Source organism: Rhinolophus sinicus, chromosome 16, assembly GCF_057876585.1.
Source record: "Rhinolophus sinicus isolate RSI-liver-muscle chromosome 16, RSI-T2T, whole genome shotgun sequence".
NCBI lineage: Eukaryota > Metazoa > Chordata > Mammalia > Chiroptera > Rhinolophidae > Rhinolophus > Rhinolophus sinicus.
In genome coordinates, this window is record NC_142516.1 from 107735896 (window position 1) to 107807984 (window position 72089).

Sequence of the window (72089 nt, forward strand, 5' to 3'; positions counted from 1 at the left end):
CCTTTTTTCCCCCCAAACTGCTCTATATTCTGGAAGCACCACCACACAGCTGACCCTCCCCTGCCCCCCAATTAGAAACTCAGGAGTCACTTTGAATTTCCCTTTTCTTTCATCAGCTCCTTGCATTTAGTAAGTCACCAAAAACTGTGTCATTGTTATCTCTGCTTGTCCTAGCTCCGTTGCACTGCATTATCATTTCTTGCTTGTACTGTTTCATTAATTTTCTAAAATTCCCCTGACTCTATCTTGCCTTCCTCTAATTCATTCCACAAATTCTTTTTCAGATGCAAATCTGACCATGCCACTCCTCTAAGGCGTCCCCTTTAGTGACTCACAACTGTCTGCAAAAATCTACCCAACTTCTTAGCATGGTACAGAAGTCCCTCCAAGATCTGGCAATTTCTACATTGATACAAATATCCTGCATACTGTGTACAGTTCCTTAAAGAAGCCACATTCTTTCTCATCTCCTAGACTTTGCACATTGTATTCCTGATAGACAGATGACCTACATGCTTTTATCCATCTGGTGAACTACTTAGGTCCTCCCTGATATCCCTGGGCACAGACAAGGAGCTTCTTCTGTGTCCCCTTCTACCATGATACGACTATACCCCCCCTTACAGCACTGATTACATTGCAGTAATATGTTGTTCACATATTTGTCTTCCTCAAAATCATTTTTTGTTACCTAAGGGCTCAGGTGAATGACTGGCATAGTTTTCATTCAATCAAATTTATTAAATTGAACAACAAAAAAAGCCTAATCATCATCACCATCATCTCATATTTAGCATGGTATTCTAATTTAATGTGTTCCTAAAACAGTCACTGTATAGCCCAGTGTTGGGTAATTGTTAGTTTATGCAGAAAAGGAGAAGCCATCTGTGTGCACTGCAGAGCAGGGTCTGCCAAATCAGGAGCCGGAGTTCTTGTCTCTCTGCCTGTGTGTGGATTTCTTGAGCATTTGACAGGTCAGGCTTCAGTTTCCTCAACTGCAAAATGAGAAGAACAACCCAAGTTCTGAGGGCAAACAAAACATGTAAGTGGAAATAAAGTAACAGCCACGACTCTGCTACCACAACCATCTATAAGCTTTCCCATTCCAAAATCAGCTCTGTATTTTGTCTATTTTTGTAGTGCAATTACAGTTCTGTTTATCTATTTTATGTTTACCAGAGTCACAGTGGTCATTTTAGATGGCAAACTCCAGAGGGGCAAAAAAGCCTTATAACCCTTGAGCAGAGTATCTGGGCTTTGTCTGTACTGACTGAGGTGACTTGAACAGAGCTCAGAACAACTTTTGAGCAAGGTCAGAAATGGCAAGATTAGAAGCAGATTTGCTGTGATTTTACTTATAAGTAACAAGGAGAAACCGTTCTGCCCCTGATAAGTGGAAAGCATCAGTTTATCTAAAGGAACAAGAAAGGAAACGGATGACCTGATCTGTTAACCCAAATCCTTTTAGTGAAATAGGTGCTGAAAAATGAAAAAACCTGTCTAGATGCCTTTGTGATGTCTGGTTATACTCAGAGTAGGCTCTGTCTAAATACCTGCTGAATGGATACTGAATGACTCTAGTTACTCCACTGGATGTCGCTTTCAGGAGCCCCTGGGAGCAACTAGCCATATCCCTAACAGGGCCTTCGTGCTGACAGCTGCAAGATGTGTACAGGGTCGCATCATTGCTAGATGATGGAGGAGGACAAAGGCCAATAAGCATCTAAGAATTCAGTAAGAGTAGCAAAGAACTGCATACAACTGCAGATAAAAATACTACATATCAGTTAGTGTAAACCTCATTCAGTTAGGTATACCAGTATTAAAACAAAAACTAAAGCTGATGTCTGGTTGCCTGAGGATAGACTTTGGCCTACAGATGACTTTTGGATAAAAAGTTTTAATTTGAATCTTTTTTTGGCAGGGCCTATACAATCCAGTTTCCCACAGTTCCAAAAAAATCCCTATTATCTTGTTTTATGCATTTACATAACCCATGAGATCCATGAAGGCAGGAAGCCCTGGCTTAGAGGCAGCAGAAACCAGAGCAAGACCTTTGGGTGCCAAACTGGACTAAAATTAGAATTTAGTCTTCAAAATTGGCTTAAGCTAGCTTTCAAAACAGATGGGCCTTGTTTCTTCATCTGATTTATACATACACACACACACACACACACACACACACACACACACACACGGTGCCAAAAAAAATGCATACACATTTTAAGAAAGGAAAAAACTGTATTAATTGTAATACTCAATATATACCGTAACAAAAGATGAATACAAGTCACGCCTGACTTCTGCAATTATAAGAGGTGCTTTATATTTCTGGTATAAAGACAATAATGTATTCTTTATTGCTATTTTGATTGACATTCAACGTTTCATTATTAAATTGGTGTAAAAGTAATTGCGGTTTTTGCAATTATTTTTACCCTTTTAAACCGCAATTACTTTTGCACCAACCTAATGTTATGGCATCCTGTGGTACAAATGTACAATTTCTTCGGAGACTTCTAGAACTATAAAATATTTTTGGAGCTAATTAGAGACACACATCCAAACAATTTCTTTGTTTTCCTAGTTGTTTATTATTATTAGGAAAACAAGAAAAAAACATGGGACAAGCAGCTCTCAGCAGAAGAGCCACAGCTCTTTTTTTCATGAAGTCACCATCTGTTTCTACTCTAAGATTGCTGAGTCCAGATGTTGTTATCCTCCTAGCACAATCCCCACAGTGAATGTTTCCAACTGGAACTTCATGTTCAAGCAAATCAAAGCAGAGCAATGTTTTATGTAGGTTGGACTTCGACTGTTCTGAGCTATCCATTATTAAAAAGACAACATTTGTTGATGTTGTGCTGTGGTCTCAATCAGTAACATGGTTCCTCATTCATTCCATTCAACTCTGGGTTTTGCATGTCAGAAAAAATTATTTAAATTTCAAGTCTGAGATGCTACAGGAAAAATGCCTTCTCAAACATGAGCGGTAGCAGGAATTTGCTATGAGTTCCTTGCTCAGAGTTGTAAAAAATAACATTATGACAAGGATGTTTGCTTGACTTAACTTTTAAAAAACGGATTGATTCTGAGGATTCATAAAGTGATATTCATAAATAATGATTGAAAGTTATATGAATCAAAAGAACAAAGTCATGAATGAGTAATTTTAACTTAGTTTCCATATATTTTAAAACCTGGTTTAAGACTAATGGAAGCTTTTGAAGAAGAAAAGATATCCCAGATCCCTAACATCACTTTTTATTTTGGGGTGTTCCTTTCCAGTCTTTGACATAGGTGAGTAATTAATGGATATGATGCAGGATACTTTATTCTGCTCAGGTAAACTATCCAAAGTTCTATTACTTAAAGGTGTATGATCCACCCATAAGGCACAACTCAAGTGAAAGAGGAGGCTTTTTTTCCCCACTTAAAAACAATTTTTAAACACAAAATTCACTCTCAGGGAATTTGTTTTCTCGAGTTTGAGAGGGTATGGCAAATGTAAAAACCAACAGCTGTTTGTTGACTTTGTGCAGAAGTTGTATAGGCTTGGCAAAGCAGAATGTCTGGAAGTATTTAAAAAAGTCAATCTGATAAGGCATCGCAACAGCAGGACTAGGCAATGGCTGAGGTTGGGATGGGCTAGAAGCCGTGCTGAGGCAGGATCTCTGCAGTTGGTACTGATGGGCCAACGACAGGAGAGGAGAACAGAGGACGGGAAGGAGGCACTAGGTCCAGTTGGAATAAACTAGGCCCTGAAATTAACATGTAGAATTACATTTTTGTGAAGAAGCAGCTGCAAGGCCATATACTATTTATGCTTAAACTGTTACAGGATGCTAAAGAAATAATTTGCCAATGTTTTTACCAAAAGCCAGGACCACTGTTTGTATTTCTAAATATTAGACCTGAATGGGTGTCGTTTGGATATAAAAAGGTTAAGTCCGAAGAGGCTAGTCTACCTGCATTAGCTTCCGGGGCATCAGTGTATGTAATCCCGCCTGATATTTGTTGAGAGCGTCTATGTACAAGGCACTGGTAAAAGCATTTGACATGTATTAAATCGTTTAATCTTTATACCAGCTTTGTGTGCTAGATGTCCCCAGACAAGGACATTGAGACCCAAGGCAAGTAAAGAGCTTGTCCAAGTCACACTGAGTAAATGATGGAGTCCAGATCATACTGTAGGCAATTTCCTCCAGAGCTCACACTGTTGTAGTGGCCTCTCTGATGTGTGGCTTCTAGAATGGTGTCTAGAGAATGCTCACCCCCAAAAGGACTCACAGCAAATTTATTCAGGATATTTCCTTCTAAGAGATTCACAACTAATGCAAGTATGATGAGTGATCTGGTTCGTTCACTGAGGTGTCCTCTTCAGCCTGAGTTTATGTGGGTACAGTCTGATTTCTACCTGCTCAGCCCTCAGGTGCTGTCTCCCAGCTCCCTGGGACGTCCAGCCATCAGGATCAGTGCAAACATTTGGCTTATCATTTGGATTTGTTTTCGAGTACTTTCTGGTCCTCTTATTATTTGCCCTGTTTTTATCCTAGTCAGTCTAGCCTTTAAAACATGCTTTTCATAGCAGCATATTTAGATATTTTTGTAGTAGCATTTTTAGATATTCTCTACTGGGAAAAGTGACTGAATATTTACTTCTCAACATTTCCCCTCAATTATCTGAGGTACTCTTTTCTAATATTACTAAACACCAGCTCGGACTTCTCAAGATTGACCTAACTCACCCAACAGTAAAACGATTTCAGGTGAATGAGGAGTGGTAGGTGCTACTTCTTTGGAGAGGCATATATTAACTAGAGCAATGCTTTTCAAAATGTCTGGGAACCATAATCTTCTGGGGAACTAGATTAAAATGCAAACCCAATCCCTAACCTCCTGGAGAATGAGATTTAGTAGGTCTGGGGTAGAACCAGCCACATTTAAAACAATCACTCCTGAACTGCTTCTCATATCACTGGACAGCTGATCTACTTTGAAAAGCACATACCCAGCAGAAGGTTGGGAGAAGCACAGTAATCTGGAGAGAGGGCTATAAAAATTGTACTCATGGACTATGGGAGATGCTCGCTCTTTGGGAGGCAAGAGCATGGATTTTGAAACCAGACCACTGGATTTGAACTTTGTTCCCTATTAATTACCTATCCAACCTTGAACAACAGTTGTAAACATATTTGTACCTCAGTTTCCTTATGTTAGATAGAGCTAATAATACCTTTCACATTACATTGGTGTAAGGATTAAATGTGACAACAGAATAAAGTATCTTGTAGACTTTTGGCTAACCATAGCTTTTAAACACATGCATTTATTTTCATACATGCTGAAATCCCAAGAAAATGATAGTACAGGAGTCCAAAAAGGCATACACATCTAAGGACAGGAGAATGGGAAAGGAGAAAACAGTAAACAAGAAATGTTACCAAAGTTTTGGAGAAAATAAATTGGATGGAGGCAGAGCAGATATTTAATTGGTACTGACCAGTGTACACTCACATGACCCTACCAGTTATTTATGGATGCAGTGTCCATTCAGTGCTCATGGTCGCTTTGTAGTTAAGTATTTTCATGGTTACTCTGGGATGGAGAAATGGTAATTGACTTAGCAAGCTGAAACCTAAATCTAAGAAAGCTGCAGTAAGTGCCTGAGGAAAGGAACATCAATGAGAAAAAGCTAACATTCTCTAGAGAACACTGGGAAAGCTCAGGATTTGGCAACACCAAACACTGGAGAATAAGGGCTCGAAGCAGGGAAACTGGCAAAAAAAAAAGTGTTAGAGCAGATTTAAACTCAGAACCAGATTTCTTAACTGCAGCTCTGAAGTCAATAAAACAATGAAACAATTCTTTCAAAATGTAGAGGTAAATGTTTTTCAGTGAAGTATTCTATACCAAATCAAACAATCAAGACATTTTCAGACACAAGGTCTAAAAAATTTTACTTTCCCTGTTTTCTTTCTCAAGAAGTTACTGGATAATGTCTTTGTGAAAATGGATGAGTAAACCAACATAAAGGAAGACACAAAGGGCAGGAAAGGATGAGGAATTCCTAACAGATGGAAAAAGGAAGTGCCAGGACAATTATGCACAAAACCTTGACTGGAGGACAATGCGCAGCTCCAGGAAAGCTCCCCCAAAAGAAAAATGGAATTGACAGATAATCCCAGGAAGTACCTTCTCAGCGTAGGAGACGGAGAGACTGTGGAGTTTGCTGTTGAGGGAGAAGCGGATGCAGAGGTGGCAAATGTTACCGGCCCTGGTGGAGTTCCAGTGCGAGGCAGTAAATATGCAGCGGGTGGTAAGCATGATACACGCTGTCCACGTCACGGGGGTCCTGCACACAATTACCAGCAGAATTACCAGAACAGTGACAGTGGGAAAAGCATGCAGCACCGGAGAGAGCTCCCTCCCCAAGGCCGGGCCCATTTCCCACCTTCCTACCTGCAGGGACCGTATGGGCCTCACTCACAGTATTCCAACCCTCCTGTGCAGGGAGAAGCGGTGGGTGAGCTGACAACCAAGGTACAGGAGAACAAAGCAGCCCAGTGAGACAGAATACATATCGGGTATAGAGCACGATTCCGCAGGGGCCCTGGGCACCAAAGGCAGCCTAGAGAGGAAAGCAATGAGGAAGATGAGGAAAGTCAAGGAGATGAGACCCAAGGTCAGCAGCCACCTCAATGTCGGTACTGTGACAACTTCAATTACTGACGCGGACGCCCAGAAGGTGGCAAAGAGACAAAAGCAGCAGATCCACCAGCTGAGAATTCTTCCCTTCCCGAGGCTGAGCAGGGTGGTGCCGAGTAAATGCCAGCTTACCATCTCCACCATCATCCAGTGTAGTCATCCAACCAGAAGAAATGAATATGGAATTCCAGCAATAAGGAATGAACAAAAGGTTGGAGCTGATGACCCCAAGTGCTTGCTCTTTGCCAGTTGACTGAATAACTAGAACTATCTGCATTATCTGTGCAGCATGGGGTTTTTAGTATTTTTCCCTAAAGATGTCTCTTTTTGGTAATGACAATGGTGTCTTTTTAATTATTTATTTTGACGTTCAATATTATTTTATATTAATTTCAGGTGTACAGCATAGTGGTTAGACACTTATGTAATTTAAGAAGTGGTCCCTCTGAGGATTGTGGAAGGACTAGTCTAGTACCCACCTGGCACTGTACAGTTATTACAATATTATTGACTATATTCCTTATGCTCTACCCTACATCCCCATGACTACTTTGCAACAACCAATTTGTATCTCTTTCCATTTTTCGCTCACCCCTACCTCCCTCCCATCTGGCAACCATCAAAATGTTATCTGTATCTATGAGTTTGCTTCTGTTTTGTATGTTTATTTTGTTCTTTAGATTCTATATATATGTGAAATGGTATTGCATCTGTCTTTCTCCATCTGACATACTCTACTCAGTACAATACTCTCCAGGACCATCCATGCTGCTCCCAGATGGCAAGAACCAATTGCCTTCCCTGGCCGAGAAATATTCCTTTGTATATATGTACCACCTACTCCTCATCCATTCATTCATCAACGGATACCCAGGTTGCCTCCACATCTTGGCCATTGGAAACAATGCTGCAATGAACATATGGATGCACATGTCCCTCAAGGTTGTGTTTTGGGTTTCTTCGGATAAATACCTAGAAGTGGGGTTACTGGGTCCTTCTTGCCTCTTGTTATAGCCTTTGTTTTAAAGTCTATTTTGTCTGGTATAAGTATTGCTACCTCAGCTTTTTGTTTGTTTTTGTTTGTTTCCATTTTCATGAAATATCTTTTCCCCATCCCTTTACTCTCAGTCAGTTTGTGCCTTTCGATCTGAAGTAAGTCTCTTGTAGGCAGCATATGTAAGGGTCTTGTTTTCTTATCCATTCAGCCACCCTATCTTTTGATTGGAGCATTTAATCCATTTACATTTAAAGTAATTGTTGCTAGATATGTAGTTATTGCCATTTTATTATTCATATTTTTGATCTTTTTTCTTTCTTTTTGTCTAAAAGAAGTCCTGTTAAGTTTCCGTGTAATACTGGCTTGGTGGTAATGAACTCCTTTAGCTTTTTCTTGTCTAGGAAGCTCTTTATGTGTCCCTTGATTCTAAATGATAGCTTTGCTGGGTAGAGTTATCTTGGTTGTAGGTCCTTGCTTTTCATCACTTTTCATATTTCCTGCCATTCGCTTCTGGCCTGCAAAGTTTCTGTTAACAAATCAGCAGATACTCTTATGGGAGCTCCATTGTAGATAACTAACTGCTTTTCTCTTGTTGCTTTTAAGATTTTCTCTTTGTATTTAACCTTTGGCATTTTACTTATGATGTGTCTTGATGTGGGCCTGTTTAGGTTCATCTTGTTTGGGACTCTTCACACTTCTGGGCTTGTATGTATATTTCCTTCACCAGGTTAGGGAAGTTTTCAGTCATTTTTTTCAAATAGATTTTCAATTCCTTGTTCTGTACTTTCTCCTTCCGGTATCCCTATGATGAGGCTGTTCGTACTGTTGGTGTTGTCCCAGAGGCCCCTTAAAGTCTCCTTATTTTTTTGGATCCTTTTTCTTTTTGCTCTTCTGATTGGGTATTTTCTGCTACTTTATCTTCTAAATTGCTGTTTCCATCCTCTGCTTCATCTAATCTACTGTTGATTCCCTCTAATGTATTCTTCATTTCCGTTATTGTATTCTTTATTTCTGACTTTTTTTTTATGTTTGCTATCTCCATTTTTATGTATCCTATCTCTTCGTTCTCCTGAGATCAATGAGCATCCTTTTAACCAGTGTCTGGAACTCTGCATCTGGTAGACTGCTTGTCTTCATTTTTTTTTAGTTCTTTTTTCTGGAGCTTTGTTCTATTCTTTTATTTGGGACATATTTCTTTGTCTCCTGATTTTGGTTGCCTCCCTGTGTATGTTTCTATGTAGGGCTGCTATGTCTCCTGGTCTTAGTAGAATGGCCTTATGTAGCAGGTGTTTTGTGGGACCCAGTGGTGCACTCTCCCTGGTCACCAGGATGGGTGCTCCAGGTGTGTTGCTTGTGCGTTGAGCTGTGGTTGCTGTTTGCACATCAGTGAGAGGGATTGACCTTCAGGCTGATTGGTTGTAAGGACTGGCTATTATTACTACAGTGGAGGAGCTGTTGTGCAGGGGCTGTCCCTATGGAGCAGGTTTCACTTTCACAGGGCTGTGTTGTCTGCCCAGTCTGCCCTGTGGGTTTGTCATCCTTTATTGTGGCCAAGTGATGCTCCAGGCCAGTCTGAAGCTGGCCACTGGGGCGGCCAGCCTCAGGGCCTCCTGGGAGAGGACCCGCTGCAGGCCGAGTTTAGCTGCTGTCTGTGCCCTGCCTGTGTCCATCTAGCATGAGCCACAAAGCAATCCAGAGATGGCCACCACCCACGCTGTGCTTGGAGGTGCCTTGAGAGGCAAAACCATGAACCAGTGTGGCTGTTGCTAGTGCCAAGCTTGGGGGCTGCTCAGTCAGAGGTACGGAACGCGCTGAAGCCAGATGCCTCTTGTTTGGGTTTTGTGAAACTTTGAGAGATTTTAGGAAAGTCTGCAGCATGAGCCAAGGCAGGCAGTTTGTATGAAAGAGCCACTGGGAGCTTTGGGTGTGCCAGAAAGTTTGGTGGGGCATGGTCTCAGGGAATCGCTAGGGTGGAGCAGATGAACTGTGATAGGCAGTTCGATGGAGACTCAGATATGGTGTCTACGTGCATCTGCATTCTGGGAAGAGGAGAGCTTAACAAAGAAACAATGCTCCTCTGTGTGGAAGAAAGCAGCCCCTCCAGCTTTCGCCCTAAAGCTAGACAATTCAGTTCCTCCCTACATGTCCCTGACACCTTTCAAGCTGCTTCCCCAGTGCTGGAGCTCAAAGCAAGTGAGTCTAGCAGCAAGTAAGTTCATGTGAAGTCCCTGTAAGAGGCACGTCTGGGAGCACAGCTGCCCTCCGTCTCACTCAGCTACAATGTCCGCTGGTTCTCACAGCCAGAACTTATGGGGACTTCTCTCTCGGGCACTGGAGCCATAAACTGGGGTGAGGCTGGGATCCCTCACTCCAGCTAGACTTCAGATGATTCTCAATGATGGTTGTTCTGTAGTTATTTGTAATTTATGTGGTCTGTTTTATTTTTTTAAGCCTTTTTTTCTCAATACACCTTTAAAAATTTTTTAATTGTTTCGTATGTGGTCAAGTTGAGACTTTGAAGAACTTCATTTTCAATTTGTAATAAAAGTTTACAACTTGGTTTTTTCAAAAAAGTCAGCAAACTGCAAGCACCTGTTAATAAAGGTCTTAAATTTTTTTAAAAAGAGAGAAAAATAAAAAATGAAAGAGATGAGACTTAATCCTCATAGTCCATAGTAGGAAATCAGTAAATACAGCCTGAAATAGAAAAATTAACAAATAGCAGCATAAGGATTTTATTTATAATTTTGGATATAAATATTAAAAGAAAGTTAAATGAATTGATGGTAGTTTCCTTTGTGGAACAGGATGGGATTAGAGAAGGGTGAGACAGGGTACTTCTGTTTTTGATGAGAAGTCATGTAAAACATTTGCTTTCAAAAAATAACACAAGTATGACTTTAACAACAGTGGTTAATTTAAAATATAAATGCTGTTTCATATATAGGTGTACATATATACAGTGCATGTCACTGGTAAATACTCAATAGTTGGTAGTTATTTTTGTTTGTGGAGAACTGTAGGTGAGAACTAGGAGGACAGACTCAGAGGCTTCTCCAGAATTTCTATAGAAGAAGCTTCAGAGACAGCAGTTGGATTAGAAGGTGGGTGTGGTGGGTTGAATTGTGGTTCCAAAAAGATATGCCCAAGTCCTAACCCCTAGTATTTGAATGTGACCTTATTTGGAAGTAGGGTCTTTGCAGATGTAATTAAATTAAGGATCTCAAGATGAGATCATCTTGGATTTAGAGTATATTTAGAGTATACTCTAAATCCAATGATTAATATTCTTATAAGAAACAGAAAAGGAGAAGACACAGAGAGACATAGAGGGGGAGGCTATGTGAAGATGGAGGCAGAGATTAGAGTTATGCATCTACAAGCCGAGGCCTGGGTGGCAGCCACCATCTAGGAGAGATGCATGGCAGATTTTTCCCTCCAAGACTTGGAAAGAACCAACCATGCCACCATCTTGGTTTCAGACTTCTGGCCTTCAGAATAGTGAGAGTATAAATTGTTGTTTTAAGTCACTGAGTTTGTGGTAATTTATTACAGCAGCTCTAGAAAAGTAATTCAGTGGGGTAGTAGACAGGCCTTGAAGTTTCATTTTAGAGCATGTATTTTATTCCTTAGATTGTATATTGGTTGGAAGCTTTGATGGGGGGACTGAAGCCTCCTTACACTATCCCTTAATGTTGCTACTGGCTAGATCACAAATTGGATGAGTCCAGTGAAATAAATATGTTTTATTTTTTTCCAGCTTTATTGAAATATAATTGACATATAATGTTGTGTAAGTTGAAAGTATACAACATGTTGCTTTGATACATTTATGTATTTGCAAAATGATAACTACCATAGTGTTAGCTAACACTTGTATCCCGTCACATCATTACCATTTCTCTTTTTGTGGTGAGAACATTTAAGATCTATTCTCTTAGCAACTTTCAAGAATATAATACAATGTTGTTAACTATAATCACTATACTGTGCCCTAGATCCCCAGAACTTATTCTTTTTAACTGGAAGTTTGTGCTCTTTGTCAATACCCCCTCTTTTCCCCACCCCTCAGCCCCTGGTAATCACCATTCTAGTCTGTTTCTATGAGTACAGTTTTTTTAGATTCCACATATAAGTGATACCATTTAGTATTTATCGTCCTGTGATTGACTTAATATACTGAAATAAATGTTTTGTTTTGTTTTGTTTTTTGAGGGGGACACAGCTCACTGTGGCCCATGCGGGGATAGAACGGGCAACTTTGGTGTTATTAGCACCACGCTCTCACCAACTGAGCTAACTGGCCACCCCTGAAATAAATGGTCTTAAAGTGATTTCAGATGCATCCTTTCATGTTATGGAATGTGTTTTTGGGAACAACAATATTTCTACACCACTGTTTGCCTGTTTCATCAAAGAGGCAGATATGAAACCAAGAGAAGAAATAGGTCTCTGTGCGTAATGAGACTAGGCTGCGATAAGGCATTGTTCGTTGATATTCTACTTCTTTTTTTTGAACTGGCTTCTTAATACTCTAAATTAAGTGAGTAATCTCTTTTTCTGTCCCGTTCTTTGCTTTTTTATTTACCTTTTCTCCTTAGTGTCATTTATTTCAGCTGTCCTGGAAATACCTTTTATGACTCACAGAAAGTCAGCCCACAGCAAAAAGATGATAAATTTAGATTTCAAAAATAGTACCTGGATAGTTACTTACCATTTTGCCCTATTTTTTTCCATTTTATTTATTTATTATTTAAAAATTTTTTTTCCTTACATAGAAATTCATTTGATAGATGGCATGAGCTCAAATCCTACTTCCAAAATATATCTTAAATATGCCCATGCTCTCCATTTCTAGCCTAAGGCCACTCCCATCGCTCCAAAGCTTTACTGCAGGAGCTCTGTCTGCTTGTCCCTTTATACTCCCATCTCTTTCTTGGAGAACAATTCTACTCAGTTTCCTAAAACCATTCATTGGATGCACTTCAGATAAAATCTAGCCTGCTTAATGCAGCCTACCAGGCTCTGTGTCATCTGACCCCACCATCCTCACCAGTTTCACCTCCTACCACTATTTCCTTCAAACATCATGCTTGGCCTTCACTCAGATCCTCAAAGACTTTAAATGTTTTCCTCCTCGGGACCTTTGCATGTACTGTTCTTTTTACCTACTGCTCTTTTCTCCACTCCTTTTTCCTTTCTGTAGCCATAGTTACATTTCACTTTCTTTATCTGTAAGCTAATTCTAAAAATTAGAAGGCAGTCGATACTATTTAACAAATGATTATATGTATGTAAGTCATTATAAAAACAAGATTGGACCCATTAAAAAAAAATCTACTCTTGGGCATTTACTTAAGAGAAATAATAACATATGTCTGCAAAAGACATACATAAATAATCATAGGGCTTTACTTCTAATAACACCAAGCTGGAAACAACCCAAATTCCAACAACAGAAGAATGAGTAGACAAACTGTGCCATATTTGTACCTTGGACTAGTACTCAACAATAAAAAAGAATGAACCACTAATACACATAACAAGTTGAACCTTCCAAACATTATATTGAACAAAAGGAGCCAGACATAGAAAAGTACATGTTGTATGATTCCATGTATGTAAAGTTCAAGGGCAGGCAAATGAATCTGTAGCAATAGAAATCAGAACAGCTGTTGTCTCTCGGTGTCTGTGTGGTGGGGGTGAGAAATGGAAGCGTTGTCTTGAAATGATACGAGGGAACTTCCAGGGGTGAGGGAAATGTTCTATATCTTGTTTGGGGTAATGGTTATACAGGTATTTACATTTGTCAAAACTTATTAAATTGCATATTGAAGGTTTGTGCATTTTGTTGTGCATGAAATTAACCTCAAAGAACAATATAATCTTTTGTTTCTGTAACTCGGCTGCTCAAAGGAGACTTTTTCAAGAGGGAGTCCAATGAGTCACTTTTTTTTTCTAGCTTCCTTCGTTTCTTCTGGATCATACCCAAAGCTCTTGTATGTTAATAACGTGAGAGGTTATCAGGCCTCCCTCTGGATCTATAGACATGTATTTTACATGTAGTCGTGTGATTCCCAGATGTCTCATTCCCAAGCCTACGTCAGGTTAGAAGTAGCTGAGAAGTACACACTCAGGCATATTGGTCACATTGGTAATCATGAGTAGGCTGACGTGAAGGAGAAAGAGAAAATTAAAAGTATGACCTAAGAATTCAAAAAAGTGTGGGCCTAGAGTAACTGAAATAAAATCAGACAATGCTATACATTACTCTAGCCACAGGGCATCATATGCTATAAGGGGTCCATCCAGAAATGTTAAATTATATCCAGTATACTCTATTTTTAATACAAGGGAGGGTAAATGTATTAACATTCCCTAGAGGCCAGTTTAAATAATACGTTTGCTTTGGGCTTGAAGTGATCAAACTTCAGATAGCTGGATGAATCCAATCAGGGATTAAAGCCACTCCCTGGTAGAACGAGGACTGGTGGCAAAGGAGCCACCACTGAGGAGATGGCTACCATGAAATGACTGAATAGAGCTCCAGGCAACTGACAGGGGTCGTGTAATTCCAAGCACTGACCTGACACCAGTACCACCAGCCTATAATTTCCTTACTGCTGTAACACGCTGAGTAATGCGGCAAGCATGGGCTCTCTTTGGGGCACATGTGAGCACTCCATAGGGTCAGGCCCATGAAAAGGTCTTGCTAGTTTTTCTGAAAGAAAATCATTCTAAATAGGCTTTTAGAGAGTTTTCTGGGTGATTTCTATTCTACAGAGATTTGATTGCAGAAATTTTCCAGTAAACTTAAAAAAAACAACACACAAGCAAAACGTAACTTCCTGTAACACTTAGAAAGTGTGTCTAGTGGGGCGAAATATTAAAAACATTTGTTTGTTGCATCAAAGGATAACCTTAATGAGTAGAACTTCGACATGAGTGGGAAAGGTAGAATGCTAAAGAGGATAAAACTTTCTGTCAGTGACTAAAGAAAACCTTGCTGGACTTGGAAAGCATAATGGAACAGGGATCCTGTCTAGTTGGAGGCATTTGTAGTCTTGAACTCAGATTCATGACTGAATTAGAGGCAGTGGATCTGCAGGGGTGAAGGGGCCACCGGAAAATGAGAACAGGGAGGTGGATACTGTTGGAAGGAGAAAGCATGGAATGTCCGTAGTGGTCAAAAGAAATGCCTAAGTGGATGTGTGGGAGGGTATCAGAACAAACGAACACTGCCAAGCTGATTTGTTTTCTAACTGTTGAAGCATTCCCGGGACATGCTCTCTATATGCTAGGATTAGAGAGGTGGTGAGTTTCAAAAAATATGCTTATCATTAGAAGTACCAGCATTTTAAATTTATTTGGCATATGTATTTTTAATTCTAAAGAGACAATAATAACATTAATTTAACTTGGAAAAACATGACTCCTCATAATTCCACTACTCTTTAACTGGTAATGTTTTGTTTTTATGTTTTCTTCTAGGCTAAAATTCTCTTTCTTTAGCTATACTTTTCTTTCCTCTTGGGATAACATTTATTAAAGCAGTTTCTGACCCCTAGTAAACTGGGAACAATTCGCTAGTCCTGTATTATTCTGCCTGAAACTGGAAACTTGAACTGCTGAGATGAATTACCTGCAAATATAATTTCATTACTGTTTTTAAGATTCCCACTTTCAACATCTGCTAATCCATGATCATTTGGCCTGCTGAAGTAAAAGGAGGGAAACGTTGTGGGTATGTATACAAAGTAAGCCTGCAGTTCTCTAGAATGGGCTTAGGGATTATCCATCCTTATTTCCCCTTTAATAAGGAAAATGAAGCCCAGAAAAAAATCACAGAACTACCAAATGCTAGAACTGAGATTTGAACCAAGCACTTACAAATTAAAACTTTTAGCTTTGAATAATTTTAGATTTATAGAAAAGGTTTAAAAAATAGTACCTAGGGTTCCAGTATGCCCTTCATCCAGCTTCCCCTAATGTTAACAATTACACAACCACAGTTTGATTATCAAAACCAGAAAGTTAACACTGAGACATTACTACTAATTAAACTACAGACCTTATTTGAATGTCATTAGGTTTCCCTCCTGTGTCTTTTTTCCTTTCTGTCATTCCAGGATCCAATCCAGAACGTCACATTTAGTTATCATATCTCCTTAGTTTCTTCCAGTCTGGGAGAGCTCCTTAGTCTTTGTTTTTCATGACCTCGACACCTTGAAGAATACTGGTCAGGTATTTTGTAGAATGCCCCTCTACATTTTGTCTGATGTTTTCCCACAATTAGGTTGAGGTTAGGTATTTTGGGTGAGAATACCACAGAGGGGAAGTGTCCTCAGTGTATCATATCAGGAAGTACACAATGTTGATATGTCCTGTTACTGGTGATGTTAACCTTGATCACTCAGTTAAGATGGTATCTTTCAGGTTTCTTCACTGTCAACTTACTGTTTTTCCTTTTATAATTGATAAATATCTTGGAGGAGATACATTGAGACTGTGCTAATATCCTGTTTTTTCTCAAACTTTCACTCATGGATTTTAGTATCTATCAGTGCCTGCAACAATCATTATTGTACTGTTTGCCTAGTAGTGATTTTGTAACTTATTTATACTTATATGTATGGACTCATGCATATTTATTTTATTCTATGGATTATAATCCAATGCTGTCATTATTTATTTTGTTGCTCAAACTGTTTCTAACTTTGGCCATGGGAATTCCTGGAGGTTGACTCCTGTATCTTTCTGTCATGTCTCGTCATGGTGGAGTTGTTTTGAGAACTTCATTTCCTGACACTAGATTTTTCAGGCTCAATTAGATTTTCCCTGCCTAGTCTTAGAATCAACTGCTTCCCCCAAAGAACCCTATGAATCAAGATCATTTTTTTTAAGTGTGAGAAATTTATTTATTTATTTATGTTTCTGTTTGTTTATTTAATTAATTAATTTATTTTAAGAGCTTTTGATATAAACCTCTTATACTCCTTCCACCAGTTCATGTTACATCTTAAGTGATTTTTGACTTGAACACTTGATAAACTTTGTCAGAAATATACTATAAAAGTAGGTGGGGTTTGTACCTGTTGAGTTTGTTCTAGTCATCCAACATCGCCTTGCAGTTTCTCCCAATACCCCTCTGTCCATTCTGTTTGTCCCACTCAGATGATCCAGGCATGAGGTGGCAGGAAGGTGAGAAGATGTAGAAGTGAATTTGAGTGTAGATAAGGCTACAGATGCAGAAAGACATGATGTGATATAGGGGAAGGTATGAATAGGGAGGCTGGGAGAATCCCTGGATGGGACTCAAATATACACATGTAAATCCTTTCTGCTTTACCACTGTGCAAATCCACAAAATGCAAAGCTTCAAAAGCAAGTCAGAATTTTGGAAGTTTAATTTTTTTTTTTTCCTGGCACTTGATCCACTCTGCCTGTAGGGAAGGTGCTCTTAGTGACTTCTGCTTCTTTTTTTCTCTTTCAAGTTGCCACCTGCAGCTGTCTGGGCTGATTTATGGGGGTCATGGCAAGTCTGCTTCTCTCTGAGTCTCAGATAATCATTGCGTATATATTATTACACTCTCTGGGTTAGGGATGGAGAACATCCAATGTATGGACGTTAAATGAAAACATGGTTAATTCACAGTGGAAATTAAAAGGAAGACTAAAAACAGAAACTTTAAAAGTCTAGATTTCTTATCTTTTGCATAAAATAATAGAACTTAAAAAGCAACTTAGAAAGCTATTCCAAACAGATGAGTATGTATCATGATTTAAGTGCCTGCTGTTAGGCCAATATTCCATTCCAGGATTCAAGAATGCTTAAGGTAGTAGCAATTGCTATTTCTTGGTATTCGTTATGAGTGTAAGATTATTTTTCTGTAATATGTATTGTCATTCCACATCTTTTTATTCTTAATTTTCTACAATGACACTACACTTTTTCCTATGTACTTGTCCCTGGTGTGTGTGTGTGTGTGAGAGAGAGAGAGAGAGAGAGAGAGAGAGAGAGAGAGAGAGAGAGAGAGAGAGATGACATACTAGTTTCTTACTTTTACAGGAAATTTAATACATGTCAGCACAAATCTAACTGACTCATTTGGCGGGGAGAACAAGTTCACATGCCAGAGTAAATAGGGAATGGGGTGAGATCTCAAGAAGAGGGAAAGGGTGGGGAAGCAGTTTACAATTTAAAATATGAGTAGAGGTGCTTTATTAAAACTATTTTTAATTTCTCATGTTGCGTTTTTATCCTGACCTCCACAGTATCTTAGACTATCGAGGACATTTCTTCCTCCCCTCTGATGCCCACAATCATTTAGCCATTAAGTCTGACCTGTTCTGACTCCTCCATATCTCATACGTTTTTCTTCTCCTTTCTATCCCCACAGGTACCTACTTGGTTCAGGCGTTTACCAAGTTTTGCATGTGCTGTTGCTATAGTCTTTGTCCTGTCCTTGGCTGTCTCTGAATCACTCATCCTTTAAAACTCATCCCAGGCATTTGTTCCTACTCGATGAGAGCTAGCCATTTCTTTCTCGCTGCCACCACCGAACCTTGTGCTAACCCGTTCAATAGTCCTGCCCTAAATGCATTCTAGCTGGTAGTTTATATTCTTGTTTCCACTACTTGACTGAGGCTATGAGCTCCCTGAAAATTTTGTCTTCCTTGTTTCTATATACCCATTGCCTAGCAATGCTGGGCACACTAAGTGCTTGATGAATACTTGGTCAATGAATGAACAAATGAGTGGGCGAATAAATGAAGATGGCCACTCCGTTCACTGATGAGCTGTTATTAACTAGTAAACTACACAGTCAATCCCCAGCAAACGTTGCTCCCTGGAGTTGACAATTCATTACATGGGTGATTATAACCTTTAATATGACATCTTATAAGGGATAGTTTCTCTCCCACAAATAATTATTTTCTCAAAATATCAAGAGTTTTTTCCTTTTTCAAAGCAATTATAATTATTGTGCCTCATATCTCCACCTAGTGAAACAAATTGGTAATACAGCAATTAAGATATCTATGTGTGACTATCAGAAACACAATTGTAAGATTTCCTTGTCAAAATAACCTATTTATACATATCTGGATAGTCTCATGCCACTGGAAAATAATGTGGAAATATGAAAAACTTACAATTAGCTTAATCTTTCACCACTTTTAAAAAAGAGCCACACATATTTATTAACACAGACTGTTATACAGATATTTTATAGAAAAACAGTTTTGTAAACTATGCAAACAATCCCAGCAATTTATGTTAATATTTATTGAGTGATTTTTAGTGATTAAAATGCACTTCAAGGTATGTATCATTTCATCACGATATCCATTTCTAAAAAAATATTATTTTTTTTCAGTTACAGTTGATATTCAATATTATTTTATATTAGTTTCAGGTATACAGCATAGTAGTTAGACATTTGTATAATTTATGCAGTGATGCTCCCAATTAGTTTACTATTCACCTGGCACCATACGTAGTTATTACTATATTACTGACTACATTCCCTATGCTGTACTTTACATCCCCATAACTATTTTGAAACTACCAGTTTGTACTTCTTAAGCCCTTCACCTTTTTCACTCAGCTGCCCAACCCCCGCTTCCCTCTGGCAACCATCAGTTTAGGTAAACACTATCTATGAGTGTGTTTCGGTCTATTTGGGTTTTTTTGTCCTTTAGATTCCACGTATAAATGAGATCATATCGTATTTGTTGTTCTCAGTCTGACTTATTTCACTTAGCACAATGCCCTTTAGGTCCACCCATGTTGTCATAAATGGTAAGATTTCATTCTTTTTCATGGCTGAGTAGTATTCCAGTGTAGATATATACCACCTCTTCTTTATCCAATTTTCTATTGATGGGCACTTGGGTTGCTTCTATAACTTGGCTATTGTAAATAGTGCTGCAATGAACATAGGGGTGCATATATCTTTTTGAATTAGTGTTTTCGATTTCTTTGGATAAATACCGAGGAGCAGAATTGCTGGATCATAAGGTAGTTCTATTTTTAATTTTGAGGAACTTCCAAACAAACCATTTTTCATAGTGGCTGCGCCAATTTGCAATCCCACCAACAGTGCACTAGAGTTCCTTTTTCTCCACATCTGCGCCAACAGTTGTTTGTTGATTTATTGATGATAGCCGTCCTAACAGGTGATATCTTATTGTGGTTGGAATTTGCACTTCTCTGATGATTAGTGACATTGAGCATATGTCTATTGACCATATGTAAGTTCTCATTGGAGAACTGCGCATGTCCTCTGCCCATGTTTTAATTGGATTGGTTTTATTTTTTGGTGTTGGGTTGTGTGAGTTCTTTATAAATTTTGGATAATAACCCCTTATCAGATGTATCATTGATGAATGTCTTCTCCCATTAAGTAGCATGTCTTTTTGTTTTGTTGGTGCTTTCCTTTGGTGCCACAAACTCTTTATTTGATGTAGTCTCATTTTTTGTTTCCGGTGCCAAGGAGATATATCAGAAGAAATATCACTCAGAGCCACGTCAGAATTTACTGCCTCTATTTTCTTTTAGGAGTTTTATGGTTTTGGGTCTTACATTTAAGTCTTTAATCCATTTTGAGTTTATTCTTGTATATGGACTAAGAAGAGGTGTAGTTTCATTATTTTGCATGTATCTGTCCAGTTTTTCCAACACCATTTTTTGAATAGACTATCTTTATCCAACTGTGTGTTCTTGCCTCTTTTTTTTCATAGATTAAATGACCAAATAGGCATGGGTTTATTTCTGGACTCTATGTTCTGTTCCATTGATCTATATGTCTGTTTTTATGCCAGTACCATGCTGTTTTGATTACTATAGCCTTGTAGTATAGTTTCATAGCAGGTAGTGTGATACCTGCAATTTTGTTCGTCTTTCTCAAGATTGCTACAGCTCTTTGGAGTCTTTTGTGGTTCTATATCAACTTTATTAAGATTTGTTATAATTCTGTGAAAAATGCCATTGGTATTTTGCTAGGGATTGCATTGAATCTATAGGCTGTTTTGGGTAGTATGAACATTTTAACAATGTTATATGCTTTCATGTCCATAAGCATGTTATAGCTTCCATTTATTTGTATCTTCTTCAATGTCTTACAATTTTCTGACTGTAGGTCTTTCACCTCCTTGGTTAAATTTATTCCTAGGTATTTTATGCTTTTTGAAGCAATTGTAAATGTGATTTTTTTTCTTAATTTCTCTTTCTGACAGTTCATTATTGGTTTATAAAAATGCAACTGATTTCTGAACATTAATTGTGTATCCTGATACTTTACTGAATTCATTTATCAGTTCTAATTGAGTTTTGGTGAAATCTTTGGGGTTATCTCTATATATAGTATCATATCATCTACAAATAATTACAGCTTTACTTCTCTCTTTCCAATTGGATAATTTATTTCTTGTCTGATTGCTGTGGCTAGAACTTCCAGCACTATGTTGAATAAAAGCGGTGAAAGTGGGCATCCTTGTCTTGTTCCTGATCTTAAGGAGAATGCTTTTAGCTTTTTCCCGTTGAGTCTGACATCGGCTGTGGGTTCATCATTTATGACCTTTATTATGTTGAGATATACTCCCTCTATTCTCACTTTTCTGAAAGTTTTTATCATAAATGGATATTGGATTTTGTCAAATGCTTTTTCTGCATCTGTTGATGTAACCATATGATTTTTATCTTTCATTTTGTTTCTGTGGTGATGATGCCCATTTTTTTATAAAGCTTAAAAATAAATATAACAGAATAATATATCATTTAGGTAAATATCTATCTGACAATCATCTATGTACACTATAAAGAAAAGCAAGGGGGTTACAAACATAACATTCAGAAGAGGGGTCACTGCTATGAATCAGGAAGAATGGATCAGAGAGGAGCCTCCAATAGCTTCCACAAGATTAGAAATGTTTTCATTCAGTGTGAAGTCATGGGTACAAGGGTGTTTATTTTGTTGTTATGCTTTATAATTTAGACGTACATATTCTTTTTTTTTTATATTAAATTTATTGAGGTGACAATTGTTAGTAAAATTACATAGATTTCAGGTGTACAATTCTGTATTACATCATCTATAAATCCCATTGTGTGTTCATCACCCAGAGTCAGTTCTCCTTAATCCCACTTTTGAGAACTGATCCTACAGAGTCCAAGCACCAGTATATAAGAATATACACAAAAAAGAGAGAAGAAAGGAGAAAAAAATAAAGAAGTGAATACAGTTACTGCATAAGTTCCATGTGTGCTCTGCTTTTGTGCTGTTATCTAAGTGTGATACATATGGTTTTTCATGAAGGCAAAGTTTAATGATAAATATTATGAATATTATCATGATATGCTTCAATAAAAATTATTCATGTGTTAAAACTGTTGTTTAAAAACTTTAAGCAATATTATACCAAACATGTTGTTTGGTATAAATAGATAAATATGCATAAATATAATAAGGTATATTATGCTGATAAAAGAACATTGAAAATGAGAGTGGAGAAAGACTGGTAGCATAAAAACAGAGGTAAATGAATTACAATGCTTTCATATGGGGATTTAAGAAAGTTAAAGTTTAAGATCCCAGTTACTGTATATTATAGTAACATAATGGTCTATAGTATTTTCTTAAGCTTATAATTTTAGTATGAATTAGTAGTTGTGCACCCAAAAATATTTTATATAAAGAGTGAATGCCCCAAACCTAATTTGAATATTTTTATTTTTCAGTACTTTGGATTCATTTTGTATTAATAGATAACACAAATAAATATCAATATTATTGTTGCTATGAGTCCAATATTTGCAGCTAGAAGGATAATTGTATGACTCATAAAATTATAAAAGAAAATCAATTGTATTTCTATATGCTAGCAAGAAACTATTTTTTTTTCAAGTAAGCAGTAGATTTATTAAGGAAAAGACAACAAGAAACTATTGAGAAATAAAATAAAAATTACCATTTGCAATAGCATCTAATACATAAACCTATTTATTTAAAAAAAAGACAAGTCTATATAAATGGAGAGATATGTCATTTTGATGGCGTGGAAGTCTGAAGTTCATTGGTCTCTCCAAATTGATCTATAGATTGAACACAATCCCAATACCAATCCCAGAGGTACTTTTGGTAGCTGGTTCTAAAATTAATATGGAAATAGAAAACACTATGAATAACCAAACCAATCTCAAAAAATAAGAAAAGTACTAGAGCATTATACTATTTGATTTAAGACTTACTGTAGAGCTAGAGTAATCAAGACAGTGTGGTATTGGCATAATAATAGACAAAGAAGCCAATGGAACAGAATAGAGTCCATAGAGAGACTCACCTATATATAGTCAATTAAATATGGTCAATTTGACTATATATAAAGTTTATTGGGGTGACAATTGTTAGTAAAGTTACATAGGTTTCAAATGCACAATTCTGTAATACATCATCTATATATCACCTTGTGTGTTCACCACCCAGAGTCAGTTCTCCTTTCTTCACCTTATATTTGATCCCCTTTACCCTCATCTACTGCCACCCTCCTCCTTTACCCTCTGGTAACCACTAAATTGTTTTCTGTGTCTATGAGTTTTTGTTTCTTCATTTGTTTGTGGTATATAAAACTGAACACAACAAAGAAACAGGATAGTCAATTATTTTTGCCAATGGTGTTAAGGTAATTCAATGGGGGAAAAATGTCTTTTCAAAAAATGGTGCTGTAGAAACTGGATAAACATGTACAAAAGAAAAAAAAATTGGAAGCCTACCTTACACTATAGACAAAAATTAATTTGAGATGACTCATATATCTAAACTAGTGTTTCTCAACCCTTTTTTCATTATCACCTTAGGAGCCTTTTTAGACATATTTTCTCCCTAGTTACTCCCTGTGCTCCACACCTGCCACCCACAGTGGCAGAAATGAAAAAAGAATAGACTGTCTTAATTTGGATTCCCACAGAAGTGGTCCCTGAGACAAGGATTTAAGACACCAGTAAGGCAGTGGAAAAGTGATTCAGAGAAGACAAAGCAAGACAACAGATAAAGGATACATTACCAAGCAAGTTGTCACTGTTGCAACTGGAGCTTAATGCCACTGGGGAACTTCAAGAGCAAGTGTAGAATGCATGCTTCAGGGTTATATACGCAAAGGTCAAGGGAGCGGACCTCTTATCAGTCATTGATTGAGATCTCTGCTCAGGACTTGTTAATCCCCTACCCTTTTCACTTATTTTGAGTGGGGACCTAAAGGATTCTGGTGGCCTGGGACCTCTCAGGGAAAGAGTTTCACATGCTGGTGTGCACTAAAATGGAAAGGTTTAGGGGAAACGGGTATGGTACCAACCGCTTCTGCTTTAAATATCAGGTATAGACCGGAATGAGAAGTAATGGAAACTCTAAAACTCTGGTATAATCATTTTGGAAAACTGTTTGGCCAGTTACGTTGAGCATATGCATAGCCTGTGATCCAGTAATTCCACTCCTACCTACGTATCCAATACAATAGGAGCATATTTTGACCATATAATATGTTAAAAATGTTCATGGAAGGACTATTCATAATAGCAAAAAATTGAGACTTCCCAAATTTCCATTAATAGTAGAATGAATAAATAAAAGGTGCTATGTTTATACAATGGAATACTCTACAACGAGACTGAATGAGTGAACTACAGCTGTATGCATCAACGTGATTGCATCTCACAAACATAATGTTGAGTGGAAAGAGCCAGACACTAGAGTAGATACTGAAAAATTCAACTCACATAATTTCAAAACTGGCACAACTAATTATTCTATAGAGGTCAGGATTAAGTCACGATAGTGGTCACCTTCAGGAAGGAAGTGACTAGAAGGGAGCTTCTAGTTACTGGCAATGTTTTGCTTCTTGATTTGAATATTGGTTTTGAGTGCTAAGTGCATACTGTATTGTGTGTGCACACTGTGAATGTTCATTGAGCTTTACACTTGTGATCTGTGCACTTTTCTGTATGTTGTTATACCTTAACCCAAAATTTACACCCCACAGAAGTTAACATCAGCATTCCTCACCCACCCCACCCCCGCCATAAAAAATACCTATTGTGGTACTGACACATGATTAGGGAGACCAACCAATGAAACAGAACAGAATGTCTATAAATGGACCCCAATACATGTGAGAATTTATACGGTGTAAAGGCATGGGCTGCTGTGTGCTGCCGTGGGCTACCATATGCTGCCATGAGTGGCCAGCAGCCAGCGTGAGCAGCCAGCAGCTGGTGAGAGCGCAGTGAGCTGCTGTGAGGGGCTGCCCGACGACCGACTGCCTCAGCAGGGGGAAGTGTAAGGCTCATAATACCAGCTGGGCCAGGGAGCTGTGTCCTACACAACTAGACTGAGAAACAACGGCTTGAACCAGAGGGGGGAACAGGGGAGGCGGAAGGGGGAAAGAAAGAAAAAAAAATGGGGAAAGATATTTCCAATTCATAATCCATATAGATGGCTAATATCACTGATATGTAAAAGCTCCCTCAGATCAATAAGAAAAAGATCAATAAGCCACCAGAAATATAGACAAAAAATATACACAAACAGATCATTCAAAAAGAATAAAAATGACTCAAATGCGTGAAAGGATGCTCAATCTTACTAATGATGAGTGAAATAAAAGTAATGCTACAAAGATATTATTCCTGTACTGAAAAACATAAAAATGTTTTATAATACACCGAGTTGGCAAGAGCATTGACAAGCAAGCATTCTTTTACGTTGCTAGAGGGAAACTCCAAAAGTTGGTGAAATCTTTATGGAAAACAGTTTATTTTGATAAGCAATATCTATCCGTATTAAAGATAAATGTAATTTTATTTTTAGAAATATATCTTACAAATAAATTAGAGATTACTAAAATACATATATGGTTATTAATTTCAGCAAGAGTAATGATACTGGCAATTTGGATGTACGAAAAGGAAGCCTAAACTTTATCATAGGTATGTATAGGAAAAAATATTATATACAGTAGAGGGTTCAGTGTTACCTGCAGTTTCAGGAATCCACTGCGGATCTTGGAAAGTAGCTCCTGTAGATAAGGGCAAAATACTGTATCCTTTTTCTCTGCTTTCCCTATGCTACTCACCACCCACAAGAAGAGAAGAGAAGGGAGAGCAGAGGGAAGGTCTTAGAAAACCTGGGAGGGGAAGGAAGACTTGCTGTGTCAGGCTTGAACAAATGTTCTCTACACATCTTTAAGTACCACCCAGATCACTCTCGAGCCTCTAGAGTAGGAGCCAGGGACATGAAATTTGACCTTTGACCTGGATCAGCTCTCCTCCACCCCGTCCTTAAAACTGGCCAGCTCCTAATGGGGCAGGGACAGGAATATTTCCTGAAAACTGTACCGTTTTGCTTTTTAGAAAAATTTCTATTGTCCAGTGGATGTTGGTTAAATGGGTCACTTGTTGAAAGTGTGAGATGAGGTGGTTGGGGGCGTGGGGTGGACCCTGTACCAGCCAGGACAAGGCCTTAGGATCTGCTTCAACATCTCTTCTATCTGTGGTGTTCATCTGTCTGGGAAGTAAATTTGAACTTAACAATTATGTTTCGCCATTTAATCAGTGCTTTGGATTAGTGAAACCCAAAGGAGACACTTGTCTATCAATAGTAGAAATGTTTACTATGCAATCACACAGCACCTGGGGGAAAAGAGAGGCAGAGAATTAAGAAAAGGCTCAGAGGAGAATAAGTGGGAAAGGAAGAAAAAGAACAGAGAGAGGGGAAAGAAAATTGTCCTCATCAACCCTGATCATTACCTTTCACGTGCAGTCCTTCCCTTACCCCCACCGCAACCTCAGGTACAACCTGAGCAAAGCTCCACCTGCTTGAGACTGATCAGGGCACTGGAGGTCACACTGCTGGGGTCCAGGAAGAAGTATGTCTTGTGCTCCTGTTTGAGTATTGTAGTAAGTTTGGGGATTTGGGGGCAGACCAAGGAGAAAGATAAACATCAGGTAATAGCTGCACACATGCACTTTATTTGAGCAACACTTTGACAGCTTTGCATAAGAGGGGAGGTCCTTCACATCATGAAACCTTCCAGAAACAAAGGCATTGGGGCCAACACTCAGAAAGGGAAGAGGGTAAGGGAATTCCTGGGGAAGAAGGAAATCAGAGAGGGAGTGTACATAGCTAGCTAATTTCATTCACCAGCAAGATGGGGAATCTCTGGATCAGATAATTCTGAAAGCCAGCAGTGGGTTGGTGTCTTTTATAGCCCCAGGGTTTGTCTCATCTATCGTGTTTGTATCCCCAAAAATATGGCCTAGCCGGACAATCAGCTCTAATGCGTCTTTTGGAGCAAAAATTAATATAAGACCTGATCTTATTTTACTATACAGTATTCTATAAGACCTGGTCTTATATAATACTATATAGTAATAATACAATATAATATATAAAATATAATATAATACCGGGTCTTATAGAATACTGTATAGTACAATAAGACCGGGTATTATATTATATTATATTATATTATATTATATTATACTGTGTCTTATAGAATACTGTATAGTAAAATAAGACCAGGTCTTATATTTTTGCTCCAAAAGACGCATTAGAGCTGATTGTCCGGCTAGGTCATATTTTCGGGGAAACACAGTATGGCTAGCAGGCATTAGGTGCAGTTTCATGGGGTGGTCAGAGCAGACAGGTTCTAAATGGTAAAAAATGTGCTTATTTGGGCTATCTTTAAAGTAACTAGATATGTAAAAATTTAGTTTGGAGCCAGTGGGATTTTTGAGCTAATGGTGCCTGTCTGCTACGAAGCAGTGTACACCATAAGGCCAATGTACAGGGACCAGCTTTGGATAATTTGTGCAGCAACCAGGAAGGAAATGTTAGTGGGTATGTTGTCGAGGGGGAGGTTACCTGGGTGCCCGCCCTCCAGCCTCACCTGCTGACCATGGGCAGGGCTTGTGACCTTGCATGCAGTGCATCTGCTAGCAGTGATCTCATGTGTTTGGTGGGGTCGTGTGATCTCCTCCAGGCACACTGCAGCTCAGGGACCACAGCTGCATCTTGTACCTTACACCAAGACCACAGTGATTCTGAGACTGACCTTGGACCCCTAACAGACCAACAAAATCAAAATGCCTAAAGAAGCCAGATGGACCCTTATGCTCACTCACATCCATGTTGCCTCAGTCGGGGTCACTACAAGGCCAAGTGAAGTGGCTCCTGGCAAAAACAGATATTGAAGGGAGAAGTGACATTAGCAAGAGGACCAAGTAAGATATCTCCCTATCGTATCCCCCCTGAACAACAATAATTGGGCATCTATCCACAGACAAAAGTGTCATTATGGAACTTCGGGATCTAGTAGCAGATTGTGGAACTCTGTTGAGTACAAGACCAAGGAGAGCAGTTTTGAGAAGGCAGGTTCACAGCCACTTGGCTGACTTACCAACCAGAGACCCAGCTGCACACCTGGAACAAGTTGCACACCCGAGTACTCTGACATAGCCCTGTTTGCCTTGACCCTGTTGCCAGCACCATATATCAAGGGAGGAAAATGAAAAATCCACAAATACATGAAAATTATACAACACACTCCTGAGACAAATCGGTCAAAGAAGAAATCAAAGGAAAACCAGAAACTATCTTGAGACAAATAAAAATACAAATATTCACCAATGACTCATGTGATAAGGGGTTCATATCCAAAGCTTATAAAAAACTCATACAACTCAATATCAAAAAACAAACAATCTGATTAAAAAATGGGCAGAGAACCTAAATGGACATTTCTCTGGACATTTGTCCAGAATGGCCATATACACATGGCCAATAGATACATGAAAAAATGCTCAACATCGCTAATAATCAGGGACATGCAAATCAAAACCACAGTGAGATACCTCCTCACATCTGTCAGAAAGGCCGTCATCAATAAATCTGCAAGCAACAAGTGATGGCCAGGATGTGGCGAAAAGGTAACCCTCGTGCACTGTTACGGGATTGCAAATTGGTGCAGCCACTATGGCAAACAGTATGGAGTTTCCTCAAAAAGTTAAAAATACAACTAACTTCTGGGTATTTATCCAAAGAAATCCAAAACACTACTTTGAAAAGATATATGCACCCCTATGTTCATTGCAGCACTATTTACAATAGCCAAGTTCTGAAGCAACCCGTGTGCCCATCAATAAATGACTGGATGAAGAACTTGTGGTACATATATATACTGGAATACTACTCAGCCATAAAAAAGAATGAAACCTTACTATTTGCAACAACATGGATGGACCTAGAAGGTATTATGCTAAATGAAATAAGTCAGACTGAGAATGACAAATACCATATGATCTCACTTATACGAGTATGTGGAATCTAAAGAACAAAACAAATAAACAAACAAAACAGAAACAGACTCATAGATACAGAGAACAAACTGGTTCCAGAGGAGAGGGGAGTTGGGAAGCTATGTGAAAAAAGGTGAAGGGATTAAAAAGTAGAAATTGGTGGTTACGAAATAGTCATGGGAATATAAAATGCAGCACAGGGAATATAGTCAATAGTGTTGCAACAACTATGTGTAGTGCCAGGTGCACACTGGACTAATTCAGGGAAATCACTACATAAATTATACAAATGTCTAACCATTGTGCTATACACCTGAAACTATAAAATAACATTGAATGTCAATGTCAACTAAAAAAAATTTTTTTTGAAAAGGAAAATACACATACAAAAAGTTATGGAATACAGCAAAAGCAGTCTAAGAGGGAAATTTAAAGTAATAAATGCCTACATTAAGAAAAAAGAAAAAGCTCAAGAAATAATCAAACTTTTTACCTCCAGAAATAGAACAATCTAAGCCTAAAGTTAGTAGAAGGAAAAGAATCATAAAGATCAGAGCAGAAATAAATGAAATGGAGCCTAGAAAGACAATAGAAAAGATCAAGGAAACTAAGAGTTGTTTTTTTGTAAAGATAGAGTTGACAAATCTTTATTTAGATTAACCAAGACCACGAGAGAACTCAAATAAGCCAAATTATAAATGAAAAAGGGGACATTATAAATGACATCACAGAAATACAAAATATAAGAGGCTACTATGAACAAAGACACCAATAAATTGGACAAATTAGAAGAAATGAATAAATTCATGGAAACATACAACCTAACAAGACTGAATCATGAAGAAACAGAAAATCTAAACAAACCAATAAGGACTAAGGAGTTTGAAGCAATAATCAAAAACCTCCCAACAAAGAAAAACTCAGGGAAGAATGGCTCATTGATGAATTCTACGAAACATTTAAAGGAATTAATGCCAAGCCTTCTGAAGAGTCTTTCAAAAAGTCAAAGAGTTGAAAAAGAAGAGATAATAAACACTAGCAAGGATGCAGAGAAAAGGGAATCCTTGTGCACTGTTGGTGGAATGTAAACTGGTGCAGCCACTGTAGACAAGATAGATGTTCTGCAAAAAGAGAGCTACCACATCATCCAACAATTCTACTTCTGGGTATATATCTTTAACTCCTGGCGTTTTAATTATGATGTGTCTTGGTGTGGGCCTCTTTGGGTTCATCTTGTTTGGGACTGTCTTTCATTCCTGGATTTGGATATCAGTTTCCTTCACCAGGTTAGGGAAGTTTTTAGCCATTATTTCTTCAAATACCTTTTCTGTCTTATTCTTTCTCTCTCTCTCTTCTTCTGGGAACCCTATGATTCAAATGTTGGGGCTTGATGTTGTCCCAGAGGTCCTTTAATGTATTCTCATTTTTAAATTTCCTTTTTGTTGTTCTGATAGGGTGATTTCCACTACCTTGTGTTCCTCACGTGGAAGGATGAGCTCTCTGACTCATTCTTCTGCATCTTCTAACTGTTGTTGGTTCCCTCTAGTGTATTTCTCAGCCCAGTTATTGTATTCTTCCCTTCTGAGTGGTTCTTTTTTACATTTTCTATCTCTTTGTTGAAGTTCTCATTGAGTTCATTTATTCTTATCCCAAGTTTGTTGAGTGTCTTTATAATCGTTCTGAACACTTTATCTGGTAGATTGCTCTCCTTTATTTCATTTCATTCTTTTTCTAGGGTTTTTCCTGTTTTTTGATTTGGAGCACATTTCTTTGTCTCCTCATTTTGGTTGTCTCTCAGAGTTTGTTTCTTGAATTAGGGGAAACAGCAACCTCACCCAGTCTTGAAGGAGTGGCCTTGTGCAGAAACTTCCCCTTTGTAAACTGTGTGTGTGTGTCTCAGGTGTCTTTGGCAGGCCAGCTGGAGCTGGAGCTGGAATGCGCATGGGCTGCAGGGAGATTTGGGGGCCAGCTGCATCAGAATGCCTTTGCAGGCCAGTTGGAGCTGGAATTAGAGTGGATGTGGGTCATGGGGACACCTGGGGGCAAGCCTCACTGGGGTCACCTTGACAGACTGGTTGAAGCTATAGTTGGAGTGGGCTCTGGCCACAGGGAATCCTGGGGGCAAGCTGCACAGGACCTGGAGCTGTTGCTGAAATGTGTGTGGGTTGCAGGACATTCCAGGTACAAGCCAAATTGTGGCAGGAGCTGTAGGTAGAGTGAGTGTGAGCCCTGGGATTTCCTGGGGCAAGCGCCAACAGGGCCGCCTTGGCAGGCCAGCTGAAAGCCATAGCTGGGACAGGCAACTGAGAGACCTGGGGTAAGCTATACAGGGACCCAGAGTTATAGTTGGAGTGGGAGTGGGCCAAGAACAATCCTGGGGACAAGCTGTGGAGTAGGTGTGGGCCTCGGGCCTGGAGCACACTGGGATGACCTTGGCCACTGGCTAGATCATCCTGCTTCTGCCTGTGCAGTCAAAGGGGAGGGGGAGGGCAACAAATGGTCCTCTCTTGTGCCTCCGACATCTGAAAGAGTTCTGCAGTTTTTCTCCCTTTTGGCAGATGTTTTAGGGTTAGTAAATGCATTACCTTCCTGTATAGCCTAGGTGCCCTTTAAAGAAAACTACTGTTTTCTTCACTGCTCCAGGGTGAACGAGTCTGTACACGTGCCCTTTTGTGATCCCTCCTGGCTGCAGGTCAGTGCATTAGGGATGGAGTTCCTACGATACCATGTCTCTGTTCAGTCAACTCTGAGTTCTTCTTCAGGAGGAAGTGCTCTGTCTATAGGTGTAGGTTTGGTGTATTCATGGGTGAAGGTGAGTAAGCCGCCATCTTGGACAAGAAGCCACGTTAAACGTACTTTTAAACCTACTTCCTGAGTATAAAGTTTCTTATATGTTCTTTCCATGTATTTTTCGTATGTTTATAGTTTCCATTGACTCCTGCTCATGGTAGTTTGATTCTTCACATGTTTGCTAGATTTTATTAAGAGCTCATATTTGGGTGATTTTTAATTTGGGGAATTCTGACGGACCCAAATTGAGATGATTTGCCTTGGTTTATGCTGGGTGCTAGGAGTTACTACCACATATAAATCATTTCAATTTAATTTATTGCATTGAGGTTTCTTGGACGGTGAGTGTGGTATAAATTCAGATCCCAGCATGACAGTAGAGCTGGTTACGAAACATTAGGGAAGACTATTAAAATTATTAATGTTTTTAAATCCAATGCCAGCACAGATAAACTGATTTGTTTTTTGGTTTATATTTCCAGCATATAGGTTTTCCCAAGTTTATTATTTCAACTAAATATATAGCCAGGATTTGTGTGTAGGTCTCAGATTCAGCTTCCTACTTTTTCAGGTTCAAGTCCTATTACTGGTTAAACAAAAATCTCTAAATTCCCAGGAATATGTCAGAGCTTTTCAAAGTCCTTTCTTAACATCTCATTTCACAGCTTTCTTTTTCTTTTTTTTTAAAGCATTTAAATTAGCCCATCATTTGCCCCAACTCCTATCTACCACTTTAAGCAGCCATCATGTTAACCAACAAAACTCTAGATTTTTTATTTTGGCACACTTCCAGGGCATTCCTGGCTTTTGTGTTGGCTTACCACTTTAGTTTTTAGCTCTAGAGTGTGCGTACACATGCATACATGCAGGATCATTTAGTACTTCTCTTACTTTCTTGTGAATTCAGCAATGTAGTTAAAAGTAGATTTGGAAGTAATGTCAGTGAAAATGACAAAGCAGGGACATCCAAAAAATTCTTCCTATTATAAAAACAACAAGAAAACTGACAAAAAAAAAAAAAAAAGGCCAGTATCAACATCTGGAAATTAACCAAGGGCTTGCATCAATTTCAGGAGAATTTATTCAAGAACACAGGCTGAATTTTGAGGAGAACAGTGAGCTCTGTGGTGTTCTAACCTGCCTTATTGCTATAACACCCTCCCTAGCTCCATGGCTGCCTCGAAAACCAACATCCTACAATCATGAGGAAAACCAATCTCGTGGGTGCCACTGGGAGGACAGAGAGTGTTGGAGCTTATTCAAAGTCCCATTCCCAGAGAAATGTTGTCACTTGACCAATCTAGTCAGTCCCTAGAAGACCCCACTCACAAGACTGTCTTTTTTTTTACCTGATTTGGAGCTCACCCAGCCTTTGTCCTGGGGACACTTGGCGAAGACAGTCAGTCAGAGGGAATTGTTGAACCTGATGGGTGCCCGAGGTATAGATAACAGTTAGGACAAAAGAAAAAGCTGTTGAATGAGTTGGCCATAGGGAGTGTTGAAAAGCTGCAACATATTCTTGAGAATCTTGCCCATCTAGGGCTGTACACATGTCCAGGACTTTGCATGCTTTGCAAAGACCTGAAAAGGCTCAAAGCTTTCACCTCTGGCTAACCTTAGGCGCTGCACAAGAAGACAATGTAGGTTATGGTAGAGTTGTAAACTGGCTGACTGAAGGTTGCAGGCATGTTCTCACAGGTGCACAAAGCCCCGTTGTAATGACTGAGAGACTTACTGGTTCTAGGCATCTGAGAGGATCTCTGTCCAATTATTAGTGAACAATTATGCTACCGAAGCAGACTGCAATGGCCACACTGTACCAAGAATAGAACATTTATAGAATTAGTTCAGAAAAGTCACTAAACAAACAAACAAAGACACACAAATAAATTCTGTGAAAAAGGAAAAATCTGATTTCCAGTTATGTTATTTTAAAAAGTCCAGTTTTCAACAACAACAACAACAAATTAAGAGATATGAAAAGAAATAAGAGCTGTGAGGCAGGAAGACTAAATGGGGACTAGGCTTATGGTCCTTTTTCTAGGTCAGATGAGGCTCTGGTAAAGTAGTTTCTCTCTAGGGGAGGGCTTCTCACAGAGAATAGAATGTGTTGGAGTATTTTTAAATGGTCTGGCCTTGAAGTAAACAACCTGACACTGAAGACAGTGACTATGTTTTATTTATTTTTGTATCTTGCGAAGTGCTTTACAGAAATACTAAATAATTATGACTTTAGTATCTTTTTTTCATGTCTTCAGCTGACCATTTATTCAGCATCAGAACATGCACCAACAGAGACTGTCAAACTAATGTTTATTTATTCTTCTTTTTTGTGGTAATTTCTATATTGTAATTTCCATACAGAAATTTCTCTAATATTTTATCTGTCTTTAAAACTTTATTTTCCAGGTTTTCATTTGATTGGCATCTTTTTGCACATTTCAGATTTACTCCAGAAGGAATATGGGTGTATTTTTAATTTACAATTACAGGCATACCTCAGTTTTTTTGTTTCTTGCTTTACTGCACTTCACAGACAGTTTTTTACAAATTGAAGGTTTGTGGCAATGCTACATCAAGCAAGTCTTTTGGTACCATTTTTCCAACAGCATTTGCTTACTGCATGTCTCTGTGTCACATTTTGGTAATTCTGACAATATTTCAATTTTTCTCACATTATTATTATATTTGTTATGGTGTTCTGTTATCAGTGACCTTTGATGTTACTATTGATTTGTGATCAGTGGCCTTTGATGTAACTATTTTGGGGACTCCACGAACTGCACCCATATAAGACAGTGTACGTAATCAATATATATGTATGTTCTGACAGCTCTAGCCACCAGCCATTCCCTTTTTCTCCCATGCCTTGGGCCTCTCTATTCTCTGAAACACAAAAATATTGAAATTAGGCAAACTAATAACTTTACAATGGCCACTAAGTTTTCAAGTGAAAGGAAGAGTCAGATGTTCTCACTTTAAACCAAAATCTGGAAATAATTAAGCTTAGTGAGGAAGGCATATCGAAATCTGAGATAGGCCAAAAGCTAGGACTCCTGTGCCAAACAGTTAGCCAAGTTATGATTGTGAAGGAAAAGTTCTCAAAAGAAATGAAAAGTGCTAGTCCAGTGAACACATGAATGGTAAGAAAGTGAAGCAGGGCTTGTTGCAGATACGGAGAAAGTTTTAGTGATCTGAATAGAAGATCGAACCAGCCCTAACATTCCCATAAGCCAAAAACTAATCCAAAGCAAGACTCTAACTTTGTTCCATTTTTTGAAGCCTGAGAGAGGTGAACAAACTGCAGAAGAAAATTTTGAAGCTAGCAAAGCTTGTTTCATGAGGCTGAAGGAAAGAAGCCACCCCCATAACATAGAAGTGCAGGTGAAGCAGCAAGTGCTGATGGAGAAGCTGCAGCAAGTCACCCAGAAGATCTAGCTAAGATAATTCACGCAGGTGGATGCACTAAATATTTTTTTAATGTAGATGAAATAGGCTTAAATTGGAAGAAGATGCCATTTAGGACTGTCATAGCTAGAGAGGCGAAGTCACTGCCTGGCTTCAAAGCTTCAAAAGCTGAATCTCTTGTTAGGGGCTAATGCAGCTGGTGACAGAGTTGAAGGCAATGCCCATTTACCATTTAAAAAATCCTAGGGCCCTTAAGAATTGTGCTAAACCTACTCTGCCTGTGCTCTGTAAATGGAACAACAGAGCCTGGATCACAGCACAGCTGTTTACAACATGGACTGGCTATTACAAGCTCGCTGTTGAGACCTACTGTTTAGAAAAAAAATGATTCATTTCAAAATAGTACTGCTCATTGACCATGTACCTGCTCACCCAAGAGCTCTGCTGGAGATGTACGATGAAATGAATGTTGTCTTCCTGCCTGCTAACACAACATCCATTCTGCAGCCCATGGATCACGGAGTAATTTTGACTTTTAAGTCTTACTATTTGAGAAATACATTTTGTAAGGCTAAAGCTGCTATAGATAATGACTTCTCTGATGGATCTGGGCAAAGTAAATTGAAAAACCTCCTGGGAAGGATTCATCCTTCCAGATGCCATTAAGAACATACATGATTCATGGGAAGAGGTCAAAATATCAACATTAACAGATGTTTTGAAAGCTTGATTCCAACCATCATGGATGGCTTTGAGGGTATCAAGACTTTAGAGGAAGTAGTAACTGCAGATATGGTGGAAATAACAAGAGAACTAGAATTAGAAGTGAAGCCAGGAGACATGACTGAATTGCTGCAATCTCATGATAAAATTTTAGCAGATGAGGAGTTGCTTCTTACGGATGAGCAAAGGAAATGGTTTCTTGAGAAGGAAAGTACTCTTGGTAAAGATGCTGTGAAGATTGTTGAAATGACACACAGGATTTAGAATATTTAAACTTATTTGATAAAGCAGCTACAGGTTAAGAGGATTGACTCCAATTTTGGAAGAAGTTCTACTGTGGGTAAAATGCTATCAAACAGCATCACATGTTACAGAGAAATCGTTTATGAAAGGAAAAGCTGATCATTGCAGCAAACTTCGTTGTCTTATTTTAAGAAATTGTCACAGACACCTCAACCTTTAGCAGGCACCAGCTTGATCAGCGAGCAGCCATCAACATCAATGCAAGACCCTCCACCAGCAAAAATATTACAATTCTCTGAAGGCTCAGATGATGGCCAGCATTTTTAGCAATAATGTATTTGTAATTAAAGTATGTACATTGTTTTTTAGACATAATGCTATTGCACACTTAATAGACTATTGTGGGGTATAAACATCACTTTTATATGCACTGGGAAACCAAAAAATGCATGTGACTCACTTTATTGCAATATTTGATATTGTGGTGATCTGGGACTGAACCCACAATATTTGTGAGGTATGCCTGTAATATTTGATTGCTTCCTATCAGTCCTATGAAATGATAATTTAAGTAAATGAAATCTATTTTTACCTGAATCCTGTATCAACCTTACCTATTTCAACTAAATTTAACATTAGCCAGAAAACATTCAGCCTTCTGGTCATTCCTTCCAACATGTAGGGAAGCCAAAAGCTCATCGTAACCTTCTTTGGAATCAGAATATGTAAGAAGCATTCCTCCATTAAAGGCAAAAGAAAAAATAACAAGTGATATAGTCTGCTCTGAGATTATTATCCTGGGATCTCTGATCTTGATGTCCGTCCACCCCACAATGTTTGTTTTTAAGTCCCTGCCATCTAAAACTAAGTTCATTGTACTCCTCACTCTGCTATAATCTCAGGACCACCTGGAATCTTTCGTTTGACATTGCCATGGACACAGGAGTTCTTATTCCAGTACTGGCTTGTTACCAGTTCAAGGGAAGACCTAAGGTAGGAGATCCCTAGACAATGGTGTCCCATCTCATCTTCTGCCCTCAATGTTGCCCTCTTCCCTCTCATCCTTACAGAGAATATGAAGAGTATAACTCTTTAAGGAACACTGAAGTGTGGGGGAAGAACAATGGTGGGGAGAAGGGGCAGGATGGGGGTCTTTGGGGCCTGTAAACAGGAAGATTTGCCTTGTGTTCACCTGTGGGGAGCACTAATTAACATTCCTCTCCCCTCCCAAGCACCTCCCAGAACTCCCACACCCTCAAGGAAGGCAGGGGGGCGGGGGTGGGGAGTGGAGCAGTAGGCCAAAGTTGGACCAAATAGCAGTACCTTGTTGCTTGCCAGGAATTGGGTCAAGATTTGACTTAACAGGCTTGGTTTGGAGAAATTAAAAATTAAAAAGAGAATGAAAAAAAGGAAAAGGTATTATCCTAAAAGGCAGTGGAAGAGAAAACTGCAGGATCTTTAGTAACATTCATTCTCGCTTAGGAAAAGTTGTACCCAAGCAAGTCACAAGATCTGAGTCTTTTTGTGACCTGCTGCCCCTCTACACCCCAGGCCCTTCCAAGCCTTGCTTGAAGGTAAGCAGTTCTGGGTTTACAGGGAAGGGGGAACTCCAGAAATCCCATTTTCTCTTGGTTTGCCCTTATTCTTGGAGCTACCTCTCTGTAACAGACAATGGTAGCCTCAGAGCTTTGAGATTTCTACTCTCACTCTGTATGAACTGGTATCCCTTGAAGGTACAGAATTCACAGGTAGCTAGGTCCCAAACTCCAAATTCAAAATTTCTGCCCAAATTGATCTGTTTTTGAAAAAAGTTTTTTGTTTTTTTTTAATTTGTTTTCATTTTTCTTTCCTTGTCTAGAATTTAGGGGCATGTGGCACATCTCTGGCTACTTCAGTGCAGACATAATGTCACTACTTGTTAACTTGGCAATGTACTTGGCAATGTCTTTTTATTCTCCAGTAACTTCCAGTTTTCTTGCATGACATAAATCTGCTCTGTGAAATGTTATGGGGCACATGTCTTTGTTTTCCCACTCCTTTGATTTATTCTACAGAATATTTTAGGATGGAAATGTCATAAATCACTATGATGATGTAAAATTGGTTTGAAATGGGTTTTGTTTCACTTTTTGGGTTCTGTGTAGCAAGTGGATAATCTTTAAAGTGTCCTGTACTTGAGCTAAATTTAAATTTTATTGAACATTCAAAACAACATTTTCTTAGTCTCAATGAATTTAAGAAAATTGAAATCATATCAAGCTTCTTCTCTGACCACAGTGCTATAAAATTAGAAAATCAATTACAAGAAAAAAACTGGAAAACACTCAAATACATGGAGGCTGAATAACATGTTACTAAATAATGAATGGATCAACAATGAGATAAAGCTTTGACAAATGAAAATGAAAGCACAATGACCCAAAATGTGTGGGATGCAGTGAAAGCAGTCCTTAGAGGAAAATTCATAGCAATGCAGGCCTACCTAAAGAAACAAGAAAAATCTCAAGTCAACAATTTATCCTTACACCTAAGGAAACTGGAGAAAGAATGGCAAAATATGCCCAAGGAGAGTACAAGGAAGGAGATAATAAATGTCAGAGCAGAAATAAACGAAATAGAGACAAAAACAAAAACAAACAAACAAAAAACAAAACAAAATCGGGGTGGCCAGTTAGCTCAGTTGGTTAGAGCATGGTGCTCTTAACAACAAGGTTGCTGGTTCGATCCCCACATGGACCACTGTGAGCTGTGCCATCCACAACTAGATTGAAACAACTACTTGACTTGGAGCTGATGGATCCTGGAAAAACACACTTTAAAAAAAAAAAGTTTAAAAAAATGCAAAAGCTCAATGAAACCAAGAGCTGTTTTTTTGAGAAGATAAACAAAATCAACAAACCTTTAGCCAGACTTATCAAAAAAAAGAGAGAGAGGACCCAAATTAATAAAACCAGAAATGAAAGAGGAGAAATGACAACAGGCACCACAGAAACACAAAAAACTTAAGAAAATACTACGAGAAACTATAGACAATTTGACAATTAGACACATTAGACAATCTGGAAGAACTGGATAATTTTCTAAAAGCTTACAAATTCCAAGGCTAACTCAAGAAGAAGTGGAGAATCTAAATAGACTGATTACTACTAGTGAAATTGAATCAGTAATCAACAAGCTCCCAACAAACAAAAGCCCTGGACCAGACGGCTTTACAGGTGAATTTTACCAAACGTTCAAAAAAGAATTATCACCTATTCTCAAACTATTCCAAAACATCCAGAAGGAGGGAAGTCTCCCAAACTCTTTTTGCAAGGCCTCTATTACCCTGATCCCCAAATCAGACAAAGACATTACAAAAAAGGAAAACTACAGGCCAATATCCCTAATGAACATAGATGAAATCCTCAACAAAATATTAGAAAAGAGAATTCAGCAATACGTTAAGAATATCATACACTACGATCAAGTGAGATTCATTCCTGGTATGCAAGGTTGGTTCAATATCTGCAAATCAATTAATGTGATACACCACATTAACAAAGTGAAAAATAAAAATCATATAGTCATATCAATAGATGCAGAAAAAGCATTTGACATAATCCAGCAGCCATTTATGATAAAAAAAAAAAAAAACTTTTAGAAAAGTGGGAATAGAGTGATCATATTTCAACATAATAAAGGCCATATATGATAAACACACAGCAAACATCATACACAATGGGGAAAAGCTAAAACCATTCCCCTTAAGATCAGGAACAAGACAAGATTGCCCACTTTCTCCACTTTTATTCAACATAGTTGTGGAAGTTATAACACAGCAATCAGACAAGAAAAAGTAATAAAAGGCATCCAAACTGGTAAGGAGGAAGTAAAATTGTCATTATATGCAGATGACATGATACTATATAGAGATAACCCCAAAGACTCCACCAAAAAACTATTAGAACTGATAAATGAATTTAGTAAAGTAGCAGGATACAAAATTAATATTCAGAAACCAGTTGCATTTCTATACACCAATAATAAACTATCAGAAGGAGAAATTAAGAAAACAGTCACCTTTACAATTGATCCAAAAACTATTAAGTACTTAGGAATAAATTTAACCAAAGAAGTAAAAGGCCTGTACTCAGAAAATTATAAGACACTGAAGAGAGAAATTAAAGAAGATACAAATAGATGGAAACACATACCATGCTCATGGATAGGAAGAATTAATGTAGTTAAAATGTGCATACTGCCTAAGGCAATACACAGATTCAGCGCAATTCCTATCAAACCACCAAGTACATTTTTCACAGAAATAGAACATATAATCCTAAAATTTATATAGAGCCATAAAAGACCCCGAATAGTCATGGCAATCTTGAGAAATAAGAACAAAGTGGGAGGTATCATGAGACCTGACATCAGATCATACTACAAGGCTATAGTAATCAAAACAGCATGGTACTGACACATAAAAACAGACACATATATCAATGGAACAGAATAGAGAGCCCAGAAATAAATCCATGCCTAGATGGTCATCTAATCTACAACAATGGAAGCAATAATTTACATTGGGGTAAAGACAGTCTATTCAATAAATGGTGCTGGGAGATCAGGACAGACACTTGCAAAACAAGAAGCTGGACCACCTCCTTACACCATATACAAAAATAAATTCAAAATGGATTAAAGACTTAAATGTAAGATCTAAAACTGTAAAACGCCTAGAAGAAAATATAGGAAGTAAATTTGCAGCTATTACCCTCTAAAATGACACATCCCCTTGGGCAAGGGAAGTAAGAGAAAAATATAAGCATATGGGATTATATCAAACTAAAAAGTTTTTTTCACAGAAAAGGGAACCATCAATAACACAAAAAGACATCCTACTGAATGGGAGAAGATATTTGTCAATGATACATCTGATAAGGGATTAATATTCAAAATTTATAAAATACTCATTCAACTCAATACCAAAAAAACAATCAACCTAATTAAAAAATTTGCAGAGGACATGAAGAGACATTTTTGTAAATAGGACATACAGATGGCTAACAGACGTATGAAAAATACTCAACCTCACTAATCATTAGAGGAATGCAAATAAAAACCACAATGAGATACCACCTCACTCCGGTCAGAATGGCCATCATAAATAAATCAACAAATGACAAATACTAGCGAAGATGTGGAGAAAAGAGTACCCTCATGTACTGTTGGTGGGATTGCAGATTGGTGCAGCCATTATGGAAATCAGTATGGAGTTATCTTAAAAAACTGGAAATGGAATTACCTATAACCCAGCAATTTCACTCTTAGGTACCTATCCTCCAGAGAAATCCAAGATGCTAATTCGAAAAAATGTATGCACCTCTATGTCTATCGCAGTGCTAGTCACAATACCCAAGACATGGAAACAACTGAAATGCCCATTGGTATACGACTGGATTAAGAAACTGTGATACATTCATACAATGGATTATTACTCGACCATAAAGAAGAATGAAATCTTGCCATTTGCAACGATATGGATGGACCTACAGAACATTATGCTAAGTGAAATAAGTCAGATGGAGAAAGACAAATACCATATGATCTCATATGTGGAATCTAAAGAATAGAATAAATGAACAAACTAATCAGAAACAGTCTGAGAGATATAAAGAAAAAACTGAGGGTTGCTAGATGGGTGGGGGGTGGGGATGAGGGAGAAGGTGAGGGATTAGAAAACATAAACTGATAACCACAGTATTGCCGTGGGGATACAAAAGACAGTTTGGGGAATAGAATCAATAATGTTGTAAAGATGTTGTAGGGTATCAGATGGGATTTGTCTTATTAGGGAGACCACCTCATGGACAGTGTAGATGCCTGACTACTGCGCTGTGCACATGAAGCTGAAGCTGAAGCGGAATAATAATGAATGTATATATATGTATATATATATATATATTCACAGGACACAGGAAGTGGAGTACAGCATAGGGAATACAGCCAGTGGAACTGTAATAGGTATATACGATGTCAGAGGGGTAATAGTAGATTGGGAGGGGGGGTTATCACTTTGTGAGGGGTATAAATGTCTAACAATTACATTGTTTTGTATACCTGAAACTAATAAAAACAAATCTATTTTCTTCTATTTCTCAAACTAAAATACTAAGGACAACCACAGAATATGTTTCACAGGATTGACAAAATTGTCCAGAATTGTCTATTTTTAAGATTGTGGTCAAGACTGTAGAAATGTTGATTCATACCTAGTAAGTTCTCTGTGTGACTTCCTTTCTATCTGGGGGGATATTATGTGTTTAAACACATGGAGTATATAATTCATATGTGCTTTCCTTTTCTTAGATTAATTATAGATTAAATTCTACCACAAGACAACACCATGCAAAAATTTAAACAGAGGAACCCTTTATATCTCTGGTTAATGCATCGCAAAAATAAGTAAGTGGTGAGACTAAAATTTACTGAATTTTAAGCATAATTCTCAGTGTTGGTTAATAGAATAGGGAATATACATGTACCTTTTTTCATAATCAATGTAAATTGTTTGTAAGTTAATTTTGGCCAACTCACAATTTAAAAATGTTTTATGCCTGTAATTTCCTTAAAAATACCACAGCTTATGCAATGTGTAAGTAATAATTTGCATGTGCCAGTCACGGTCCCTTTAAACTTCTCTAGGGACAGCTGGTTACCCTAACAGAGTGTATTCGTTCAGGAGTGGTGATCATTTTCCAGAAGAGGCAACTGCAAGGGCTTCATTTGTTGCACTGCAATGAATATCTGAAGCATTAATTACCACAGTGTAGGTCACAAATGGATTCTTATTAGTGACATTAGTGGCTTACAAATTAGTGTGATGTATGTTAGAAATATATAAATATTTAAAATCTGTGATATGGTTAAAAAATTATAGTAACTGTTTCAAGGTTGTAATGATGAGCAATTGAAAATTATTTGTGAAGCATCAGGTCAATGCTTGGCATGTAGTAAATACCATTTAAATGTTTGTTAGATGAAATATCACTTCTGTGATATTCTTTCTTTAATTCTAGGGAATTTATCCTTATCATTTAAAAAATATTTCCTCTTTTCCATTTTCTTTTTTTCATTTATTCTTAGATGTCTTAGATAATCCAGATGTTAGGTGTCTCTTTTATCCTCAGTATCAATTGGCCTTTTAAATTGTATCTACTCTCTATTCTTTTCTAGTATTTTCTGGGAGAGTTTCTCTATATCTTTAAGTATATTTCTCATGATTATTTAAAAATCTTGTTCAGTTATGTTCCAATAGTTGAGATTTAGATGGTATGTTATTGAGTTTGTTGTATTTCTTCTTCAGTAATGATTTTGCTGTGTGAGTTCACATTCTTTGAGGCTATTGGCCCCTCTGTCTAGTAACTTGTATTAGAGAAAGACTGAAGTTATACTCAGGAAAATCTCAGTCTGTGGCTATTATCTCTGCATAGTAATTAATAGTGCATTCTTTTCACTGTCAAAAGTGTCCTGGCTTGGGTGAGGTGTTATATAAGTCACACTCATTGAAAGCTAGAAACTAAAGTATGTTTTTCTCAGTTTTAAGTTTAAAATAAGAGGAGGTGGTGAGTTGGGGACAGAGAGTCTCAAACCATAAAACATTGTGACTAGGGAACTCCTCTGGTCAGAGTATGTCATCTTTAAGCTCCTGGGCAAACAGCATTGCTGGAGGCAGTGTCCCTAGGTTGTCACCTGTGGCTTAGGACACTGGTGGGGTGGAGTGATGAAGGCCCAATGATCGCTCTTCAGCCCTTCCCTGTTTTTACCAGCTAACCTAATGCTTCCATGATTTTATTTTGGGTAATTGCCAGTGGTTTCTACTGAGAAAGTCAGTAATTTTCTCCAAGTAACTCAGAAAAAACAAGAGCAGAACTTAAAATTTTTCATCCCACTGAGGCCATCAAGACGGCCCCTGGCAGCCCTTTTCCTCAGTCTGTCCACCAGTTAGAATATGCAGGAAATCATGGGTGTATATGAGTATTACTTTGATGAGAATCTTTGTTTTTTCATTGTTGTTTGTTTAATTTTTTTTTTTTTTTTTTTTTTAAGATTTTTTATTGGGGAAGGGGAACAGGACTTTATTGGGGAACCGTCTGTACTTCCAGGACTTTTTTCCAAGTCAAGTTGTTGTCCTTTCAATCTTAATCGTGGAGGACGTGGCTCAGCTCCAGGTCCAGTTGCCGTTGTTAGTTGCAGGGGGCACAGCCCACCATCCCTTGCGGGACTCGAGGAATTGAACTGGCAACCTTGTGGTTGAGAGCCCACTAGCCTATGTGGGAATCGAACCGGCAGCCTTCGGAGTTAGGAGCATGGAGCTCTAACCGCCTGAGCCTCCAGGCCGGCCATGTTTAAATTTTTATAAGAGTTTTTTTTTCTGTTTTGTTTTGTTTTCTGAGCCTAAATGATGACATATGACAGAAAGCAAGATCTCAAATGCTCCCTAATCTTTGTGTTTTTGAAATTAAATATTTATCAGTTTCCACTGTTGTGACATATTGACTTTTTTTGGTGCTACAGTTGGTGAAGAGAACAGGGCACCTAAACACCAACAATATTTGTGAAATAATGAATATTCAGCATGATTTTAAGAAGCTGACATATGCAAAGTACATTTAAATGTGTCTCATTTCAGAGATGAGAAAATTAACTTGTAGAGAGAGTAAATGACCCAAGCCAGGGATTTGGTGGTGGGAAGTCTTGATTTTGGATAACATACCCAGATATATATTTTGAAATGAATCCAGAGAAAAAGAAAAAGAAATCTTGAACACATGCTCTAGTATCAGTTCAGGAGAATTTTTTAAACATAATTGAGGCCATCCTTGACCTACCTATGAGCTTCTTCTCTACAAGATGGCAACAATGTTCATTGTTCTGGCATTTCTTTTCTTTTTTTCCTACATCAATTCATTAGTTATTACTTGAATTTACTCTCCCCATCCCTACACTCTCAAATATCTTTCACATTTCCCAAATTTGTATTAGTGTGTGTGAATGATTGACAAAATTGGGAAGAATAGAGATTTAATCATGAATGCTATGCCTCTCCTAATTCCTTCCTTCTTTCCAGTGGGTACCCGCACACTAGTACAGAAATGCACACATAAGACTGAGGCTGTGTCAGAGGTCCCAATGCTATATACCGGCACTATTTCTTTAGTTTCTTTCATGTTTCCTCATGACTTTACTTTTCATGTCCTGAGATACTGTCACGAAAAAGAACCTGATTGCATTCCAAAATGTCTGATTTTTATTTATTGTACTTTTAAAAATTTTTTGCAGAGTTGCTGATGAATCTTTAGGGACCTCTGACAACAATGACGGCAAGGGGTGAGTTGATTTGACTGATCTGAGTGGTGAAAGGTACTGGGAGCAACCATGGCAATAAGAGGTTTCCATAGGAGACTGTAAGCTTCTGTAGGTTACTTCATTTTTCAGTCTCGGTGGATAAAAGAAGAGCAGGTCATAAGAGGGAGACTTCTTACTCATAGTCTGTGACCTTCAGTAACTACTAGCCAAAACTCTTAGGAAACGATCCAAATATCCGTGTGTGAGACGCTACTAGAGTGAGTCAGGAGAGAAGAGAACCTTCTCTGCAGTAAGGAGGAGGTAACAGGGCATAGGCAGCAGTGGAGCTCTGAACAGAAAAGGCTGCAGCTAAGAGACCTCGACCCTGTCCTTCATGCTCCAGAGCTCTACTACCATCTAAGGTGGTGGCCCAAACATAAACTCACCATCATATGGGAGGGAGCACGTCTCTTGGGCTTGCAGTTTTTTGAACCGAACTGAGGAACAGAAAAGATATGCGTGATACATGAAGTGTAAGGTTGTGTTCAAGGGACTCAGGAAATTAGGAGAGGCTGGACCTATGAGTACCTATGAACTGAAGTTGAATTTTGAAATAAATTCAGCCTCAATGTAGTTACACATGGGAGTTAGGCTTAGCAGTAATGATTGTACTTGTCTTGATTCATTAGGCATTTTGACAGACCTAAGACCTTCATTATAATGACAGAAAGCCAGATTTCCAGGGGAAACTGAAGTGTTGTTTTCCAAATAATTAATGAACAGTTTTGTAGAGTTCCAGCATTTTATAAATTGAAGACTACTTGTAGCAGATTTCAAAGAAAAATGTAATCTGTGAAGTCCCTTGGAGTCTGATCATGTATGTTTTTAATTCTTTAGACATGACCCAAATGAATCAACAGCAGACATCTGTGATGCAACGAACCGTGAAAGGTGAGGTATATATTGAGAGGGTGTTTAGGTAGAGAAATTCAGTTTCAGAGTTATCCAGGGCAATATAGAAATTCTGGACAATGATTTAAAATTATTTCTAAAAAATTAGGACTCTCAGTAAGATAAGTCATGTTTACTATATATTTAAGTTTCAAGAAATTCTTGTTCAGGTAAACAGATCATGTCACTATTCTATGTAGGTAATCTCTAATGATAAGTTTTTGCATGTGTTAGGATTTAAAGTAAAACAGAGTAACTCTCCACGATCAATGATGGTGAGAAGACATTGACATTTTTAATTTATACAAGGCAGTTTGAAGTTTAGAAAGAGAGAACCGTTCATGTATTTCATATCTTTGAGAAGATAGGGTGTATTTCTGAGAAAAATGGAAAAGTGGAAAGATATCAAAATATTTGAGAGGGAATGGTATACAATAAATCTATCTAACTTAATTTACAGAAAAGTACTATAATTAATTAAAGAAATATCCATTTATCACGATTAAATGTTCTGGTTTGAAAATGTGAACATATCTTTAATAGAGAGTAATTTTATTATAGTCTCTTTCTGAACATAGAAACGTAGAATGCTCTTTACTCTTCAATTGTGTTCTTGTCTCATTTTGCCTGGATATATTCTGTTTCTTAGATTTGTTGATTACGTCTATGAGCCAATGGACTAATAGCAAAAGTAGACATGTTTTGCTGATTAAATGTTCTGCTCTTTGGAATTTTATTGTTAATTAATTAATCTATTCATTTATAGAGAAGATCTAACCATATAAACTGAAAGACTCATTACCTAGGACAACAGTTGGCAAACCTATTGTGAAAATGGCCACATATTAAATATTTCTGGCTTTGCTCGTTACCCGTGCAGTCTCTGTCTCCAGTACTCAGCCCTGCCATTGTAGTGTGAGAGCAGTGCAGAGAGGATGTAAACGAATGGGTATGTTTCAATCTAATAGGATGTACAAATATAGCTGGCAGGCTGGTTGTGACTCAGGAGCCATAGTTTACTATTTCCTTATCTAGAGAATTTACTTGTGGACATCTCCATGTAAACCCTATACCTCCCCGGTGCACCTTTTGAAAATTGTAAAGTGGTTATTTTGTTTGTTTGTTTTTTTCTTGGCTATTAGTTTTTTCTTATAAGAGCTATTTTATTTTTTATTTTTGTAGATTTTTTTTAAATTCCTTCCCCACCCATACCACTTCTCTTTGGCAACCATCAGTTTGTTCTCTACATCCATGGGTCTCTTTCTCTTTTGTTATGTTTACGCCAGGGGTGTCCAAACTTTTTTCAACATTTTTCACCAAGGGCCATATGCGGTAAAGTACACAAACAGCCGGGCCACTCACTCGAGGTGAAGTACGTATTGCCTCACCTGGTTTATTTAAGTAAACTAAATATATTTTTGGAATTTGCTGCTGGCCAATTAACAATGGATCATGGGCCGCAGTTGGCCTGCGGGCCGCAGTTTGGACACCCCTGGACTTTATGCATTTCTTTTTTCAGCTTCCCCATATAGATGATATCATGCGGGTTTGTCTTTCTCTTTCTTATTTATGTCACTTAGAAAAGTACCCACTAGGTCCATCCATGTTGTCCCAAATGGCAAGATTTTATTCTCTTTTATTGCTGAATAACATTCCACTATACAAAAACCTGTCAGGGTAACACAAAAATAGGAAAGTATAGATCAATATCTCATATAAATACGAATGCAAATAATTCTAAACAAATAATAGCAAATCAAATACAATAATACTTTTAAAAGATGCATCATGGGGGCCGGCCCTGTGGCTCAGGTGGTTAGAGCTCCATGCTCCTAACTCGGAAGGCGGCCGGTTCGATTCCCACATGGGCCCGTGGGCTCTCAATCACAAGGTTGCCAGTTCAATTCCTTGAGTCCTGATGGTGGGCTGTGCCCCCTGCAACTAGCAATGGCAACTGGACCTGGAGCTGAGCTGCGCCCTCCACAACTAAGACTGAAAGGACAATAACTTGAAACTGAATGGCACCCTCCACAACTAAGAACTTGACTTGGAAAAAAAAATCCTGGAAGTACACACTGTTCCCCAATAAAATCCTGTTCCCCTTCCCCAATAAAATCTAAAAGGAAAAGATACATCACAGTCAAGTGGGGCTCATTCCAGGGATGCAAGGATTGTTCAACACACTCAAATCGATCAATGTGCTACAACACATAAATAAAATAAAGGATAAAAACCATATCATCGTATCAATAAATGTAGAAAAAGCATTTGACAATATACAACATCCATTTATGATTAAAACACTTAATAAAATGAGTATAGAAGGAAAGTACCTCAACATAATAAAGGCTGTATATGACAAACCCTCAGCTAACATCATACTTAATGGTGACAGATTCAAAGCTTTTTGTCAAAGATCTTGAATCAGGGAAGAAAAGGATATTCCCTCCCACCACTGTTATTCAACATAGTACTAGAAGTTTTAGACTGACAAAGAGACAAGAAAAGAAATAATAAGGAATGAAGATTTAAGTTGTCGCTTTACGCAGACAACATGATTCTTAATATAGAAAACCCTAAAGGCCCCCAAAAAACTATTAGCAATAATGATCAAATACATACAGTAACATTGCCAGGTGCAAAATCAATCTACAGAATCTATTGTGTTCCTAGTTAGTAATAATGAAATACAGGAAAGAATCGAAGAAAAACAAACAATTCATTTTGCAATAACAAAACAAAGCCGAAATACTGAAAAATGAACATAACGAAGAATGTGAAAGACTATAAGCTGTGAAAATTGTAAGACATTATTAAAAGAAATTGAATAAGACACAAAGACATGGAAGGATATTCCATGGTCAAGGACGAGAGAAATTAACATTTTTTAAATGGCCATATTCCCCAATGCAATACAGATTCAATGCAATCCCCATCAAATTCTCAATATCATTAAAAACAAAAATAGTACAAAAATATCATGAGACTTGTATGGATTCATGAAAGACCCAGAAAAGCCAAAGCAATCCTAAAAAAAGACATGCTGTGTCAGGCTTGAACAAATGTTCTCAGGAGATATCACTCTCCCTGATTTCAACTTCTACTACAAAGTGACAATAATCGAAACAGCATGGTACTGACAGAAAAACATACATACAGAACAATGGACTAGTATTGAAAACTGACAAATAAGCCCACATACATATGGGCAGATAATTTTTAACTAAGGAGCCAAAAGCATACAATGGAGAAAGGAAAGCCTGTTCAATAAATGGTGCTGGGAAAACTAGAAAACCACATGCAAAATAATGAAACCAGACTGCTATAAGTCACCATGTACCAAAGTTAACTCAAAAGTGATCAAAGACCTAAACATAAGACCTGAAACAATTAACTGCATACAAGAAAGCATAGATACTAAATGTATGAACCTTGGGTTCAAAGAGTTGTTTATGAAATTTGACCACAAAGCTAAGGGAAGTGAAAAAAAAAGTAAATGAATGGGATGATATCAAACCAAAAAGTTAGTGCACAGCAAAAAAAAAGGTCATAAAACAAAAGGACACCAACCAAATGTGAGCAGGTTTTTAAAATATTGCATCCAATTGTGGGTTACTGTCCAAAATATATAAAGATCTCATACAACATCAAGAAAAAAAAAACACCCAAACAATCAAATGAAAAATGGATACAGGAACTGGAAAGATACTTCTTCCAAGAAGATGTAGAATGATTAACAGACATATGAAAAAATGCTCGACTTCAACAGCTATTAGGGAAATGCAAATCAAAACCAAAATTAGTTATCACCCACCTCACACCTGTTAGAATGGCTGTCATCAACAAGACAATAACAAGTGTTAGAGAGGTTGTGGAGAAAGAGGAACACTCAGACACCCATATTAGGAAGATGTACACCTACTTTGGAAAACAGTATGAAGTTTTCCTCAAAAAATTAAGAATAGGATTACCATATGACCCAGTAGTCCCCATCCTGTGTATCTACCCAAAAAAACTGAAACATTTATTCAAAAGATATATGTACCCAGATGTTCATTGCAGCGTTATTTACGGTGGTCAAGACATGGAAACAATCAAAGTGGCCTTGGATAGGTGATTGGATAAAGAGGAAGTGGTGTATATACAAATTGGAATATTACTCAACCATAAGAGAAAATGAAATGCTGTCATTTGTGCCAACATGGATGGATCTTGAGATTGTTATGCGAAGCAAAATAAGTCAGATAGAGCAAGTCAAGGACCATAGGACTTCACTCATATGTGGGATATAAAACTGAAAGCAACACAGGAGCAAGACAAACAAGCAAAGAATCAAAAACTCATAGACACAGACAACAGTTCAGTGGTTAGCAGAGGATGAGGAGAGTGGGAATAGAAATAAAAAGGGAAAAGAGGATGAAATATACGATGATGAAAGGAGAACTACTCTGTGTGCTAAACACACAGGTGACATATAGATGAGGTACTATAGAAATGGACACCTGAAAGCCATATAACTTTGGTAACCATGGTCACCCCAATAAATTTGATTGAAATAAAAACGATCTGGGTTGGGTGAGGTGTTATGTAATTCACCCTCATTGAAAGCTAGGAACTAAGTGTGTTTTCCTCAGTAAGTTGAAAATAACAGGAGGTGATGTGTTGGGGACAGAGAGTCTCAGAAACCATAAAACATTGTGACTAGGGAACTCCTCTGGTCAGAGTATGTCACCTTTAAGCTCCTGGAAAAACAGCATTGGTGGAGACAGTGTCCCTAGGTTGTCACTGCTGCTTAGGACACTGGTGGGATGGAGGGGTGTAGGCGCAAGGACCGCTCTTCAGCCCTTTCTGTTTTTACCAGCTAACCTAATGCTTCCATGATTTTATTTTGGTTAATTGCTAGTAGTTTCTACTGAGAAAGGCAGTAATTATCTCCAAGTCACTCGGGAAAAACAACACCAGAACGTAAAGTTTTTGTCCCACTGAGGCACTCAAGACCCCCCAGTCTCCTGAAGCCCTTTTCCTCAGTCTGTCCATCAGTTAGATTTCCCAGGAAAGTGTGGCTGTATATTATTTTGATGAGAATCTTTGGGTGTTTTTGTTTGTTTGATTGTTGATGTTTTTATAAGAGGTTTTGTGAACTAAACTGATGACATATGCTAGTGAGAAGATCTCAAATGTTGCTTATTCTTTGTGTTTTTGATATTTAAATATGTATCAGTTTTCATGGTTGTCACATACCAATTTTTTTTGGTACAACATTTGGTGAAAAGAACAGGCAGCCTAAGCACCAATAATATTTGTAAATTGTGAATGTGCAGTATGATTTTATGAAGCTGACATGTGCAAAATGCATTTTGAGCTGTGTCATTTTATAGATGAGAAAATTAACTTAGAGAGAGAGTAAATGACGCATGCCAGTAGTTTGGTGGTGGGATGTCTTGATTTTAGATAACATATGTAGATACCTTTTTTGAAATGAACTCTGAGAAAAATAAAAAGAAATCATCCTGAACACATGCTCTAGTTTCAGTTCAGAAAAATCTTTTAAACATAATTTAGGCCATCCTTGACCTACCTACTTGCTTCTTCTCTCCCAAATGGTGACAATAGTCATTGTTCTGGTGTTTGCTTTCTTTATTTTCCGTATACCTCCATTAGCTATTACCTGGATTCACCACCCATCTCTACCCTCTCAGTTGTCTTTCACATTTGCTAAACTGGAAAGCAGCATGGTGGAATGATTGACAAAACAGGAAAGAAGAAGGAGGTTTAATAGGAATGCTATGCGTCCCCTAATCCTTCCTTTCCCAGTGGGTACACGCACACTGATACAGAAATGCACACACACAACGCAGAGCTGTCTCAGAGGTTCCAAATCTATTACCTGATACTGTTTCTTTAGATCCTATCATATTACCTCATGATTTTGCTTTTATTGTCCTGAAATAATGTTGGGAAAAATAATCAGATTGTCTTCCATAATGTCTGACTTTCATTTTCTGTATGTTTTTAATTCTGTTGCAGCATTATAGAGGTCTCTTTACAGTACTCTGACACCAATGACAGAGCTCATTTCACTGATCTGAGTCCTAAAAGGTACTGGAAACAACCATGGCAATAAGAGGTTTCCATAAGAGACTGTAAGCTCCTGTAGGTAACTTTCTGTTTTAGGCCTGGGGTGAAAAAGAAGAGCAGGTCATAAAGGGAGATTCTTACTCACAGTCTGTTTGTGACCTTCAGTAACCAGTAGCCAAAACTCTTAGGAAACGATCCAAATGTCTCAGTGTGAGATGTACTAGAGTGGGCCAGGGGAGAAGAGAATCTCTTTATAGTAAGGAGGACGTAACAATGGAATGGCAGTAGTGGAGCTCTGAACAGAAAAGACTGGAGCTAAGCGACCTTAGCTGTCCCGCCACCATCAGAGCTCTACTACCACCTAAAGGGGGTGGTCCAAACGTAAGTCCACCATCATATTTGAGGCAGCCCTTGAATCAGCTTGCAGATCTTTGAACCCAACTGAGTAACAGAAATGATATACATGATAAATGAAGAGCAAGGATGTGGTGAAGGGGCTCGGAAATCAGGAATTTAGAAGAGACTGGACCAATGTTTACGTGTGAACTGAAGTTGAATTCTGAAGTAAATTCAACCTCAACATAGTTACACATGATAGTTAGACTTAGCCATAGAAATTGTACTTGTCTTGATTTGTTAGGCTTTTAGACAGACCTAACCTTCATTACAATGATATAAAGCCAGATTTCTAGGGGAAATTGAAATACTGGTTTCCAAATAACTAATGCACAAATAGTTTTGTAGAGTTCCCCCATTTTATAAATTGAAGATTATTTGTAAGAGATTTCAAAGAAGAGTGTAATCTGTGAAGTGCCTTGGAGACTGATTATGTATGTTTTTAATTCTTTAGACATGACCCAAATAAACTGTCATCAGCCATCTGCGATGGAACCAACGATGAAAGGTGATGTATATATTGAGAGGGCATGGGGTGGACAAATTCAGTCTCACTGTTATCCATGGCATTACTGAAATTTCTGGACAATGATCTAAATTTATTTCTAAAAAGTTAGGACTTCTAGTAAGGTAAGTCATGTTTAGTATATATTTAAGATTCAAGGAATTCTTGTTCAGATATACTGATTCCATCACTATTCCATGTAGGTGATCTCTAATGATATGTTGCTACATGTGTTGGGATTTAAAGTAAACAGAGTAACTCTCCAGGCTCATGATGGTGATGAAGACATTGACATTTGTAATTCAAACATGTCAGTTTGAAATTTGGAAGGAGGAAACCATTCATGGTTATCTTTGGGAAGATAAGGCTTATTCTGAGGCAAGAAGGAAATGGAAAAGTATGGAAAGTTATCAAAATGTTGCACAGGGAATGGTATACAATAAATCTACCTAACTTAGTTTACAGAAAATACTATCATTGTTTTAAAGAAAAACCCATTTTTCACAATAAAATGTTCTATTTTGAAATGTGAACATATCCTTTGTACAGAGTAATTGTATTATAGTGTCTTTATGAACACAGAAGTATAGAATGCTCCCTAATGTTCAACTGTGTTCCTTTCTGATTTGCCTGGAAATATTCTGTTTCTCAGTTTTGTTGATTTATTCTATGACCAATGTACTGGTAGCAAAAGTGAACATGTTTTGCTGATTAAATGTTTTGCTCATGGATTTTTATTCACAATTAATTAATTAATATAGAGAATTTAACCATTTGAACACAATGATTTTCATTATGTAGGAAAAAATTGGCGAGCTATTTCTGAAAAGGGCCAGATAAATATTTTGGGCTTTGTGGGTTGCCCGTACAGTTTGTGTCTCTGCTACTCAACCCTGCCATTGTTGTGTGATAGCAATGCAGTGAGGATATAATCAAATGGGTGTGTTCCAATGAAATGAAACTACAAATACAGCTGGAATGCTGTATGTGACCCACGAGCCATAGTTTACTGTTTCCTTATCTAGAGAATTTATCTGTGGACATCTCCATGGATACCGTAGGGAACTCCTGGGCAACGTTTGACAATTATAAAGTGATTTTTGTTTATTTGTTTCCTTTACTTGCTTATTTTTTATTTTTGTAAGAGCCTTTATTTTCTATTTATTTTTTGATTATTTAAATAACTGCTTCTTCCCTACCCCTCCTCTTTGGCAACCATGAGCTTGTTCTGTACATCTATGGATATCATTCTATTTTCTTAATTTATGCAATTGATTTGTTTTTATTAGCTTCTACATATAAATGATTCATGTGGTATTTGTATTTCTCTGTCTGACTTATTTCACTTAGAATAATACCCTCAGGTCCACCCATGTTGTTTCAAAAGGAAAGACTTTAATCTTTTTTATTGCTAAATAACCTTGCACTATGCCAAAATGTAGTCAGGAAAACACAAAAATAGGCCCCTACAGATCAATATCTATGATGAATACAAATGTGAAAAATCCTTAACAAAACAATAGGAAATTAAATACAGCAATACTTAAAAAGACACAACACAATTTAGTGGGGCTCATTTGAGGGATGCAAGGATGGTTCAACACACGCAAATCGATCAATGTGCTACACCAGATAAACAACATAAAGGATCAAAATCATATGATCATATCAATGGATGTAGAAACAGCATTTGACAAGACACAACATCCATTTATAATTAAAACACTTAATAAAGAGGGTATAGAAGCAAAATACTTCAACATAATAAAGGCCGTATTTGACAAAACTTCAGCTAATATCACTCTTAATGGTGAAAAACTGGAAGCTTTTTCTCTACGATCAGAAACAGGGCTAGGAAATGTCTTTCCACTACTGTTATTCAACATAGTGTTGAAAGTTTTAGCAACAGCAATCAGGCAAAAGAAAGAAATAAAAGACATCCAAGTTTAGAATGAAGAACTTGTCACTTTATGCAGATGTCATGATTCTTTGCATAGAAAACCCTAAAGTCCCCCCAAAAAACTGTTAGAACTAATAAACAAATACGGTAACATTACTGGATGAAAAATAAATGTATGAAACCCATTGTGTTCCCAAATAGTATCAGTGAAGTTACAGGAAAAAATTGAAAAAAAACCACCATCACAATTTATTTTGCAATTGCAACACAAAGATGAAATACCTAGAAATGAAGTTAACACAAGATGTGAAGGACTATAAGATGTGAAAGCTACAAGACATTATTAAAAGAAATTGAAGGAGACACAAAGACATAGAAAGATATTCTGTGTTCCGAATTAGCATTGTTAAAATGGCCACATACCTCAATGCAATATACATATTTAAGGTAATCCTCCTCACAATCCCAGTGGCATTTTTAAAGAGAAATAGAACAAACAAAAAAATCATCATATTTGTATGGAGTCACAAAAGACCCAGAATAACCAAAAATTCCTAAGAAAAAGGAACAGGGCTGGAGATATCACCCTTCTTGAATTCAACTTGTTCTATAAAGTGACAGTTACCATAACAGCATAATATTGACAGAAAAATAAACACACCTACCAATGGAATAGAACTGAAAACCCAGAAATAAACCCACATATATATGGGCAGATGATTTTTCACAAAGGTGCCAAGAACATAAAATAGAGAAAGGAAAGCCTATTCAATAAATGGTGCTGGGAAAACTAGAAAGACAAGTGCAAAAGAATGAAACTAGACCACAATCTGTCTCCATATACCAAATCTAATTCAAAATGCACCAAGAACCTAAACATAAGCCCTAAAAACGATAAGCTGCATAGATAAAAGCATAGGTACTAATCTACTGGACATTGGGGTCAATGAGGATTTTATGAATTTGACTTCAGAAGCGAGGGAAGTAAAAGCAGAAATAAATAAACGGGACTATGTTAAATCAAAAAGCATGTGCACAGCAAAAGAAACCATTAACAAAACAAAAAGGCAACCAACCAAATGGGATAAGGTGTTTTAAACAACACCTCTGATTAGGGGCTAAGATCCAAAATATGGAAGAAAGTGGTAAAACTCAAGAACAAAAACCCAAACAATCCAATTAAAAAATTGGAAAAGGACCTGAAGAGACAAGTTTGCTAAGAGGACAAGCTGTCAACAGATATAGGGAAAGCGCTAAACTTCACAGGCTATTATAGAAAGGCAAATCAAAACCAAACTTGTAATTAATTACCTCATATCTGCTAGAATGGTTGTCATCAACAAGAAAAAGAAAGCAGGTGTTGGAGAGACTGTGGAGCAAAAGCAACCTCACACACTGCTGGAGGGAATTAAATTGGTACAGCCGCTTTGGAAAACATGATGATTCCTCAAAAATTAAGAATAGATTACCATATGATCCAGGTGTCCCTGTCCTGGGTAGCTACCCAAAAAAACTGAAAACATTTATCCATAAAGATATATACACCTAATGTTCACTGCTGCATTATTCACAATGGTGAAGCATGGTAACAACCACAGTGTTCTTCAGTAGATGATAGGACAAAGAAAGTTATATGTATATACTCAATAAAATATAATTCAACATAGAGGAGATGAGATAATACCATTTGTGACAACATGGATGGATCTTGAGATTATTATGTTGAGAAACATGAGTCAGATAGAACAAGTCAAAAACCATAGGACTTCCCTCATTTGTGGGTATGAAACTGAAAGAAACAAAAGAACACGACAAACAAAAAAAGAAACAAAATCTCACAGACATAGAAAACATTTAGTGGTTAACAGAGGATAAGGGGAGAGGATGAGTAACAAAAAAGGGATAATAGGATCAAATATATGGTGATGGAAGGAGAACTGTCTCTGGGTGGTGAACACACAAGGTGACATATAGATGATGTATTATAGAAATGTACACTTGAAAGCTACATACTTTTGGTAACTACTGTCACTACAATAAATTTGATTATTAAAAAAATGTGTCCTGGCTTGGGTGAAGTATTGTATTAGAACCCTCATTTAAAGCTAGGAACTAAAGTGTTTTTTTCTCAGTAAGTTTAAATTAAGAGGAGATGATGAGTCCGGAACAGAGAGTTTCAGAAACCACAAAATATCAAGACTGGGCAACTCCTATTGTCAGAATATGTCACCTTTAAGCACCTGGGCAAAGCAGCACGGGAGGAGGCAGTGTCCCTAGGTTGTCACCTGTGGATTAGGAGATTGGTGGGTTGGACAAGTGAAGACCTAAGAACTATTCTTCAAACCTTCCCTGTTTTTGCCAACTAACCTAATACTTCCATGATTTTATTTTGGGTAATTGTCAGTAGTTTTACTGAGAAAGTTGGTAATTATCTCCAAGTAACTCAGATGAAAAACAAGAACAGTATTTAAAACTTTCGTCCGACTGCGGCCCTCAAGACCCCCCCCCCCCCCACACACACACACACCACCAGTCCGTTTCTTGATCAGTCCTTCAGTTTGATTGTCCAGGAAAGTTTGGGAGTATATTACTTTGATGACAATCTTTGGGTGTTTTGCTTTGTTGTTGTTTTGTTTTGTTTTTTAAGTTTTTATGAGAGTTTTTTTGAGCCAAAGTGATGACACATACCAGGGAGCAAGATAACGAATGGCCCCTAATTGTTTGTGTTTTCAAAATTTAGATGTGTATCGGTTTCCATTATTATCACATACTAACTTTTTGGTATAACATGTGGTGAAGAGAACAGGGCACCTAAACCCCAATAATGTTTGTGAAATATTGAATATTTAACATATTTTATGAAGCAGACATATACAAAGTACATTTTCGTGTGTCTCATTTTATAGATGAGAGAATTAACTTGTAGAGAGAGTAAGTTACCCAAGCCAGGGATTTGGTGTTGGGGAGTCTTGATTTTGGATAACATAACTAGATACCTTTTCAGAAATGAATTCTGAGAAAAAGAAATCATCCTGAACACATGTGCTAGTATCAGTTCAGAAAATTCTTGTAAACATCGTTTAGGCCATCCTTGACCTATCTTTGGTTCTTCTCTACTAAATGTGACGATAGTCATTGTTCTGGCATTTGCTCTCTTTTTTTCCGTTCCCCTATTACCTGAACTGACCACCCCATTCCTGCACTCTGAGCTGTCTTTCACATTTTCCAAATTGACAGCAGCATGTGTCAATGATTGATGTAAAGAGAAAAAGAAAGGAAGTTTAATCATGAATGCTATGCCTCCCCTAATTTGTTCCTTCTTTCCAGTGGGAATTCCCCCACGAACAGACAAATGCACACACGCAGACTGAGGCTGTGACACAGGTATCAATTCTACACCCTGATACTCTTTCTTTAGTGTCTGTCACATTTCCTTATGATTTTGATTTTTCATATCCTGAAATTCTGTCAGGAAAAAGAAACGGATTGCCTTCCAAAATGTCCGACTGTTATTTTTGTATGTTTTTAAATTCTTTTGAAGAATTATGAAGTTCTCTTTAGGGTCCTCTGAGAACAGTGACAACAAGGGGTGAATTGATTTGACTGATCTGAGTGGTGAAAGGTACTGGGAGCAACCATGGCAATAAGAGGTTTCCATAGGAGACTGTAAGCTTCTGTAGGTTACTTCATTTTTCAGTCTCGGTGGATAAAAGAAGAGCAGGTCATAAGAGGGAGACTTCCTATTCATAGTGTGTTCGTGACCTTTAGTAACTAGTAGCCAAAACTCTTAGGAAACGATCCAAATGTCTCTGTGAGATGCTGGTAGAGTGGGCCAGGAGAGAAGAGAATCTTCTTTTCAGTAAGGAGGAGGTAACAGGGCATAGGCAGCAGTGGAGCTCGGAACAGAAAAGAATGAAAGTAAGAGACATTGGCCCTGTCCTTCATGCTCCAGAGCTCTACTACCATCTAAAGGTGGTGGCCTAAATGGAAACCCACAGTCATATTGGAAGGAGCACTTGACTCAGACTCACAGTTTTTTTAACCCAACTGAGGAACAGAAAAGATATGCAAGATACATGAAGTGTAAGGTTGTGTTCAAGGGACTCAGGAAGTTAGAATAATCTAGACCTATGTGTACCTATGAACTGAAGTTGAATTTTGAAGTAAATTCAGCCTCAATGCAGTTACACATGGGAATTAAGCTTAGCAGTAATGATTGTACTTGTCTTGATTCATTAGGCATTTTGACAGACCTAAGACCTTCACTACAATGATGCAACACCCGATTGCTAGGGGAAACTGAAATATTGTTTTCCAAATAACTAATGTACTAATAGTTGTGTAGAGTTCTAGCATTTTATAAATTGAAGACTACTTGTAACAGAATTCAAATGAAAGTGTAATCTGTGAAGTCCCTTGGAGTCTGATCATGTGTGTTTTTAAAGCTTTAGACCTGACCCAAATGAATTGACATCAGCTGTCTGCAATGAAACCAACCGTAAAAGGTGAGTTATATATATTGAGAAGACGTGGGGCGGAAAAATTCAGTCTCAGAGTTATCCAGGGCAATACAGAAATTACTGGACAATGATTTAAAAGTATTTCTAAAAAGTTAGCACTCTCTGTAAGATAAATTATAGTTAATATATATTTAAGATTCAAGGAATTCTTGTTCAGGTAAAGTGATCACATTGCTATTCCATGTAGATAATCTCTAATGATATATTTTTTACACTTGTTGGGATTGAAAGTAAAACAAAATAACACTCCAGACTCAGTGACGGTGATGAAGACATTGACATTTTTAATACATACAAGTCAGTTTGAAGTTTAAAAGGAGGGAACCATTCATGCATCTCTTATCTTTGAGAAGATAGGGTTTACTCTGAGGCAAGAGAAAAATGAAAAAGTATGGAAAGATATCAAAATGTTTGAGAGGGAATGGCATACAATAAATCTATTAATTTATAGAAAAGTACAATAATTTTTTAAAGACAAATCCATTTATCAACATTAAGTGTTCTACTTTGAAAATGTGAACATATCCTTAGTAGAGAGTAATTTTATTGTAGTTCTTTATGAAGAGAGAAATGTAGAATGCTCCTTTCTCTTCAATTGTGTTCCTTTCTCATTTTGCCTGGATATATTCTGTTTCCTGGTTTTGTTGATTTTGTCTATGAACAATGGACTGATAGAAAAGTAAACATGTTTTGCTGATTAAATGTTCTGCTCATTGGAATTTTGTTATTTATTTATTTATTTATAGAGAAGATTTAACCAATGCACTGAAAGACTTTCATTACCTAGGACAACAGTTGGCAAGCCTATTCTGAAAATGGCCAGATATTAAATAGTTCTGGCTTTGTTGGTTACCCGTGCAGTCTCTGTCTCCAGTACTCAGCCCTGCCATTGCAGTGTGAGAGCAGTGCAGAGAGGATGTAAACGAATGGGTATGTTTCAATCTAATGGGATGAACAAATATAGCTGGCAGGCTGGTTGTGACTCAGGAGCCATAATTTACTATTTCCTTATCTAGAGAATTTACTTGTGGACATCTCCATGTAAACCTACAGCTTCCCATGTACCTTTGAAAATTATGAAGTGCTTTTTGTGTTTGATTTCTCTTGGTTATTTTTTTTTCTTGTAAGAGCTATTTTATTTTTTATTTTTTTAGATTTTTAAAATTCTTGTCCCACCCCTATCACTTTTCTTTGACAGCCATCACTTTGTTCTCTACATCCATGGGTCTCTTTCGCTTTTGTTATGTTTATGCACTTTTCGTAGCTTCCACATATAAATAATACCATGCAGTATTTGTCTTTCTCTTTCTGATTTATGTCACTTAGAAAAATACCCACTAGGTCCATCCACGTTGTCCCAATGGCAAGATTTTATTCTCTTTTACTGCTGAATAACATTCCACTATACCAAAACCTGTTAGGATAACACAAAAATAGAAAAGTATAGTTCAATGTCTCTGACAAATACAAATGCAAATAATTCTAAACAAAATAACAGCAAATCAAATACAATAATATATTAAAAAGATACATCACAATCAAGTGGGGCTCATTCCAGGGATGCAAGGATGGTGCAACACACTCAAATCGATCAATGTGCTACAAGAGATAAACAAAATAAAGGATAAAAATCGTATGATTATATCAATAGATGTAGAAAAAGCATTTGAGAAGATACAACATCCATTTATGATTAAAACACTTAAGAAAATGGGTACAGAAGGAAAATACCTCAACATAATAAAGGCCGTATATGACAAACCTTCAGCTAATACCATACTTAATGGTGACAAACTGAAAGCTTTTTCTCAAAGATCAGGGATCAGGGAAGACAAGGATTTTCCCTCCCACCACTGTTATTCAACATAGTATTAGAAATGTTAGCCTGAACAAGCAGGCAAGAAAAGAAATAATAAGGAATGAAGATTTAAGTTGTCACTTCACACAGATAACATGATTCTTAATACAGAAAACCCTAAAGACCACCCCAAAAAAGTATTAGGAATAATCACCAAATACAGTAACATTGCCAGATGCAAAATCAATCTACAAAATCCATTGTGTTCCTAGATAGTAATAGTGAAATACAGGAAAGCATTGAAGAAAAACAAACTCAATTCATTTTGCAATAGCAACACAAAGATGAAATACCGAAAAAAGAACTTAACAAAGAATGTGAAGGACTATAAGCTGTGAAAACTGCAAGACATTATTAAAAGAAATTGAAGAAGACACAAAGACATGGAAAGATATTCCGTGGTCAAGGACGAGAGGAATTAACATTTTTAAAGTGGCCATGTTCCCCAATGCAATATAGATTTAATGCAGCCCTCATCAAAATCCCAATAGCTTAAAAAAAAATGGAACCAAAATATCATGAGATTTGTGTGGAATCACGAAAGACCCCGAGTAACCAAAGCAGTCCTAAGAAAAAGCAACAAGGCTGGAGATATCACTCTCCCTGACTTCAACTTCTACTACAAAGTGACAATCATCAAAACAGCATGGTATTAGCAGAAAAACAGACACACAGACCAATGGACTAGTATTGAAAACCAAGAAATAAGCCCACGTATATATGGACAGATAATTTTTGACAAAGGAGCTAAAAGCATATTTTGGAGAAAGGAAAGCCTGTTCAGTAAACAGTGCTGGGAAAACTGGAAAGCCTCTTGAAAAGAATGAAACTAGACGGCGATCTGTCTCCATATAACAAAACTAACTCAAAATGCATCAAGGAGGTAAACATAAGCCCTAAAACAATAAGCTGCATAGAAGAAAGCATAGGTACTAACCTACTGGACATTGGGGTCAATGAGGATTTTATGAATTTGACCTCAGAAGCAAGGGAAGTACAAATAAATCAATGGGACTATATCAAATCATATAGCATGTGCACAGCAAAAGAAACCATTAACAAAACAAAAAGGCAACCAACCAAATGGGATAAGGTGTTTCAAACAACACCTCTGATTAGGGGTTAATATCCAAAATATGGAAGAAAGTGGTAAAACTCAAGAACAAAAACCCAAACATTCCAATTAAAAAATAGGCAGAGGACCTGAACAGACATTTTTGTTAAGAAGACAAACAAATGGTCAACAAATATATGAAAAGTCCTAAACTTCAATAGGTATTAGAAAAATACAAATCAAAACCATACTTATAATTATCTCACACATGTTAGAATGGCTGTCATCAACAATAAAAATAATAACAGGTATTGGAGAGTCAGTGGAAAAAAAGGAACCCTCATACACTGCTGGAAGGAATTAAATTGGTACAGCCACTTGGGAAAGCATGATGATTCCTCAAAAATTAAGAATAGATTACCATATGATCCAGGTGTCCCTGTCCTGGGTATCTACCCAAAAAAACTGAAAACATTTATCCATAAATATATATATATATATACCCAATGTTCATTGCAGCATTATTTACAGTGGTGAAGCATGGTAACAAAGTTGTCCTTCAATAGAACATACACAAAAAAGAAATTATATGTATACACACACACACACACACACACACACAGACACACACACACACTAAAATACTACTCAACCATAGAGAAGATGAAATAATACCATTTGTGACAACATGGATGGATCTTGAGATTATTATGTTAAGCAAGGTAAGTCAAATAGAACAAGTCAAGAACCATAGGACTTCACTCATTTGTGGGTATAAAATTGAAAGCAACACTGGTACAAGACAGACAAAGAAACAAAAACTCATAGAGACAGACAACAGTTTAACAGTCAGCATGAGATAAGGGGAGAGGGGGAGTAGAAAAAAAGGAAAAGGGGATAGAATATATGAGATGGAAGGAGACTGGATGACATACACAATGACATATAGATTATGTGTTATAGAAATGTACACATGAAAGCTACATAATTTTGCGAACCACTGTCACCGCAATAAATTTGATTTAAAAGAAATGTGTCTTGGTTGAGTGAAGTGTTATATATGTCACCCTCATTGTAAGCTAGGAACTAAAGTACTTTTCTTGGTAAGTTTAAATTAAGAGGAGATGATGAGCCCGAGACAGAGAGTCTCAGAAACCATAAAACATCGAGACAGGGCAATTCCTCTCAATCAGAGTATGTCATCTTTCAGCTCCTGGGCAAAGCAACATTGCAGGACGCAGTGTCCCTAGGTTGTCACCTGCAGCTTAGGAGATTGGTGGGTTGGATGAGTGAAGGCCCAAGGACTGCTCTTCAGCCCTTCCCTGATTTTACCAGCTAACCTAATGCTTCCATGATTTTATTTTGGGTAATTGTCAGTAGTTTTACTGATAAAGGCGGTAATTATCTCCAAGTAACTCAGGTGAAAAACAAGAACAGAACTTACAACTTTCGTTCCACTAAGGCCCTCAACCCCCCCCCACACACACACACACACTCACTGCCAGCCCTTTTCTCAGTCAGTCCGTCAGTTAGATTGTCCAGGAAAGTTGGGGAGTATATTACTTTGATGACAATCTTTGAGTGTTTTTCTTTGTTTGTTTCTTTGTATAAGTTTTTATAAGAGTTTTTTTCAGCGATAGTGAGGACATATACACTAGGGAGCAATATCTCAAATGCTTCCTAATTTTTGTGTTTTCGAAATTTAAATGTATATCGGTTCCATTGTTGTCATATACTAACGTTTTTTGATATAACATTTGGTGAAAAGAACAGAACACCTAAACCCAAATAATGTTTGTGAAATATTGAATATTTAGCATGATTGTGTGAAGTGGACATATGCAAAGTGCATTTTCATGTGTCTCATTTTATAGATGAGAAAATTAACTTGTAGAGAGAGTAAATTACCCAACCCAGGGATTTGGTGGCGGGAAGTCTTGATTTTGGATAACATAAATAGATGTCTCTTTTGAAATGAATTCTGAGAAAAGGAAAAAGAAATCATCCTGAGCACATGCTCTAGTTTCATTTCAGAAAAATCTTGTAAACATAGTTTAGGCCATCCTTGACCTAACTACTTGCGTCTTCTGTCCCAAATGGTGACAGGAGTCATTGTTCTGGCGTTTGCTTTCTTTCTTTCCATCATCCTTTATTACCTACTACCTGGACTGACCACCCCATCCCTACACTCTCATTGTCTTTCACATTTTCCAAATTGGTAGCAGCGTGAGTGAATGATTGACGAAACGGGAAGAAGAAAGGAAGTTTAATCATGAATGCTATGCCAACCTAATCCTTCCTTTCTTCCAGTGGGTATACGCCCGTAAACAAATGCACACACGCAGACTGAGGCTGTGACACAGGTCTCAATTCTACACCCTGATGCTGTTTCTTTAGTTTCTTTCGCGTTTATGATTTTGCTTGTTCATATCCTGAAATTCTGTCAGGAAAAAGAACCTGATTGCCTTCCATAATGTCTGACTTTTATTTTTTGTATGTTTTTAATTCTTTTGCAGCATTATAGAGGTCTCTTTACAGTACTCCGACACCACTGACAGAGCTCATTTCACAGATCTGAGTCCTAAAAGGTACTGGGAACAACCATGGCAATAAGAGGTTTCCATAAGAGACTGTAAGCTCCTGTAGGTAACTTTCTGTTTCAGGCCTGGGGGAAAAAGGAAGAGCAGGTCATAAGAGGGAGATTCTTACTCATAGTCTGGTTGTGACCTTCAGAAACTAGTAGCCAAAACTCTTAGGAAACGATCCAAATATCTGTGTGTGAGACACTACTAGAGTGGGCCAGGGGAGAAGAGAATCTTCTCTGCAGTAAGGAGGAGGTAACAGGTCATAGGCAGCAGTGGAGCTCTGAACAGAAAAGACTGCAGCTAAGAGACCTTGGCCTTTACCTTGATGCTCCAGAGCTCCACCACCATCCAAAGGTGGTGGCCCAAATGTAAACCCACCATCATATAGGAGGGAGCACTTCACTTGGGCTTGCAGTTTTTTGAACCGAACTGAGGAACAGAAAAGATATGCATGATACATGAAGTGTAAGGTTGTGTTCAAGGGACTCAGGAAATTAGAAGAGGCTGCACCTACAAGTACCTATGAACTGAAGTTGAATTTTGAAGTAAATTCAGCCTCAATGCAGTTACACATGGGAATTAAGCTTAGCAGTAATGATTGTACTTGTCTTGATTCATTAGGCATTTTGACAGACCTAAGACCTTTACTACAGTGATGTAAGATCAGATTTCTAGGGGAAACTGAAATATTGTTTTCCAAATAACTAATGTACAAATAGTTTTGTAGAGTTCCAGCATTTTATAAATTAAAGACTACTTGTAACAGATTTCAAAGAAAAGTCTAATCTGTGAATTCCCTTGGAGTCTGATCATGTATGTTTTTAATTCTGTAGACATGACCCAAATGAATCAACAACAGACATCTGCGATGCAACCAACCGTGAAAGGTGAGGTATATATTGAGAGGGTGTGGGGTAGAGAAATTCAGTCTCAGAGTTATCCAGGACAATACAGAAATTTCTGGACAATGACTTAAAAGTATTTCTAAAAAGTTAGTACTCTCAGTAAGATAAGTCATATTTACTATATATTTAAGATTCAAGGAATTCTTGTTGTTCAGGTAAACTGATCACATCACTATTCCGTGTAGGTAATCTCTAATGATATGTTGTTACATGTGTTGGGACTTAAAGTAAAACAGAATAAGTCTCCAGACTTAATGATGGTGATGAAGACATTGACATTTTTAATACACACAAGTCAGTTTGAAGTTTAGAAGGAGGGAAACATTGATGCATCTCTTATCTTTGAGAAGATAGGGTTTATTCTGAGGCAAGAGAAAAATGGAAAGGTATGGAAAGATATCAAAATGTTTGAGAGTGAATGGCATACAATAAATCTATCTAACTTAATTTACAGAAAAGTACAGTAATTTTTAAAAGACAAATCTATTTATCAACATTAAATATTCTAGTTTGAAAATGTGAACATATCCTTATTAGAGAGTGATTTTATTATAGTCTCTTTATGGAGAGAGAAATGTAGAATGCTCCTTACTCAATAGTGTTCCTTTTTCATTTTGCCTGGATATATTCTGTCTGATTTTGTTGCTTTTGTCTGTATGACTGATTAAATATTTTGCCCATTGGAATTTTATTATTTATCTATTTATCTATTTATCTATTTATTTATTTATTTATTTATTTATTTATTTATTTATAGAGAAGGTTTAACCATGAACAGAAAGACTTTCATCATCTAGGACAAAAGTTGGCAAGCTTTTTCTGAAAAGGGCCAGATAGTAAATATTTTTGCCTTTGTGGGTCACCTGTACAGTCTCTGTCTCAACTACTCAGATCCGCCATTGTAGTATGAGAGCAGTGTAGATGGGATATATGAGGTCTGACAATTAATGTCCCAAACTTGTTGCAACAATGTTGCTAATCTTTTTTGATATCAGAGGGATTATTCATTATGAATTTATTTCAACTGGACAAACAGTTAGCCAAGTTTACTATTTGGAAGTGCTGAAAATGGTATGTGAGAAAGTTAGACAAAAATGGCCTGAACATTTCGCCAACAATTCATGGCTCTTGCATCACAACAATGCACCAGCTCACACGGCACTGTCTGTGAGGGAGTTTTTAGCCAGTAAACAAATAACTGTATTGGAACACCCTCCCTACTCACCTGATCTGGCCCCCAATGACTTCTTTCTTTACCGGAAGACAAAGGAAATATTGAAAGGGAGAGATTTTGATGACATTCAGAACATCAAGTGTAATATGACAACAGCTCTGGTGTCCATTCTGTAAAAAGAGTTCCAAAATTGCCTTGAAGAGTGGACTAGGCACTGGCGTCAGTGCGTAGCTTCCCAAGAGGAATACTTTGAAGGTGACCGTAGTGATATTCAGCTAGGAGCTTTGCAGCACTTTTTCTAGGATGAGGTCGCAAACTTAATCATCTGGACTTGTTAACAAATGGATGTGTTCCAATAAAATGGGACTTACAAATATAACCGGAAGGCTAGGTTTGACCCACCAGCCATAGTTTACCATTCCCTTCTGTAGCAGATTTCTTGCGGACATCTCCATGGAAACCCTAGCGCTCCCCAGGGTACCCTTTGAAAATAAGAAGTGTTGGTTTTTCTGTTTTGTGTGAGAGCTATTTTTATTTATTATTTGTTTTTGTTTGTTTGTTTTTTAAAATTTCTACCTGCACTCCTCCTGTCTTTGGCAACCATCAGCTGGAATGGCAGCCATTCCAGAGGCCCAAGGAAGGTTCAACATACGCAAGTCGAACGTTGTGCTACACCACATAAACAAAATAAAGGACAAAAATCATATGATCATATCAATAGATGTAGAAAAAGCATTTGAGAAGATACAACATCCATTTATGATTAAAACACTTAATAAAATGGGTACAGAAGGAAAGTACCTCAACATAATAAAGGACACATATGATACACCCTCAGTTAATATCATACTTAATGGTGAAAAACTGAAAGCTTTTTCTCTAAGATCAGGAGCAGGACAAGGATTTTCCCTCCCACCACTGTTATTCACTGTAGCATTGGGAGTTTTAGCCGGAGCAATCAGGCAAGAGAAAGGAATAAAAGGCCCCCAAATTGAAAATAAAGAAGTTAAGTTGTCACTTTATACAGATGACATGATTCTTTATATAGAAAACCCTAAAGACCACCAAAAAAACTATTAGAAATAATAAGCAAATATAGTAACATTTCCAGATACAAAATCAGTGTATAAAATCCATTGTGTTCCTAGATAGTAACAATGTAATTTCAGGAAAATTTTTGAAAAATTAAACAACTCTTTTTGCAATTGCAACACAAAGTTGAAATACCTACGAATGTACTTAACAAAGGACATGAAGGACTATAAGATGCGAAAAGTACAAGACTTTATTAAAAGAAATTGTAGAAGACACAAAGACATGGAAAGATATTCCATGTTCAAGGACTGGAGGAATTGCCATCATTAAAATGGCCATGTACCTCAATGCAATATACAGATTTGATGGGGATATTGACTCAACCTTGTATATCAGGAGTGAATCCCAAGTGATTGTGGTGTATGATCTTTTTAATTTATTGCTCAATTCGATTTACTAATATTTTGTTGAGGTATTTTGCATCTCTGTTCATTAGGAATATCGGACTATAGTTTTTTGTTTTGTAATGTCTTTCTCTGGTTTTGGAATTATGGTTAACGGTGGCCTCATAGAATGAGGTTGCGAACCTTCCCTCCTCTTGAATTCTTTGGAATAGTTTCAGAAAATAGGAGTTAATTCTTCTTTGAATATTTGGTAAAATTCATCTGTGAAGCCATCTGGTCCAAGAGTTTTGTTTGTTAGAAGTTTTTAAATTACTGATTTGAATTCATTATAGTAATTGGTCAGTTTAGATTTTTTTTTCTTCTTGACTCGGCTTTGGAATATTGTATGCTTCTAGGAGTTTATCCATTTCTTCCAGAGTATCCAACTTGTTGGTGTATAATTCCTCATAGTATTTTCGTATAATTTTTTTATATTTCTGTGGTGTTTGTTGTCACTTCTCTTCTGTCATTTCTGATTTTATTTATTTGGGTCCTCTTTTTTCTTTATGAGTCTGGTTAAAGGCTTATCAATTTTGTTTATAATTTCAAAGAATCAGCGATTCGATTCATTGATATTTTGGGGTTTCTTTAAGACTTTATTTCGTTTCTTTCCGCGTTGATTTTTATCATTCCCTTCTTTCATCTTACTTGGGGCTTTGTTTGCTGCTCTTTTTCTAGTTCCTTTAAGTGTAAGGTTGGACTTTTTTATAAGAGATTTTCTTGTATCTTGAGGTAGGCCTCTATTGCTATGAATTTTACTCTTACTACTGCTTTCGTTGTGTCCCATAGATTTGCGGTGATTGTGTTTTTATTTTCATTTGTCTCAAGGTATCTTTTTTTTAAATTAAAGTTTCTTGGGGTGACAATTGTTAGTAAAGTTACATAGATTTCAGATGTACAATTCTGTAATACATCATCTATGTCTCACATTATGTGTTCACCACCCAGAGTCAGTTCTCCTTCCATCACCATATTTCTGAGCCCATTTACCCTCATCTACCACCCCTCTGCCCCCTTACCCTCTGGTAAGCACTAAACTATTGTCTATGACTATGAGTTTTTGTTTCTTCATTTGTTTGTCTTGTTCTTTTGTTGTTTTCAGTTTTATATGCCACATATCTGTGAAATCATATGGTTCTCTACTTTTTCTGTCTGACTTATTTCACTTAGCATTATAATCTCAAGATCTGTCCATGGTGTTGCAAATGGTCCTATTTCATCTTTTCTTATGACAGGATAGTATTCCATTGTATATATATACCACAACTTCTTTATCTAATCATCTATCAGAGGACACTTTGGTTGTTTCCATGTCTTGGCCACCATAAATAAAGCTGCAATGAACATTGGAACACACGTGTCTTTATGGATAAATGTTTTAGATTTTTTGGGTAGATACCCAGGAGAGGGATTGCTGGGTCATATGGTAATTCTATTCTTAATTTTTGAGGAATCTCCACACTGCCTTCTATAGTGGCTGCACCAATCTGCATTCCCACCAACAGTGTATGAGGGTTCCTTTTTCTCCACAGCCTCTCCAACACTTGTTACTATTTGTCTTGTTGATGATAGCCATTCTGACTGGGGTGAGGTGATATCTCATTGTGGTTTTTATTGCATTTCTCTGATGATTAGTGATGTTGAGCATTTTTTCATATGTCTATTTGCCATTTGTATGTTCTCTCTGGAGAAACGTCTCTTCAGGTCCTCTGCCTCTTTTTTAAATTGGATTGTTTGTTTTTGTTGTTGAGTTGTAGGAGTTCCTTATATATTTTAGGATATTAGCCCCTTATCAGAGGCGTTGTTTGCAAAAATCTTCTCCCATTCGGTTGGTTGCCTCTTTATTTTATTGATGGTTTCTTTTGCTGTGCAGAAGCTTTTTAGTTTGATTCATGAAGCTTTTTAGTCCCATTCATTTATTTCAGCTTTTACATCCCTTGCCTTTGGAGTCAAATTAATAAAATGCTCTTTGAATGCAACGTCCATAAGTTTAGTACCTATGTTTTCTTTTATACAGTTTATTGTTTCGGGTCTTATGTTTATGTCTTTCATCCATTTTGAATTAATTTTGATACATGGTGACAGCAGCCTAGTTTCATTCTTTGTGGCTTTCCAATTCTCCCAGCACCATTTATTGAAGAGGCTATCTTTTTTCCATTGTATGTTTTTGGGTTCTTTGTCAAAAATCATCTGCCCATATTTATATGGGTTTATTTCTGGGTTCTCAATTCTATTCCATTGGTCTGTGTGTCTGTTTTTCTACCAATACCATGCTGTTTTGATTATTGTTGCCCTGTAGTACAAGCCAAAGTCAGGAAGTGTGATACCTCCATTATTGTTCTTTTTTCTTAAGATTGCTTTGGCTATTCGGGGTCTTTTGTGGTTCCAAACAAATCTGATGATTTTTTTTGTTCTATTTCTTCAAAAACTGCCATTGGGATTTGGATGGGGATTGCATTAAATCTGTATATTGCTTTGGGTAATATGGCCATTTTAATTATATTGATTCTTCCAATCCATGAACATGGAATGTCTTTCCATTTCTTTGTGTTTTCTTCAATTTCTTTTAAAAATGCCTTATAGTTTTCAGTATATAGGTCTTTCACATCCTTGGTTAAGTTTATTCCTAGGTATTTTATTCTTTTTGCTGCAATTGCAAAAGGAATTGTTTTTTAATTTCTTTTTCTGAGATTTCGTTGTTAGTATACAGGAATGCAATGGACTTTTGTACATTGATTTTGTAGCTGGCAACTTTACTGTATTCGTTGATTGTTTCTAATAGCTTTTTGGTGGAGTCTTTAGGGTTTTCTATATATAGCATAATGTCATCTGCAAAGAGTGACAATTTAACTTCTTCATTCCCAATTTGGATGCCTTTTATTTCTTTCTCTTGCCTGACTGCTCTGGCGAGGACTTCCAACACTATGTTGAAAAGCAGAGGTGATAGGGGACAGCCCGATCGTGTTCCTGAATGTAGAGCAAAGGGCTTCAGTTTTTCACCATTAATTATGATATTAGCTGAGGGTTTGTCATATATGGCCTTTACTATGTTAAGATATTTTCCTTCTATACCTATTTTATTAAGTGTTTTAATCATAAATGGATGTTGTATCTTGTTAAATGCTTTTTCTGCATCA

At 37.4% G+C, this 72089-nt stretch overlaps 1 pseudogene; it reads left to right on the forward strand.

Moving 5' to 3' along the window:
• The first annotated feature begins 6165 nt into the window (after positions 1 to 6165).
• Positions 6166 to 6949, forward strand: LOC109458457 (Y-box-binding protein 1 pseudogene; annotated as a pseudogene).
• Positions 6950 to 72089: the final 65140 nt, after the last annotated feature.